Source organism: Aquarana catesbeiana, linkage group LG03, assembly GCF_042186555.1.
Source record: "Aquarana catesbeiana isolate 2022-GZ linkage group LG03, ASM4218655v1, whole genome shotgun sequence".
NCBI lineage: Eukaryota > Metazoa > Chordata > Amphibia > Anura > Ranidae > Aquarana > Aquarana catesbeiana.
Genome location: NC_133326.1, coordinates 488,895,126 through 488,967,214, shown reverse-complemented (window position 1 = coordinate 488,967,214; position 72,089 = coordinate 488,895,126).

Here is a 72,089-nt window from a genome sequence, read left to right as displayed (position 1 = left end):
AGAGTTCAGAGGAGAATGGGTAGACTGGTTTGAGATGATAGAAAGGCAACAGTAACTCAAATAACCCCTCGTTACAACCAAGGTATGTAGAATACCTGAATGCACAACACATCAAACCTTGAAGCAGAAATGCTACAGCAGCAGAAGACCTCACCGGTTGCCACACCTGTCAGTTAAGAAGAGAAAACTGAGGCTACAATTCACACAGGCTCACTAATATTGGACAATAGAAGATTGAAAACATGTTGCCTGGTCTGTAGAGTCTTGATTTCAGCTGCAACATTCAGATGGTAGGGTCAGAATTTGGTGTAAACAGCATTAAAGCATGGATCTATCCTGACTTGTATCAACGGTTTAGGCTGGTGGTGTAATAATGTGGGGGATATTTTCTTGGCACACGTTGGGTCCCTTAGTACCAATTAAACATGGTTTAAATGCTATGGCATACCTGAGTATTGTGGCTGACCATGTCCATCCCTTTATGACTACAGTGTACCTATCTTCTGTCACAAAGCTCAAATCATCTCAAACTGGTTTCTTGAACATGACTGTGACAGACCCTTCCAGCACCCAGCTTGGGTGCCTCCGTCAAGATAAATGGCTTCCTCCAGTCTGAACCTAGGAACCAGGTATTATAGCTGAGCACCCAAGATTAGACGACGCTAGCTTAGATGCAAACTGGGATTGGAACTCTTTATTGTAAATTCACACAGAATATAGCACACAGGGCCAGGTAGGGCCTGATCACATTATTCTAACAATATGTCAGGGAAGACTTATGAGAAGATTTGACAAATATGCTAACATCCAATACAGTCTCGCTGATCTGTGCACGCGCATTAGCAAATAGTACGCAATGGCGAATCTGTGTATGAGACGGTTTTACAGCGTACACAAAGCACGCTAATTGCCAGTATCCACTGGCCTATATAAGGACAGTAGCTCCTCTCACAAATTGCTGGATTGTAGTCAGCCTTCTTGTATTCCTAAGCCTTATGCATTTACCCTTGGATTTCCTGTTGTGATCCTGCTTGCCTCTGACCTGTCTGATCTCCTTTCCTGGCGTTGACCCCTGGCTTGTTCTACCGACTCTGCTGCTGTCTCCAGTATATGACCCTGGCTTGCATTACGGACTTTACTATTTACTCCTGGCTTGCCTTCCTGTGTATGAACTCGGATAGTTCCTGTTTGCTACCTGCATCTGCTCCTGACAGATCCACTGTGTTTGACTCTGGCCTGGCTTTCACTACCATCTCCTGTGTGCACTACTGCCAAGTACTACTGAGGTTCTCTAAGAGACTCCTGCCCAGCTGTGTATCCTGCTGCAACCAGAATACATCAGGTTACCATGGGTCCTACTCTTCAAAACCCATCTGGCTGTGCTTCTTTGGGCACTGCACCTTCTGTACCATCTTCAGGGGTGTACTGCACTTAGCCACAAGGGGAGCCCTCACTGCATTTTGGCCTCCGACCAGGTACGTGAAACAATGCAAGCTGTAAACAGAATGATAAGAAACATAGCTAAGGATCAGCCAACATTAACATAATGCAAATCCACATCTAGCAACTAATAGCTGACAGTGATCTAATTAACATGAACTAATTAACAACTAGTCACTTAAACAAGCCTAGGTGCCCAGACCGTTCTTTGATTAATCTGGGATCCCACCTCATCTCATACTGTCCGGCACCAGTCTACAGCAATCTATGAGACAAACTCATACAACGTTCCAAAAGTCTGAAAAGGTGGAATTCATTTATCTTCATAGATCTCTTGAGGGATATTGTTGATAAATATTTCGGTCCCAAGTAAAGAACCTTCTCCAACCCAGTCAGCAGGAGGGCCACCATATTCCTTGTGACCAATGACCTTTACAAGATTAATATTACACTTTTCCATCCACTCCAGAAGGGAAGCTTTATTGCTCTTATTCAGGGAAATTAATCCAAGCCTCGCTCTCAGTGTTCATCATTAGAGAATGATCTGCTCTCTCCATGGGCCATAATCAGTGGATAAGAGACTTGCCCCTAGTCCCCTCCAAAAGCCTCTGTCCTGGTTTGGTCTGTCACAATGCCAATTGTTCACTGTACTTCAATGACCTTCACAGTCACCAGATCTCAATCCAGTAGAGCACCTTTGTGATATGGTGGAATGGGAGATTTGCATCATGGATGTGCAAATCTGCAGCAACTGCAAGATGCTATCATGTCAATATGGACCAAAATCTCTGAGGAATGTTTCCAACACCTTGTTGAATCTATGCCACAATGAATTAAGGCAGTTCTGAAAGCAAAAGGGGGCCCAACCCAGTACTAGCAAGGTGTACATACTAAAGTGGCCAGTGAGTGTATATAGTATATACTCTATCCAGTATACTGTATATAGTATATACTTTCAATAGATTTTTATTTTCAAAGCAGATCAAAAGATAGTCTTAACAAAATATCGGTACAACATAAGGCAAGAAATGCAACATCATAAACAGATGTGAATAAAACAAGGTATCAGCAACAAGGCCCCTGCTGGTGTTTCATGGCTTCACAGTGGGTTGAATGAGAGAAGATTTAGTCTTTACCCCTGGCTAGTGGGCAAAAGGTGGTAGAAACGCTGGCTAAGGGAACCATTGGTCGAGGGGGTCATACCCTTCCCGAGCACCCATAATGGGATCATCCTGTGCCCCGGCCAGGTCCCCCCCCACAGCCATCCACCCTTAATAGGTCTAGTAAGGAGATAGGTTAAGCCAAAGGTGTAATATCGTAAAAAATACTGCGCTATCCCATAAGTGGAAATGATCCCCACATGTGTGTGATGAAAAGACAAATATCTCAAACCGAAAATTGAAATGTAAAATGCTGCTGCAACCTTAGATGTGAAACAACCTCCACCTTACTAGCTATACAATTTAAAGGCTGCGCTGCTAGTGCAAATACATGATCATATTAACTGAAAATACCATAATTATGAATGAACACAAGTGAATTGTTTCATAACAAAAAAAAAAAAAAAAAAAAAAAAAATGCACATAAATCGCATGCAAAAAAAAAAAAAAGAATCGCATGCAAAAAAAATTGAGTGGAACATTCAGTAAACAAAAACGATTAAGTAGAGTCCATTTAGTCATAGATTGAAATGAACTGTAGGTCTTGTGGGTGTAGAAAATGGTTGGATAGAGGGAGAAAGACACCCTTCCTTCAAGTGATATAAAGATTATCTCCGTAGGGAGCGTGATGTTAAAATAGAGAGAAGATCCTCCACCTCAAGTAAGGTAAGCCCCTTACCAGATCCAAAGATCTCCTGTCACAGAGATCATGCACACATGTGGCTGTGTCCCCCAGCCACTGGGTCTCTGTCAGTGCGCAGATCGGAAGCCACCTCTCCAGGAAATCAATCCAAACGTGATTTATCCGCTCACTTCATTAGGGCAGGTTCTTCGAACAGGGCAGTCTTTTTCAGAAAGTCCAGTCTACGCCCCTTACAGATAGAATGCAGTCCTTCATAATCCTTATATTTTGATAGATCTTCTTTATCTTTAACAGTTGTCTCCACTGGTTTTCCCTTACCTCTTGTTCTTATGAAGCCTGACTGGAATACTCCCAGGATGTTGCTAAGTGAGGCCTAGTAATCACTACTCATCTCCACCATCACAGGAGTGAGCTCTTTCTCTGATTCAAACCCCCACACCTTTTGTTTACTGAATGTTCCACTCATTTTTTTTGCATGCGATTTTTTTTTTACATGCGATTTATGTGCATTTTTTTTTTTTTTTTGTTATGAAACAATTCACTTGTGTTCATTCATAATTATGGTATTTTCAGTTAATATGATCATGTATTTGCACTAGCAGCGCAGCCTTTAAATTGTATAAGCCAAAGGTGGCTCCTGCGTGCCTCAGGCGTGGTATTACTTACGCTACCAGGCCTTCTGTGTTGCCGATTTGACTCTATAACAGATAAATGTCTGTACCCTTAAATTGAACCAAACTAACAAGGGGGAAAGATAAAGGGGGGGAAGAGAAAGTGAAAGGGGGGAGTAGAAGAGAGGGAGAGGACAGGGAGCATGTGCCTTACTTTAGCTGGAAGATTGAGGGTGTTTGGGGTGAACCCTAGCAATGAGGGAAATTCCACAGTAAGCTGCCCAGGGTTCCCACAGTATTTCAAATTTGTGGATTGTGTATGACAAGATACTGGCCAATTTTTCTTGAGCCATTATCCATGAGATCTTGCGTTGTATAGCTACAAATGGTATCTTTGGCTGTTTCAATGCTCTAGCAATGGTGAATTTTGCCCCTAGGAGTATAAAGTGAATCAACTTTTGATTAACCTTGGAGATATGCGGAATATGGGCGTTAAGGACGGCGACAGATGCAGACCTGGGGACCGAGCACTCAGTGACCTTGTAAATGAGGTTAAAGATTCTCTTCCAGCCTGGTCTAATTCTGGGGCATTCCTACCAGACGTGCACCATCGAGCCCAGGAGTTGGCAACCCCTGAAGCAACTGGGATCTGCTGATGGGTAGATGGCTGCAAGCCTGGTGGAAGTCATATACTACCGCATGAGTACTTTTAAATTTGCTTCCATCAGAGATGTGTTTAGGATACTCCAGAAAGCTTTAGAGCATGCCGCCTGCCAGGTCTCCAGGTCCCACTCGTGTTAGAGGTCGGCCTCCCAAGCTGTCATGTATGTAGATTTTCCTGTTGGGCGGGTGAGTGATGAGTAGATGATTGAGATGCCTCCCCTTTGCCCCATGGCTTTCCCACACCAGAACTCATAGTCTGTGAATTTGGGAGGTAGAGGTTGCTCAGCCCAGATTTTGCGTAGAAAGTGTGAAATCTGTCCGAATCTGAATTTTTCAAAGTCTGGGAGATCCAGGTTGTTAATACAGTGGCCCAGGGTGAATGGGCCCCTAGCTGTGAAGTAGTGTCCAATGCGATACAGGCCTTTGTCCAGCCACCATCTGAAGGCTTAAATGTCCATTCAGGGGGGAAGTTTGGGTTGTGAAATATGTGGGCTAGAGGTTGCCCTTTAGAGACCAGGGCTGGAAGATAACGGATGCTATCCCAAAGGGCATTAGAATGAGAGAGGGAAGGGGACAAAATTGGCGGTCTCTGTTTTTGGGGGCACCAGAGTAGGTAGTCCAGGGTGAATTGGGGGGTAGCCTGCCTTTCTATGTGAACCCAGTCTGGTTTTTCTAGTCTCCAGTATACTGTGGAGAGTTGGGCTAGTCTGGTGGCTAAGTAGTATTTATATAGATGCGGCAAACCCATCCCTCCCTTTTTCCTATGGAGATATAGGGTGTGTTGGGGAATTCTGTCTCCTGAGTTGCCCCAGATAAATTTACTTTGTAAAGACCGCAGCTAGTCCTTTCGGATTGAGATGGGGAGGGAATGAAATAGATATAGGATTCTAGGTAGAAAGGTAATTTTAACAGAGTTTATTCTGCCCAGCCAGGAAGGTTCATACTTTGACCAGTTATTCAGATCTGCTTCTAGTTTTTGATATGGGGGGGGGGGGGGGAGTTGTTGGCATAAAGGGATTCTGTTTGCGCTGTTAGGGTGACCCCCAGATATTTGATAGAGGATGAGCTCCATTTAAACTTGAAGGATTATTGGAGCAGGGATACTGTGGAAGGTGGGAGGGACACATTTAATGCTTGTGATTTGGTGTAATTTACCCTAAGCCCTGAGATTTTAGAGAATTCCATTAGGACTTTGTAAAGGCTGTGTAGGGAGGTAATGGGAGAGGTTAGGAACAGGAGTATGTCGTCTGCGAAGAGACCGCATTTGTGGGTCTGATCTTCACATGCTACCCCCTGTATGTCAGGATTCTGTTGAATAGCTATGGCCAGGGTCTCTACTGCCATGGCAAAAATGATTGGGGAAAGTGGGCATCCCTCTCTGGTACCTCTGGCTATTTCTATTGGGGAGGAGTAGTGTCCCTGTAGTTGGATTTGGGCCTTGGGTTGGGAGTAAAGGGCTTGTATCACCCCCATGAAGCGTGGGCCGAAGCCCCATCTCTCCAGCAGAGAGAAGAGATACGGCCAGGACACGGAGTCAAAGGCCTTCTGCAGATCAAGTGCAAGGAGAAAACCCTGTTGTTTTGGACCCCTGTCCCAATTAGATTGCAGGATGGAGACAATGTCCACTGCTCTTCTCACTTGATCTGGGCCTTGTCTGCCTGGGATGAACCCCACCTGGTCCTTGTGAACATATTTACTGATAAAAGAAGAGAGTCTGTCCGCTAGAATTTTAGTTAGTATTTTGAGGTCATTGTTTTTGAGGGAGGTTATCGAGTCCCTGGGTAGCTGTGGATGGGCGCTATAGGGGTCAGAATAAAATTTATGGAATGCCTCCAGGATCCTGGCTGGGTTAGCTGTGGGCTCCTGGCCCGCCACTCGTATCTTGGGAAAGGAACAGATGCGTGCTCTAGGGGACAATATGGCTGCCAGCATCGGGCCAATCTTTTCTTTATGAGTGTAAAATTTATTGCAACTCCAGCGGATAGATTTCTCCGCTTTCGTTGTTAGGGCAAGATCATGTTCTCATCTCAGTTTGTCCACTTGAGCTAGTAAGGCTGAGGATGGGTTCTTTTTGTGTTGTGCCCTTAGGGTCCTATATGACTTTTCCAATCATTCAATATCCGTTCTGTGTTCTCTTTTCATTTGCGTGGCTAGCTGTATAATCTTTCCTCTGATAAAGTCCTTGTGGGCTGCCCACAGGGTCTCTGCGGAGGTACCCTCCAAGTTATTGAGTGTGAAGTATTCTTGAAGCACCTTATTGATATCTGTTGTTTTGATTGGGTTGGAGAGAATGGACTCATTTAGTCTCCAATGTCCCCGTTTTGCCATACTAGCACTAGAGCGGATGGACCTGATCACCAAGGAATGGTCAGATAGGACCGTGTCTCTGATTTGGGACTTGAAAACAGCCGTGAGGATATTGGAAGGAACCAGAATATGATCAATCCTAGCATAGGTTTTATGCGGGTGAGAGTAATGGGTAAAGTTTGAAGGGTTAGATTCTCGCCAGACCTCTGTTAAACCCCTTTCGTGGAGGAGCTTGGCAATTTTAAGGCTCACCCTAGTGGGCCTGGTAAGCCTGGTAAGTTGGGCCGAAGGGGGTTTAGATTTGTCTAACCCCTGGTCAAAAGCCGCTTTGGAGTCCCCCCCCCCCCCCCATATGACTGTGCCTTCTAAAAGGGCAGTAAGGGTATCCAAGATGAGTTGGAAAAACTGTTCTTGCCTTTTATTGGGGGAATAATATGAGACCAGGGAGTACAGGTGTCCCCCTATTGTGCCCTTGACCAAGAGAAACCTGCCCTCCGGATCCTTAAAGTCAGATAGGTATTCAAAATCCCAGGATTTGGAGAAGAAGATTGAGGCCCCTCTGGTTTTATTTTCTGCATTGGCCAGGTAGAAACAGGGGTATTGAGAGTGGATGAACTTGGGACTGTACCGCCTAGGAAAGTGGGTTTCTTGGATCAGGAGGATGTCAAGTTTAAGGGATTTGTAATAATCAAAGATTTTTCTCCTTTTGATGGGGGAATTTAGGCCTTGTAAGTTGTGTGTGGCTATTTTGTGTGGGATCAGCCATGGGGTTCTGGTAAGGTTCTGTGTCTGTCTTCCTCGTCACTCACACATTGACGTTTTCTGTCATCCCGGTCCTGTGGGTCGTTTGAGCATACATCTGACAGTTGGGAGGTCACCCTTCGTGCAGAGGCAATGTGAGCTGTAAAACATAAACAGTTTAGGCACATGTGGAAGAGGTAGGGATCAGAGAAGAAAAGAACTGTAGGGAAAGGTAAAGAGGTGAGAAAGAGGTCTTCTAACTCAAAAGAACTGTTCTCGGGGGGAGACGCCTCCCAAGAACCTGTACACAGGTAGAACAGGGAAGGCCTGTTCCAAAAAGGGAACAGGCAACCTGTCCCCCAGAGACCGTCCGGAGTCTGAGGGAAAGGTGGAGGCACATCGGAAACGTGGGGAAAGGGGGAAAAACGGGGGGGGGGACACACAAGTATACCACTAGTACTGGTCAAATGCATTAAGCGACCAAAATCTAGATCCTTTACCCCGTTAGGGTTTTGTTGCTGTAACCTTTGGCATATAAATAAAAAAGGGAAGGGTAAAGGGGAATTTAGCCCAGTAAAGGCGGGCTAGGAAAGGGGTTACAATCAGCAACAAATGTCAATCATAAGGATTATGCAAAAAAACAGCTTTATTTCTATAACAGTTGTAAAGGTTAATTCAAGATTATTGTTTAAAGTGCAGTATATTAAAACAGATTGATTTCAATCAGACATGGAACACAATGGTCACAGACAATTAAAACATACAGGACAAACATAAAACGATACATGTACCACTGGCCAAGTTCAGACGTATTGTTTTAGTCCACTGCTACCATATTTCAAGTATCAATTAAATTGGATGGAATGGGATCAAATGTGTTCCCTGTTATATCAATTATTAAATGGACAGCAGTGGGCTAATTCAATGTAGGGAGTGGGGAGATGGACAGGAAAGTGATTGTGTGCTTATCAGAAAGGAAAAATAATAATAATGAAAATAAACAAAAGGAAATAATTGTATATTCATTATTAATAGTTGTGGCTAGTGACCGACAGTGGCAAGCTGTATCTTCATCCTTTGGTAGCGCTGAGGGTAAAGAATTAAAGCAGACAAAAAAACGCACCAGCAGAGTCCTATGAGGGTTCCTTCCAAGCTAGGGTTGTCCGTAAATGGCTGCTAGTTTAATCTAGTGTATAGCCAAAAGTTCAATTCTTTACTACATAGTACAAAAAGACTCCAAAGGGTTCCACTGATCACATTAGCAGTTTATGCACTGGTATTCAGCTTTAGTGATCAAAAGTATTAGGACGTAGTAGTCACTCAATGACATAGATCTAAGGCACACGACATTGTTCAATAACAATTGCAAGTAAGCTTAATATGAATAATATGACAGGTGTTTAGCCTGCGTAATGGTACATTACCACCCCGTTTGGAGACTGCACTGTTAGTTGCTTCCCGCGGCTCCTGTGTGTGGCTAATCCCCTAACACAGCGATAATGTACAGTAGTGTACTATGGGGAGGAGATAAATCTCAATCTCCACCTGTTGCCGCAGCGGCTAATAAGTGCCTGTGTCCAGTCGGGTGTTTGTGGACTTTGCTGCTGTCAGTCTCGTAAGCAATAGCGATCGTGATCTCTTCACTCTCCACTCTCCATTTGTATCACTCGATACCTAAGGCGTCCTCAGACCGGGCAGCATTGTGACTCCACCTCAGCCAGGGCGCCCCTGGCAAAGATAAAAATATTCTAAACAGCAACTGGGAATAACATACTAAGGTTGTAGGCTAGGCTAGCTAGACCCAGGTCCAGTCCAGGGAGCCCTCCATCCTCACCTCCGTAGGGAGCAGAGGAAGGGGTCCCCGGTTTAAAAGTGGGGAGAGCCCCCACTAGAAGGGGGATCCCTGAAACAACTAAACTAATTTTGTACGATCATCCGACTTAAAATTTGTTCAACTTATGAGGAATATTCAAGTCCCCTGGCCCAGATTTAATCAGGGCTCTCGAACTAGCAAGGTGTATGGGACAGTTCTTGTCGGCCGGAGTCCGGTCAAGGAGGACTGTTGTCTTTAACCTTCTTGGTCCTCGACCTGTTCCACAGCGGAGATTGAGGGCTGGTGGGGGTCGGTCTCTTGGACAATCCAGGGATGTTATGGGAAGTATCCATGGCCGCTTCTTGCGAGATGAACTTGAAGTGTAGTAGCAATCTTTCACCGTCAGGGAAAGTGGAAAACAAATAGTTCTTTCCGTTATCCGAGAATTTTACAGCGAATGGGAAGGCCCACTTGTACGTAATGTCCTTTTGTGCCAGGACTAGAAGTAGTGGCTTCAGAGACCGTCTGCGTTGCATTGTAGAGGGTGAAAGGTCTGCGTAGATTTGGACGGGGTGTCCTTGGCACATGACCTTGGGCGTGGACCGTGCTTGTCTCATGACCTCCTCCTTCACTGCATAGAAGTGGGGTTTATCAATGATGTTTCTCAACGAGCCGTCCTTTCTGGGGGGCCCCAGGGCTCTGTGGGCTCTATCCAGCTCTAGGCGGTGTTGTGGGATATTTGCGATCAGATTTTGGATCACATTTTGCACCGCTGCCGGGATGTTAGTGATGGATTCGGGTAGACTTCTGATCCTGACATTATATCTCCTCGATCTGTTTTCCAAATCATCGATCCTGGACAGGGCCACATCCAGTTGTTCCTGTACTGTTTGTATATGGCCTGAGTTTTGGTTCGCAGCTGCGACCATTTGCTCTAGCTTGTTTTCAATAGCATCAATTCTGGTTCCCAGATTCTGAAAGTCTGTTTTTAAGTCTCCTGTTATCTTAGCTGCAGTTTGGGATAAACCCCTTTCAAGGAGCTCTGACAGTTTCTGGTATAAGTCAGCAACTGAAAAGGCCGAGGGTGCAGCCTGGGAGTTAGCAGGGGAAGTGTCAGCATGGCTGGCTGTGTTAGGCCCTATGGGGGAGAGGGCATAGTCTTCAATGGAGCGGCCTATCAGGGACTCTGTGGAGGCCGGGGACGGGGACCAGTTCTGCTGGGTACTCACATGTACCAGGGGGGTATGATGCAGGGTAGCCGGGGCTATCATCAGCCTGCCGTCCGGGGTATCCTCGGCACTGGAAGCATGAGGCCTCATCGCGGCCGCCATCTTGGATTCACCGGCCAGATCTATTTTGTTAAATTGTAGCCTGAGGTCCCTACGTACTGTGGCACTGGAAATATGGGGGGATGCCCGGGTGTCTGGGGGTGCCGTGGGTGTCGATGGCTCCGCTCCTGGATCGCTGTGTGCGGCGTTTCAGGCGCCGCTGGGCTGGGGTGGTGAGGATCTCCTGGCTCAAGCAGCCATCTTCCGGGCTTTGCGTATGGGCACGAGTATATAGTATATACTATATACAATATACTGTAAATATACTTTTTATTTTGGTATAGCCAAATGTTCTTTTTTGTGCTAGATAGACTACCGTGTCAGTTTTTTTTTTGCTTTAACTCTGCCGGGGAGATTCACCCTCCTGTAAACATTTCTAACAATCTAAACATTTAACATTTTCACCGGGAAGTAAATCTTAGAATAGGGACTTCTCACTTTGTGGAGATTTCTTCTCGCTTCTCATTTCAAATAGACACATTTTCTTTTCTTTTAATATATTATAAAATATCAGATAGAGAAATTTCTTTCTGGCCTTGAATTTTAAATTTTGAACATGGAATAAATAATTTTACTTGACTAATAAAATGCCAGAATGTGCACAAAGGCAAGAGATAACAGGTGGGAGAGTGTTCCAGGAGGGTGATTGCTAGTACTACAGAAAATAGAATTCCCTTTCCTCAAAAAAAAAAAAAAAAAAAAAGTAAGTTACACTCATGTTTAGGTTGAATCTTAAAGCGGTAGACAATGGCATAATGTGCTAGTATGCATTGCTTATTACTTTTTGACACTTTTTTGGTGAATTGGTAGGGGTACTATGTACCCGATACTCATTCACATAGAAGGAGCCCGGATCTGGGGGCTCCATGCCCACAGACCCCCACAACCACTGGCCATGGTTGTGAGGATGAGGCCCCTTGTTCCCATCAACTTGGGGACAAGGTGCTTTTAGGCGGGGGGCAGAGCCCCCCACCCCAAAGGCCCCTCCCTCTATGTTGAGGGCATGCGGCCTGGTATGGTTGGGGGGGGTGCTTGCTCATCCAACCCCTTTCCTGACCTGCCAGGCTGCATGCCCGGATAAGGGTCTGGTATGGATTTGGGGGGGGGGGGGGGGGGAGGACCCCACGCCATTATTTTTTACATTTTTTTTTCAATAGCCAGATGCAACCACGAGTCATTTTACATGGGATTTGACTTATTTTTTTTTCTTTAGAAATTTCATTTTTGCTGCAGCATGTTCTTTATATGCTACAGATGTGCCACTTTACAGGCAGGCTAAGGGGACCCCCTCAGCACTATATTTAAAGGAATGTTTAAATGGTGCACTTTATACATCATTAAAATCACTGTTCATGAAAAAAAAACTACTGTTTTTAATAAAAATGTTTGCATTGATACATGTCCCCCAGGGCAGTACCCAGATCTCCATAACCCTTTCATAGCCAATTACTTGCAGATAAGCCTTCCAAATGGGCACTTTTAATTTTTCCTGTTCGGCTTCTATAGACTTCAATGGGGTTCCCGGTTCGAGTTAGAACTTTTCTGCTGCTCGGGAGTTCTACTGCGAACCAAACAGGGGGGTTTCAGCCCATCTCTACTTGTGACCATGCAGAAAATGAATGGACATCACCACAACATGACAAAGACAGCAATTTAAACCTTATATAAATAAACAGTGCACTGTATGTACCACAGCCTGTATTACCTTTACCAGGGACTCATCAGTGCAAAATTGGTCATAGCAGTAGCAATACAAACTCCATGTGTAGCCTTGGTCCACAGCGCTGACAGAAGATGAGCAGATTCATGGACCTGGCAATAAGTTTACACTGTCTCTGCTGCCATTCTTGCTTGAGTTGACAGAGGGACAGACACAGCTGTGATGAGGGGACTGTTATTACATAAGTGTGTGTAGCCTGTTTAAGCCTGCTAACCACACAGTGGAATAGGATGTTGATCGCTGTGAATGCTGGGAGGAACTGAGGGCTGTAGGAGAGGTAGTTCCAAACAGACTAAGCCTATTTTGTAAACTGGGAAGAGGAACTACATTTCCCAAGTTCACTGGAGCTCTGTGGGGAGAAAAATGGAAAGGCTTGTTCCCGGGGTCAGAGATCTGAGGAGGATATTGAGAGAAACATATAGTGTGTGCATCTGGTTGCTGGCAAAGTTCTCACCACCACTTCTGGGATGGAGAGAGGCACAGCAGAGGACATTTCCTGATATCTGAGATCGTCACTGTCACTGACTGAACTTCCTAATTGTTGGAAAGAACGCTGTAGTTGCGGATTTTGTTGAGCCGCTGACGGGGAATAGGGAGAGATCAGCGGTCACCCCAGGGGGCTAATGGCCATCCCCACTACATCCTCTTTAAGAGGAACAGTGCCAATGAAGGGCATAGTGCAGGCGCCTTTACCTTGATTCAGTTTGTTCAAAGAGTTCCAGAGCCAGATCTGGGCTCCAGTGTGCTGGCCAGCAAGGAAAAAAGTGATTTAATATAGACTGCCAGACTATTATTTTAAACAGCGATTCTTTCAGAGGGGATTGGTCACCTCGTACCTCCTACAATTCCTGAACTTTCCAAGAAGGATATTAAGTGAAGAATGATCAGAATTCTTTACTAGTCATCATCTTTACTAGTTCAATGTATCATCACACCTAATTGGAAAGGTATATTTCTATCAGGAATTATTCATAACATTAAAGAAAAAATAAATAAAATATATATATATACATATATATATATATATATATATATATATATATATATATATATATTTATATATATATATATATATATATATATATATTTATATATATATATATATATATATATATATATATATATATATATATATATAAATAATAACTTTATATAGCACCCTCTACCTTAGGTAGGTAGGTGCTAGACTAGAGTAGTGTTTTTGTTTGTACTGTCAGTGCAGGTAAATTTAGACAGGCCTAACTGTGAGCTAGACCTGCTTGTTTTTGATCAGAGACTGGGGATTGGTTTAGTGTAGCAGCAGGTGACTGACATGTACTTAATTTCTCTGGCGCCTCCTTTGTTTCCAGAGGGTTCTGGAAAATAGGCAGGGCAGAGAGCTGGAGTGACATGGGCTGTATTTGGGAGCCCTGACCAATCCCCAACTAGGATTGGCAGGGGGCAGGCCTCCTATATATACCTATGGTCTGCCTGTTGTTGGAAAAGTTGTCGGGTAGAAGAACTGAATGATGGAGTGTTATACTGTCGTGGCCTTTGAGGGAACCCCCTCTCTACATGGTCATTGAGAGGTGTCCTGGAACAGAAGCAGGAGGAGGACAGTGGGGAGCACTGCCAGGCAAGTCATTCAGAAGGGATCCATTGGTGAGTGAGAAACACAGTGAGAAGCTCTGGGAGAGACATGCCAGGATTGGATGTGAAGCCAGAGGGAGAGACTGTGGTGTCGGAGTCAAGTTGCTGCAGCCAGGAGGGTTGGCAGGATTTGAATGGGACTTTCTGGAATCAGCAGTCCACCAAGTATCAGTTAGCACAACTATTCTTTTCATCTAAAATGGTTGCTACAACTAAGGGGACTGCAGACCCCTGCCTCCCTGACCAAGCAGGGTGATGTGTGAAGCTAGAACACGCATCGACCCCACGGGCAGCGCTACATTTATTTATTTATTTATTTATATATATATATATACAGTATATATATATATATATATATATATATATATATATATATTTTTTTTTTTTTTTTTTTACAAGGCTTTTTTCAGCAGGAACGTGGGGGAACGTAGTTCTGGCACCTCCAGCACTGAATATATGTAATAGCATGGGGTGTGGGGTGTGCTGGAGGGTCTATTGATGTTGGCTGCTGGTGATCTATTGTCACTGGTGGGGATCTGATTTTGTGTGAGGGTCTATTGTTGCTGATGGGGAATCTATTGTTGCTGGGGGGGTATTATGTTGCTGGAAGGGATCTACTGTTGAGGGAGAGGTCTATTTTTACTGGCTGCTGGAGGATCTATTGATGCTGGCTGCTGGGAGATCTGTTGTTGCTGCTGGTTGCTAATGTTGCTTGGGTGGATATTTGTTACTGGGTGTGATATTTTGTTGTGGGTGGTTCATTGTTGCTGCAGGGAATCTATTGTTGTGTGGGGATCTATTGCTGGAATTCTATTGTTCCTGGCTGCAGGGGATCTATTTTACTGCTTTTCTTTTTATCATTAACATGTGACATACAAATGATTTAGCACCAAAAATGATACTTGGTTCTGTATTCTTTAAAAGGGGCAGTACTGGTAGGTGGGTAGGAGGTGGAATCAAGTGATGGTGGGCACAGGTGGGTAGGGGCAGAGACAAGGGGTGACTCAGACGGGAGGGAGTTCCTGCACCTATTCTCAGAGAAAAAAAAAAGCCATATATATATATATATATATATATATATATATATACATACATATTTTTTTTTTTTTCAATGAGCTCATAACTGCTGTTTATTCAGGACAGAATGCGGGTGGCCAGAGTAACACTTTTCAATGCCATTCTTTTCTCTGTTACAGCAGGGTCTGCTTTCTCGTAGGTGTTCTCAAGGTCTCCATTGTGCATATCCACAAGGTCATTATTATGTTTTCAACTAAATATACTTAGCTGTTAATAGCTCTGAATCCTTGTTCAAAAAGAAAGTTTATAGTTAAATACATTTGTTCTGCCTTAATCATTTTTATTACCTTTTTCTTCTTTACATTGTCTATTTTTTTTTCTTGGGCAGTTACTGAAGCTAATTAAATTGCATCTTTTAACCACTTCAGCTCCGGAAGGTTTTACCCCCTTAATGACCAGGCCATTTTTTGAGATACGGCACTGCGTCGCTTTAACTGACAATTGCGCGGTCGTGTGACGTTCTTCTAAATGTTGTGCATAAAATGCCAGGACAGTTCAAACCCCCCCAAATGACCATTTTGGAAAGTAGACACCCCAAGCTATTTGCTGAGAGGCATGTCGAGTCCATGGAATATTTTATATTGTGACACAAGTTGCGGGAAAGAGACAAATTTTTTTTTTTTTTTTTTGCACAAAGTTGTCACTAAATGATATATTGCTCAAACATGCCATGGGAATATGTGAAATTACACCCCAAAATACATTCTGTTGCTTCTCCTGAGTATGGGGATACCACATGTGTGAGACTTTTTGGGAGCCTAGCCGCGTACGGGACCCCGAAAACCAAGCACTGCCTTCAGGCTTTCTAAGGGTGTAAATTTTTGATTTCACTCTTCACTGTCTATCACAGTTTTGGAGGCTATGGAATGCCCAGGTGGCACAAAACCCCCCAAATGACCCCTATTTGGAAAGTAGACACCCCAAGCTATTTGCTGAGAGGTATAGTGAGTATTTTGCAGACCTCACTTTTTGTCACAAAGTTTTGAAAATTGAAAAAAGAAAAAAAAAATTTTTTTCTTGTCTTTCTTCATTTTCAAAAACAAATGAGAGCTGCAAAATACTCACCATGCCTCTCAGCAAATAGCTTGGGGTGTCTACTTTCCAAAATGGGGTCATTTGGGGGGGTTTTGTGCCACCTGGGCATTCCATGGCCTCTGAAACTGTGATAAGCAGTGAAGAGTGAAATCAAAAATTTACACCCTTAGAAATCCTGAAGGCGGTGATTGGTTTTCGGGGCCCCGTACGCGGCTAGGCTCCCAAAAAGTCCCACACATGTAGTATCCCCATACTTAGGAGAAGCAGCTAAATGTATTTTGGGGTGCAATTCCACATATGCCCATGGCCTGTGTGAGCAATATATCATTTAGTGACAACTTTGTGCAAAAAAAAAAAAATTGTCACTTTCCCGCAACTTGTGTCAAAATATAAAATATTCCATGGACTCAACATGCCTCTCAGCAAATAGCTTGGGGTGTCTACTTTCCAAAATGGGGTCATTTGGGGGGGGGGGTTGTGCCATCTGGGCATTTTATGGCCTTCAAAACTGTGATAGGTAGTGAGGAGTAAAATCAAAAATTTACGCCCTTAGAAATCCTGAAGGCGATGATTGGTTTTCAGGGCCCCGTACGCGGCTAGGCTCCCAAAAAGTCCCACACATGTGGTATCCCCGTACTCAGGAGAAGCAGCTGAATGTATTTTGGGGTGCAATTCCACATATGCCCATGGCCTGTGTGAGCAATATATCATTTAGTGACAACTTTTTGTAATTTTTTTTTTTTTTGTCATTATTCAATCACTTGGGACAAAAAAAAATAATATTCAATGGGCTCAACATGCCTCTCAGCAATTTCCTTGGGGTGTCTACTTTCCAAAATGGGGTCATTTGGGGGGTTTTGTACTGCCCTGCCATTTTAGCACCTCAAGAAATGACATAGGCAGTCATAAACTAAAAGCTGTGTAAATTCCAGAAAATGTACCCTAGTTTGTAGACGCTATAACTTTTGCACAAACCAATAAATATACGCTTATTGACATTTTTTTTACCAAAGACATGTGGCCGAATACATTTTGGCCTAAATGTATGACTAAAATTGAGTTTGTTGGATTTTTTTTATAACAAAAAGTAGAAAATATCATTTTTTTTCAACATTTTCAGTCTTTTTCCGCTGATAGCGCAAAAAATAAAAACCACAGAGGTGATCAAATACCATCAAAAGAAAGCTCTATTTGTGGGAAGAAAAGGACACAAATTTCGTTTGGGTACAGCATTGCATGACCGCGCAATTAGCAGTTAAAGCGACGCAGTGCCAAATTGTAAAAAGTGCTCTGGTCAGGAAGGGGGTAAATCCTTCCGGGGCTGAAGTGGTTAAATGACTTTTTTTCCTTTAGAAATGTCATTTTGTGCAGGGACTGTTCTAAACGAAACATGCGCCACTTTACAGGCATACTATAGACACCCCCCAGGTACTAAATTTAAAGGAATATTTCACTTTTATTGTTTCACTTTAAGCATTATTAAAATCACTGCTCCTGAAAAAAACGGCCATTTTTAAAACTTTTTTTTGCATTGACACATGTCCCCTGGGTCAGGACCCAGGTCCCCAAACACTTTTTATGACAATACCAAGCATATAAGCCTTTAAAATTAGCACTTTTGATTTCTCCCATAGGCTTTTAGCGGGTGTTCCGCAGCTTTCAAATTTGCCGCGAACACCCCAAATTGTTCGCTATTCGGCGAACAGGCGAACACCCGATGTTTGAGTCGAACTTACGCTTGACTCGAACAACAGGCTCATCCCTAGAAATTAGTAATGAGATGAGTAATTTATGCATAACTTATGCTCCTTAAAAGCCCACAGGTGCTCCTTAGATTTTGGGCGCCATATGCATCTAAGCTGTCATATTCACATACTTGGGAGGCATAGCAGAAGGTATTTTGGGATGTAATTCTAAGTATGCCTATGCTACTGTGTAGGGTTGTCCCGATACCGATATTAGTATCGGCACCGATACCAAGCATTTACCCGAGTACTTGTACTCAGGCAAATGCTCCTGATGCTTCACCCGATACCTGGACAGTCAGCGGTGATCGGTGAGTGGGGGAGTTACAAGCTTCACCCCCCCCCCACTTTCAGCTGCTTTAGTGAAATCTATACAGCGGTGATCAGTGCTTGTAACTCTCCCACACATGATCACCGCTGACTGTCCCCCTCCGTTGTGCTGCTGTCAAACTCCAGTATTCCTCCTTGTCCCCCTCCTTTCTTCCTCCGTGTCCCCCTCCTTTCTTCCTCCATGTCCCCCGCCATTCTGCTGCTGTCCCCCGCTGTTCTGCTGCTGCCCCCCTCCGTTCTGCTGTCCCTCTCCATGTCATCCTCCTTCCTTTTCTGTATGAACAGAGTCAGTGATCACTGACTCTGTTCATTCACATAACTGAAACATTGTAACCTCCTGTGATTACGATGTCTCAGTTTATGAATGGAGAGGAGGCGCTATCTTCTCTCTATGGTCTTCTACTTGCCCCAGTAGAAGACCACTGGGTCGAAACGCGGCGGGCTGTTACACCTTCTTCATGCTGCCCTTGTTTTTAATGTGATCATGCTTTTACATGTTTGGTTTTTTAGAAATAAAAATACCTTTTTTACCTGCACTATGTGGAAGCTTCATTTTTTTCTCCACATATTGCCTTGATGGGAGCGATTACCCAGCTTTAGCCATGTGTGGTACAGCTTGCTTCCAAGAACCCAATTTGGAGTTCCAACTGTGATGACCTACCCTGAAAAGTGCCACTATAACAGCGGTAAAGCACTGCTAAAACTAGGGATGCTTTACCGCTAACGCGGGCACCGCCCCAGTGTGAAAGTACCCTTACTCTTTTTTTTTCTTCTGGGATTTCCCAGTCATAATTTCAGACTTTTCTTCTGTCCACCACAATGTTTTGGATTTTCCTTACCTTCTTTGTGTGGTCCACATACTTTTGCTATTTAAAATAACTAGAAAATCCACAAGGAAAGTGGGTTCATATTGGCCACAGGAGGTGTGCACACCCAGGTCCTCAAGTCCATAGATCTCTTTAACAGAGTCTCTGGGAGACTAGTATTTTCAACATTTACTGGATATGGAAATATGAGATTAAGGTGAATTGTCCCTTTACACATAGGCGTGCGCAAGGGGTGTGCCAGGTGTGCCTGGGCACACCCTAATCCTGCGGTTGGCGACCCGTCAATGGCGAGCAGGTGACAGGTAAAATGCAATCCTTCCTTGCTGACCCTCAAACTGGACAGGAAAAGTGGTGGGGGTGAAATTTAGTGGAACCGATCTGTATTTTCCTCCTGCAGCAGCTGAAAGTAGGCTTCTCCTCCTCTCCCTCCCATCGACATTCAGCTGCCACAGGAGGAAGAAAATACAGGGGATCGGTACCAATATATGCCACCCCCACCACCCCTCCTGTCCCTGTTACTCTTCTTTTTGTTGTCCGGGCCCCCCTGTGTGCTCCCTGGCTCCCCCTTCCTCCCATTGTTTCAGGATGGAGAGTGGGGAAGAGGCCGGTAAATATGTCAAACGCATATGTGTTGGAGCTTTGGGGTGCACACCCTAATGAAATGGGCTGCGCACACCTATGCCTTTACATTACAAACAATATCAAAATAATGCTACCACAACAGCTATTTAACCAATATGGCATGAAGAGTAGACAAATATCTTATTTTTTTATGAGGAATTTTACAATAGGTCAAAAAAACCATTGACAGCACCGAAACAGCTAAATATTTTGAACCATCTAACATAAAAAATATTTATTAGTATTTATGTTTGTGTAAACAGTGAAAAAGTGTTTTTCTTGGTGACATAAACAACATCAATGTACTTCTTAATCTGTGTGCTGACAGCAAATCATAACAAGGTTATTAATTAAAGGAAACAACTGCCCTCCCGTGGGACTACACAACATGTAACATGACAGGTTGGCAGATGACAAAACATCAAGAGGGACCCATATAAATGATGACAGGGTCACATATGTTTTATCCTACCTTTCAAATACCATGCTAACAGCATCCATTATTGTTCCTAAGATTCTAACTCTAAGATTTAATCTTATATTTGTCCCTGGTCTATTTTATTTTATACGGCCTACTATAAACATCATCGAAGAACTATTGTCAGAAAAAAATCACTTGATCTCTAAACCACACTTGTTGCAGCGATCATCATGCATCCTCCATCATGTCCTCCCCATATAAACTCTACTTAGGTTCGGTTGCATTTTTTGTTCACATTTATAGAGCAGAACAAACTGGCGGCAAACTTGCTTTTGTTCCTAAAGTTGATTACAAGTATGGATTTTTTGCATTGTAACTTCTTTGATTGAATGTGGTGGAGCTTTTGACCCCCCCACTGTCATACCTTTATCTAGAGAATGCCTTGCATCCATGTAGAAAGAATATGTTAAACCTTGAAGTTGGGCTTTAGAGTAAACCTTTCCTAAGAGATAAATGGTACTGTGATTGAAGACCTACTTTTGAAAATGGTTGCTCTACTGGTGACTTTGTTTCAATGCTTTCTGCATTGCTGGCCTAACTGGAAGTAAAACAAGGAAAGTCAGAAGTCCTTAGCGGCATACTTGTTCTGGGTTAGGGACTGTAACTAGTAACAGGGTCAGCGTGATAGCCAGGTAACTAGCATTTGCAGAATAATTGATCCCACATATTATTAACTTTAAAGTCCCCTGCAAAAGAAGCCTGCTGGAGAATACCTCTCCAGCAGGTGGGAAATCATAGCTCAGCCCTCCTTACGGGCTTTAATTGAAGAATTTTGAGCATCCAAAACATTTTCAGATTATCTAAAGAGACACAGCACAGCAGATGCTACTTGCTTTGGGACATGATCTGACTGAAAGTTCGGAAAAGGGTTTTCATGAAGGATCAGTCATTGTAATGAGTCATCTAAGGCCTGGTTCACATTAGTGTGATTTCTCATGCGACTTGAGTCTCTAATCAACGTGACTCAGAACAGTGCAGTTCTGGAAAAGGTTCCTGCACTACTTTGGTGTGATTTACAGTGCGACTTGGCCCCATAAGATATGCAAATACGCATCAAAGTTGCAGAACATAATCACACTGTAAATCGCAACAAAGTCCCATCGCGGTAGTGTAAACCAAGCCTAATTCTTTCAGCTTGAGCTACGGAATTTGTTTTAAAAAAATAATTATTATTTTCATCAAAGTTGCTACCAGAGCCTGTAAACATGAAAATAATCCAAAAGAACAACCCAATGGTTAAAAAAAACATGAAAATACTAATATCACATTTGTATTACCTTACCGTTTTATTATTATTATTTAGTCCTGTCCATTATAACTAAAGAAAGAGCATATCTACAAAAGCACTTTGTATTCTCTACCTAATATTTACTGCAAACATACACTTTAACATAACTATAGACATTAGATGATCATCACCAGGAATGAAGCTGGCAAACATCAGAGTAGACAGCAGAGTTTGAAACATTTAATTGCCACCACAGCCCTGTTCTTTTCTTATCAGCTCTGACAGGTCGTAATAGGTTGTCTGTATTCCCCTAGGGATTAGGAACCTGTGTAAAAGGCCATTATAACTAGCAAATAAATGTGGGACAAGGGAAAAGGCTAGACAAGATCAAACTGTATTATACTTTAACACCAATGTCTGACTTTCCATTTAACTCATCTAAACTTTGTTTTCGGTTGGCGTACGATACAGAAAATTACCTAACTAGAGTTTTGAACTGTTCTTAAGTTTTGAGTGGTCGATAGTTTTTGTTTACCCAGTTTTGTACTCCATTCTATTAAGAAGAACATGATGAAAACTATTGGATTGGTGTCTGAGATATCTCAGCTATGGGCTTGACAGCTTTCATGCGCGTAAAGATATTGTTTGTTTAATACAAACCACTTGTCGGTACAGAAAGAGCCCTGTACAGTTATATGTGGACAGTTATGGACATTATGGGGTTGATTTACTAAAACTGGAGAGTGCAAAATCTGCTGCAGCTCTTTTATAAAAACCAATCAGCTTCCAAGTTTTATTGTCACAGCCTAATTGAACAAGCTGAAGTTAGAAGTTGACTGGCTATGATCCACAACTGCACCAGATTCTCCAGTTTTAGTGAACCAACCCCTATGACAGCCAATTAAAATTCATCTTTTTCAGAGATGACTATTATAAGCAGAAATCCAATACGATTATTGCTCTTTGCACAATATTGCTGCACTTTGTTAAAATAGGGGGAGGGGTGGAGGGGCAGGGCCGGTGCTTAACTATTTCATGCCCTAGGCAAGACTAACACTCCACACCCCCACCACCCACCCGCAGTGGGCGGGGTGTCGTTAGTCTTGCCTAGGGTCTTGCAGGTGACAGGATCACAGAGGGCAGACTCTCCGGACTGCAGCTACGTCTCCACCTCCTCTGCTTCCTCTGCCTCCCCAGTTCTGCCCACCGCCGCCTCCTCCGCCGATCTCATGCCTGGCACCTTCTCCGCCTCCCCAGCTCTGCCCGCCTCCTCCGCGTCCACAGCTATGCCCGCCTCCTCCACCAACCTCATGTCTGGGGCCTCCTACACCTCTCCAGCTGTGCCTGCCTCCTCTGATGACCTTATGCTTGCCTCCTGCGCCTCTCCCTTCTCCGCCTCGTCTTCCCCAGCCAGGTTAACGGGGAAGTCAGAGGGCTGTGGCTGCGCCCTCTAGACAGCAGTGTGCCCGAGGTGGCTGCCTAGTTCACCTAGTGGGAGCGCCAGCCCTGGGTGTATCACATCATTGAGATGATTTCATCATTCCCTTCCTTTCTTTTTTCTCCTTCCTCTTCCTTCCCTTCTTTTTCTCTCTCCTTTTTCTTTCTCCCTTTCCCACTATCTCTTTTACATATTATTGGGAATCCTCCACCACTCCCTCTCTTCCTTCTTCCACTGCATTTTCATTACCTACATATCTTATATAAATTGAAGACAGTTTAAACTCCACTGACCTTATCATGGCATCATTATGCTGCAATCGTCAGGGCTCGAGTGAACCTTGCTACTAGAAAACCAACAGGAATTGTCCATGTAACCCAAGTGAAGTAAAGGGGGCTTTTAGATTAGGGTTTATTAAAAAAATAAAACAAAGATGGTGACTTGTTTTTTTATTTAAAATACTAATGTGATTTTAGTGATGTTCACATGTACCTTTTTGATTCACATGTGATTTTAATATTAGGTCCACGTTAATGCTTATTGTTCAAGCTTCACTAAAATCTACCACACACCAAAATCAGATTCTTTTCAGCCTGTCTCCTTTTCCCTCAGCTTCCTGAAGTATTGCAGTTCCTTGCACTGCTAACCTCTGGTTAATTTACAATTGTAGCTTGGTTAGGTTCCTTTCTTTGGTGTATTTCCTCCATCCGTACAATTTCTCCCACTGTTGACTTTCAGTAAAACTCAATTATTTTATTGTCTTTGGTCAATACGTGGGTTAATATTAGGAAGGCATACCAGTATATATCCATTTTCCAGGTCGAGAAAGTTTTCCTTTTGCTGAAAAAATAAATCTTCTATGGGCTGAGGATTTATAACTGATGCCAAACTGGCAAGCTGTGCAAAGCTGTTTCACAGGGAGTTTGTCACGAATTAAAACACCTATGTGAGAAGACCTTGATGGAAGCCATAATTTTCTGACTAGCTCCCAAGTCTTTCCTTTGTAACCAAATCCTCCTGTCCTTCTTTCTTCTTTGATTGTCTCTCTTTCTGTTCTGATGTGTTTCTAAAAATGAACATGCTTTTTAAAGTATACCTCTAGTCCCTTTTCTTTTAAAATTTGATAATGTAGGAAAGGGTTACAAACCCTGTCAGTACCTCTTCTGCACACAAATGGAGGATTTCCACTTATCTTGGAGAAATTTTCATCATATCCTGTTATATCTCCAGAATAGGAGAAAATGGCAATTCTCCCCATCAGGACAAAGATATAAAAGAAAACCCTGAAAGAGGTAAGGGGGTGCTAAAATTGCCATAAATGTAAGGGGTAATTTCTCCACTGATCACCAATGTAGGGGGGTATCCAAGGGTGTTCTTATCCTTGTTTGCTGCCTGAAACAAAGTATAAAAACCAGCCCCTTGAGTCATCCAGCCCCTGAGTCACTAATCCCTGACTCAAAATCACAACCCAGGCCTGGCTCTCAGCCAAGCCAAGAACTAATCTATTATATCTAGCACACTAGAGGGTGCTACATAAGGAAGGCCCTAGACCAAGAGTGATAAACAAATCAGCCAAAGTTTGCTGTCAGAAAGATGGGGGGGGGGCAACAACTGGGGGTGCCACTGGCTTTTTGTGATGCCACCATGTTTGGCATGTTTGGTGGGAGACACTGTTAGTATTGTCACCTCTACCCCTCTCATCATTGTCCGAGTTCTGAGAGCCCTTCTGTAGGAACAAATCCCACATTTCAATTTAATACATTTCTGCTCCAATTTACAAGGAAAAGCAACAATACACTTGTTCTTGTTGTTGGTACTGCTGCTTAAAGAGGAACTGCAGTCTGCTTACATAATTTGTAATAAAAACATCTTTGACATTCTGAAACTTCCTGTAATGAGCCCCTGCTCGCTCGGTTCCACTCTCATGACACTCCTCTGTGGCTATTGAATCAGATTGCAGATCGCAACGTCTGACTGTTCGGTCATCTGATGCTCCGGGAATCAAACTACAGCTATGTGCCGTTCGAATCCAATTGTGATAGCTCAGAACAAACACCAGGCAGGCTGTATGTAAGTTCAAACAGGAATCTCACTTTTATTGGATGCACACAACACAATTTTATACACAGCAGTTTGAACGCCCTCAATTAGGTCCTCTTGGCCATGCAAATGAGGACTTGAAACAGGGTCAGCAGGGATTGGTCCGATGGCTTGAATAGGAGGACTGATATGTGTAATGACACAGAGAATTCCCAGGGGGTAATTAAAGTACATAAACAAACAGTCAAACACAGAACAATGCCTTCCTTCCAGACCATGGAGCCATCTGGACTCTGGAGGGGGGCAGCCTTAAAACAGGGCAGCAGACCCCCCCCACTGTGTAATATAATCAAAGGGAAATACTTCAGTATTGCAAGCTTCATGACAATACTCCCCCCTGGAAAACAGTCCAACAGCCACAGTGGGACCCTGAACGGGTCAACTCAAGGATGTTGGAAAAGTAGTATTAAGGTTCCAACAGTATGAATCGGTCACACTGTAATATGGCAAATACAATTTCCCAGAGTCTGTGCCTCTTGGGGAAATATATACCTGAATCCAAAGTAACACCACCTCAAGGGTCCTCAGGCATACAGCTCACAAAGAGCACTGTTCCCCCAAATGCCAGGGCCCACGATCGGTCGGCAAGAGGCTAGCATTTATTTCCCTCCAAAAGCCTCTGCCCTGGCTCAGTCTGTCACATTTCTCCCTTGTTGGCAGATGACTAACACAAGAGGAGACCCCAGACGGATTTACTCCGAAGTTAGTCCATAGTTCCAGTCCCCTAATGCCTGTACCCACACAGTACCCCAAACAAATTGTTCCAAACAGAGCATTACTCACCCAGCCAACCTCTGCCTCTCTCAGATAACATACCCGCCACTGGGGAAAGGCCTGGACTGGCCCTTCTCCCTGGAATCCTTTCAGCCACTGGAGAGAAGACAGGGTGACTGGGCTCACTCCGTCATGCTGGTGGGGATCTGGGCCAACTGCTCAGCATCCCTGGGGTATACAAGTGGGGACTGAAGTCCCATCCACTTTTAGTAGGTGAAAATCCCACAGTGCTTGCAAAGCATGGCTGACATCCTCCTGTCTCAGTGTCGCACCATTTTCTGGGGTTGTGTCAGTGGAGACCAAAGTCCCATCCACTACCACAGGAACTCCCTCTTCTGTTAGTTGAGGGCAGAGGCCAGCAGCACTCTGCCCTGTTGCCAGCACTTCTGCTGGGGACTCCATATCCTCCGCTCTGGCTAAACGTTGGGGCAGGAGGCTGGCTTCCTCCATTCCCAAACTGTGTAACTGCCATTGGGGAGGTGAGCCAGCTGCTTCCTTTTCCATTCTCTCATCTGGCTGTTGGGACGATATACAAGAACATATTTGGGGGGCACACCATACAATGCGTTTAAATTCAAGATGGTGCTGCTATAAGACCTACAAACAGTACAAAATATTTTACAGCGCACACATACAAGAATTACATTTCCTGCAGGACTAGTTAAAAACACCTGAACATATTCAAAAAATACAGGGGTTTGGTCACACTATATGGTCATATAGTGCTAAGCCCACTTACTGCGACAAAGTACCCTGAATTAGTGGGTCCTACACTAGTAATAGAATGGAAGATCCTTTGTCTCAAGCATTGGAGCTGAACTCCTCTATGTGGGAGAACAGAGACCCCATTCACACAGGGACGACTTGTCAGGCGACCTAGTCGCCTGACAAGTCGCCTCCCGTTCTGTACTATGGAGCCGTTCTAAGGGGAGCGACGCAAGTTGCTCCGACTTAGAAAAAGGTTCCTGTACGACTTCGGGGGCGACTTGGGGCGACTTGCATAGACTTCTATGCAGAAGTCGTTTTGCAAGTCGCCCGGCCATTCGTTTGCAGGTCGCCTCGCTGAGGCGACCGGCAAGTCGTGTTGCCCCTGTGTGAATGGGGTCTGAAGGGATACATCCTAAACACTGGTGGCCACTAAATAGGAGGTAATGAGGAGGGGGAGGGGTGCTCCAGCCCAAAAGACCTGGTCAGGGCCTATTACAATATACAAGAACATATTTGAGGGGCACACCATACAATGTGTTTAAATTCAAGATGGTGCTGCTATAAGACCTACAAACAGTACAAAATATTTTACAGCGCACACATACAAGAATGACATTTCCTGCAGGGCAAGTTAAAAACACCTGAACATATTCAAAAAATACGGGGGTTTGGTCACACTATATGGTCATATAGTGCTAAGCCCACTTACTGCGACAAAGTAACCCGAATTAATGGGTCCTACACTAGTAATAGAATGGAAGATCCTTTGTCTCAACCATGGGAGCTGAACTCCTCTATGTGGGAGAACTGAAGGGGATACATCCTAAACACTGGTGGCCACTAAATAGGAGGTAATGAGGAGGGGGAGGGGTGCTCCAGCCCAAAAGACCTGGTCAGGGCCTATTACAATATACAAGAACATATTTGGGGGGCACACCATACAATGCGTTTAAATTCAAGATGGTGCTGCTATAAGACCTACAAACAGTACAAAATATTTTACAGCACACACATACAAGAATGACATTTCCTGCAGGGCTAGTTAAAAACACCTGAACATATTCAAAAAATACGGGGTTTGGTCACACTATATGGTCATATAGTGCTAAGCCCACTTACTGCGATAAAGTACCCCGAATTAGTGGGTCCTACACTAGTAATAGAATGGAAGATCCTGTAGGATCCACTAATTCGGGGTACTTTGTCACAGTAAGTGGGCTTAGCAATATATGACCATATAGTGTGACCAAACCCCCTTATTTTTTGAATATGTTCAGGTGTTTTTAACTAGCCCTGCAGGAAATGTCATTCTTGTATGTGTGCGCTGTAAAATATTTTGTACTGTTTGTAGGTCTTATAGCAGCACCATCTTGAATTTAAACGCATTGTATGGTGTGCCCCCCAAATATGTTCTTGTATATTGTAATAGGCCCTGACCAGGTCTTTTGGGCTGGAGCACCCCTCTCCCTCCTCATTACCTCCTATTTAGTGGCCACCAGTGTTTAGGATATATCCCCTTCAGTTCTCCCACATAGAGGAGTTCAGCTCCCATGGTTGAGACAAAGGATCTTCCATTCTATTACTAGTGTAGGACCCACTAATTCGGGGTACTTTGTCGCAGTAAGTGGGCTTAGCACTATATGACCATATAGTGTGACCAAACCCCCGTATTTTTTGAATATGTTCAGATGTTTTTAACTAGCCCTGCAGGAAATGTCATTCTTGTATGTGTGCGCTGTAAAATATTTTATACTGTTTGTAGGTCTTATAGCAGCCCCATCTTGAATTTAAACGCATTGTATGGTGTGCCCCCCAAATATGTTCTTGTATATTGTAATAGGCCCTGACCAGGTCTTTTGGGCTGGAGCACCCATCCCCCTCCTCATTACCTCCTATTTAGTGGCCACCAGTGTTTAGGATGTATCCCCTTCAGTTCTCCCACATAGAGGAGTTCAGCTCCCATGGTTGAGACAAAGGATCTTCCATTCTATTACTAGTGTAGGACCCACTAATTTGGGGTACTTTGTCACAGTAAGTGGGCTTAGCACTATATGACCATATAATGTGACCAAACCCCCGTATTTTTTGAATATGTTCAGGTGTTTTTAACTAGCCCTGCAGGAAATGTCATTCTTGTATGTGTGCGCTGTAAAATATTTTGTATTGTTGGGACGATATGTCTGTGGTACTGTTTTCCAGGTGCACGGATCTTTGCTGGGGAGGAAGGACCGCTTCCTCCACCCTGGCCAACTGTTGGGGAGGGACGACGAACACCTCCTCTTTCTTCTCCCCCTGTATCTTCATCTGCTGCTGGAAAGTGACCACCTCCTTTTCACCCTGAGCCTCTGGAACCGCCACAGATGTGGGGCAGAGGTCTTGGACCCTCTGTCCGGTGGCCAGCACTTCAGCTGGGGAAGTTCCTTCTGACTCCACAGATACTGCTGTTGGTACTGGGCAGAGCACAGTGAAGTTTGGCCCTAATAACAGCTCTTCTTCTGCTGGAGGCTCACCAGGTTGTTCTTCCTCAGCAGAAAAGTCTATCAAATCCCCTGTCTCTGCAACTGGTGTCTGGGGATAAAGGTTCACCCTCTCCTGTCCGTGGAACCCAGAAGATGCTATCAGTGATGGGCAGAGGTTAACAGAGCTCTGCCCTGTTGTCAACACTTCAGCTTTGGGGATAGTGATCTCCAGATTTTCCACTGCTGATTCTCTGGCATTCTGCTGGACAGGCACATTCCTCCATCCAAGATCATCCAATGCAGAAACAGGTTCATCAAGGTCAGTCAGCACTTGCTCCATCCGCCATAAGACCTCCGCGTCCATAGCTGCAGGGACAGGTTGGCAGAGCACACTGTTACTCTGCCACATTGTCGACTCTTCAGCCAGGATTTCAGAGTTGTCAACTGGTATTTCCTGATAGTCCCAGGCAAAGGGAGCCCCACCCTGCTGCTGAGCAGTGTCTAGCAGCTGTCTGTAGGCGATCTCCAGCTCCCATTCCTGAACGGCCAGAAACTCCAAATCTTCCTGTGCCCAGTGCACTTCCGAGACATTCAGTTTTCACTCTCTGTGCTCCATTATTTCCTCCAAATGCCACTCTCGATCACTCCCAAAGTCAGGGTCCCTGGACAGCCTCCAATACAACAATCCCAGGCCATCGTAGTCAAAGCCTTCTGTGGGGCTGTCATCCGCTGTCCACAGGCACACTTGGGCTACATACCACTGGAGGGCTCTGTAGCTCTCGTCCAACCGCATTTCTGCCCAGATCAGCCTGCTTAACTCAGCTGTCCACTCCTGGTTCGGTTGTTCCCCCAATAACAGCATTCGTACTTCATACTGCGACCAGTACCTTACATGGATGGAGGGGAGAACTTTTCTCTGGTGTCGCTGCTCACGGGCTAGCGCTTCCTTCCAGAGTTCGCAGCGGATAGAATCAAACCATTCCAGCAGGACCTGCTCTGATACTGGTCCTCTGTGCTGTAGCTTCATCTCTCGCAACCTCCTTCTGAATTCCTCTTCCATGACGACGTATCTGTACCTCTCCTCTCCTGCTATCCGGACCTTGGATCTAGGTGATGGTTTGGATGTGTTCACAGCAAGGAAGCACGATCCCCCCGGTCCCTCCACGGCTCTCAAGTAAGTCTTTCAGCGTGGCTCTCCTGCAGGCTGCATAGCTTGTCATTTACTGTGGTGGTTTGGAGTGTCCCAGTAACTGGAGAGCAAATCTCACCGCTGCCAACCAATGTAACGAGCCCCTGCTCGCTCGGTTCCACTCTCACGACACTCCTCTGTGGCTATTGAATCAGATTGCAGATCGCAACGTCTGATTGTTTGGTCATCTGATGCTCCGGGAATCGAACTACAGCTATGTGCCGTTCGAATCCAGTTGTGATAGCTCAGAACAAACACCAGGCAGGCTGTATGTAAGTTCAGTGGTAAAGAAAATGCTGCGCTGACCCCAAAAAAAAAAAAAAAAAAAAAAAAAATTGTGAAAGTATCAACACAAATTATGTGAACAGCAGCTAGCACACAAACAAACCAAGTCACACCAAAGTATATATAAAAAAGTGCAGCACTAGGGTCCCAAACATAAACTGGAAATAAGAATGGAACAGATATAAATATGTGAAATATTTAAATTAGTCCTGAAAATAATAGTGAGTCCACACAATATCATAACCTGTGAAAATAAAAAGTGTCTATATTGCAATATGGTATGCTCTGGGGCCCAAGTCCATAAGGATAGAATCAATGAAGATCTTCTCAAACGGGGGAGGAACTCGGACACTGAATGGTGACTGGAAACTTAAACATATGGCAACTCCGGGGAACACGCCACAGACATCAAAAGATTAGATACTCTTACCAGATCATATAGGACATATCTGCCTTATAGCAGTACGTCTGTTAGAGCTTGTGGAGGTAACCTCCCATGATATCCGCCCGGGTGTAATCCCTTGGGTCACGATCACCGATGAGGAAGGGTTGTCCTGAATGGAAGTTGGCCGCTATCACGCACACTCTCCAGTGCAGGAACCGAAGGGTCAAGAGGAACCAGTTGAAGATGGAGTCATGGAGGAAAAAAGGAAAAGACTCCACATGTTGTAGGTAAAAAAAAATTGGGGTTTTAATGAATAAAAACCTTTACAGGATAAAAAGTGATCACAAGTAAATAAAACAATGGCAACATGGGAAGCTGAAACGCCATCCCTACGCGTTTCGACTGCAAAGTCTTCAACAGGGGCATAAAACAGCCTCCCCACATTGCCCATATATATATAGACTGTATACAAAATTTCTAATTAACTAGGTCCGCCCCCAATATGGCGGAACCGGAAGTATAAAATCAAGGATCATAAACATTTAAGAACAGCCATATATAATAACTATTCCATACACGCTAGTAAGGTACATTTAGCCTCGGACTGTAAGAGTGGGTCGCAAATCCCATAGGGATGGAATTGGTATTGACAGCCACGAACGCCATGCTGTCAACACGGCTTGCATTCCAAGCCTCACGGCCACAGTAACCCGGGGGACGTAGTCCAATCACTAGGGCTTGCGTCCCAAGCCTCGCCGATCATATGACTAAGGCGGAGACAAAGGCCAGCGACCAATGCGCCGCCGGTGTCTCCTCAACCTCTCCACGTGGAGCGTGCGCTCCAAGCCTCATATGTGAAGGGGACGATCGGCCAGCTCCAAGGCTGACATCATCCCCATCGAGGTGGTTCGACCAATGGCTAACCAGTTGGAATGGTAGCCACTCCCCCTCAAGGCGTGTGAGCTCCACAGTAAGAGTATACGGAGACAGCGCCCAGGCAACAGCTGACGCCATGAAGGGTCCGGCCTACATTCATTGGTCACACATCCAGAGATGGCCAGTCACACCCCCATATGTCGAGTCGCGCTGTAAACCCGACTCAAAGTGGCAGCAATCCTTATACCCGGGGTGTCACACATAAGTCATCCTAATGAAAAAGCGGACACACTGCATTAAATCAGGGATATTACACAGTGTCTAGCTGAACAACCTGGGTCACCTAACCCCTGTAACCGGGACAAGGTAATACATGTTCCGGCCCCCTCAGGGAGTGCCAGGCAACACCACGTTGTCAACCCGACAGGGGAAGGAGTCCAGAGGTCCCGGAGGCAGGAGAAATAATATTAATAACATTATGATGAAAATAAAAAGGTCGTAACCCTATTAAACAATTAAAATAACTGACTAATAAATAAACCCCATAGAGCATTAACACCCCCCCACCCTGTTCCACAAATGCTACAAAGCAGGTCGACCACCTAGACGAACAGGCATAAGCATGGCCAAAATTATAAACAAACCCCCCTGATGGTGTAGTAGTACAGGTGTCACCAAATAGATAAACAACATGAATATAATAGATGGCAACAAGCCGACCATCCAGTGGACATGAATGTCCTGGTTTGGTCTAAATAGGTCACCCCAAAACGATCCTCTATTCTAACTTGGCCTAAATAGAACCCAGGGTTAAACAGTAATCCCCTAGGACATCCAAGTGGAATAGAGTGACCAAGGACTCACAGGTACAAAAATACACCAGGGGGAGGAGGGGAGGGGAAAGAAAGACACAAATCTTAACCCAGTGGTGTAAAATGAATTAAACATTGGGAAACCCATTAGCCCTCATACAGCAAATCCATGTGTGACCAGACAAGGGACAAGTAAAGGAAAGAATGGTAGGTGTGTCGCGGCTTGAGAGCGAGGGCGCTTCTCACGCACGGTTGATGAAACTATTAATATCCCACTCGACATTCATACCGTGTGGCGAAAAGCACCTAAGCTCATAAATCCAATATGTTTCAAGCTGCGACACACCCCTAAGACAAGACTCGCCCCTCCAATGGGGGACGAATTTGTCTATAATCAAAAATGAAGTACCCGTAGGGTCCTTATTGTGACATTCAAGGTAATGCCGGGGAACACTGTGCTTAATACAGCCCTTCTTAATTTTCGCAATGTGTTCGTTGACCCTGATGGAAAAGGCCCTAGTTGTGCGCCCGACGTATTGTCTCTTACATGGACATGTGATAAGATACACAACATGTCGGGTAGCACATGTAGTAAAGTGTTTCATACTATAATCTTTAGACGTAACTGTAGAGTGAAAAGTCGCTGTTTTACATCTCCCACTAATATTATGCAGACACACATTGCACTTTCTGCAAGGGAAATATCCCTTGCAGTCCTGGAAAAAAGAAACGGACCGGGGAGGGTCAATGGTATTAGGGGCGATTTCCCCCTGATGTCAGGTACACACAGGAAGTTCCGGGTGAGAGGTGAGTCAGGAGGAAGTAGAGAGAAGACATTGCTGGAAGTGGCAGTAGAGGAGGATTACGCTATGGAGCTCTTTCTTTTATATCTATCCTTGGGATCTGAGTGCCAGTATGTCATCTAGTGGACCCCTTGAAAGGTGACCCTTGGAGCCATACTTCTAACAGAGACCCAGTGGCTGGGGGATATAGCCACCTGCACTTACGATCTCCTTAACAAGAGATCAAAAAATCTGGTAAGGGGCAGATCGTTTTTTTGGTGGAGGAATTTCCCTATCATCACAATCTGCAGGGTGACAACATTGCATGCTTCACATCATCAGAAGAGTGGTGTTTCATTTTATAATCTTTCTTTTTTACTGGCGAAAGACATTTACAGCAAAGGAACGTTTATGTATGGACGTTGCATAACATACTGGATATCTGACTGTTCATTGATATAGATTAATCATATTTGTTCCAAATTGGTGGTAATTAAGTTTAATGTTTGTCCCAGCAATATTATTCCCTTTTTAATATCGTGAATTGTTTTTTATCACACATAGGTGCACATGTTATGGTCATATAAATGGTCCGTGATCACACTCACTTAATCAACAGCAGCGCAGCCTTTCTTTGTACAATATCCCGGTTGATAGCTGTCACCATCAGCAGTGGCTAAGATCGGTCCCCAAGGGACAGTTTCTCCAGTTACGACGTAACTGTAGTAATATCGAAGACTTCCAGCTACAATCCCAGGCCCTCAGAGCAAGATTTATAGAAAAAGGATATAGACCCTCTGACCTTGATGTCACCATAGGGGAGGTCAGGAGAGTAGATAGGAATTCACTCTTAGTCGATCGCCCGAAAGTACAGGGTGATAACCCTTTCAAATGGTCTTTTTTTACTGCATTTTCTATCCAACACAAGGAAGTCAAGAAGATTATGAATAGGCACTGGAAAGTTTTGAAAAATTATCATGTGCTGGGTCCTGTCTTACCGGACCGGGCTGGTATCATTTTTCGGGGTGCACGTTCGGTTCAGGGGGAAATCTCCCCTAATACCATTGACCCTCCCCGGTCCGTTTCTTTTTTCCAGGACTGAAAGGGATATTTCCCTTGCAGAAAGTGCAATGTGTGTCTGCATAATATTAGTGGGAGACGTAAAACAGCGACTTTTCACTCTACAGTTACATCTAAAGATTATAGTATGAAACACTTTACTACATGTGCTACCCGACATGTTGTGTATCTTATCACATGTCCATGTAAGAGACAATACGTCGGGCGCACAACTAGGGCCTTTTCCATCAGGGTCAACGAACACATTGCGAAAATTAAGAAGGGCTGTATTAAGCACAGTGTTCCCCGGCATTACATTGAATGTCACAATAAGGACCCTATGGGTACTTCATTTTTGATTATAGACAAATTCGTCCCCCATTGGAGGGGCGAGTCTTGTCTTAGGGGTGTGTCGCGGCTTGAAACATATTGGATTTATGAGCTTAGGTGCTTTTCGCCACACGGTATGAATGTCGAGTGGGATATTAATAGTTTCATCAACCGTGCGTGAGAAGCGCCTTCGCTCTCAAGCCGCGACACACCTACCGCTCTTTTCTTGTCCCTTGTCTGGCCACACATGGATTTGCTGTATGAGGGCTAATGGGTTTCCCAATGTTTAATTCATTTTACACCACTGGGTTAAGATTTGTGTCTTTCATTCCCCTCCCCTCCTCCCCCTGGTGTATTTTTGTACCTGTGAGTCCTTGGTCACTCTATTCCACTTGGATGTCCTAGGGGATTACTGTTTAACCCTGGGTTCTATTCAGGCCAAGTTAGAATAGAGGATCGTTTTGGGGTGAAATAGTTAGACCAAACCAGGACATTCATGTCCACTGGATGGTCGGCTTGTTGCCATCTATTATATTCATGTTGTTTATCTATTTGGTGACACCTGTACTATTACACCATCAGGGGGGTTTGTTTATAATTTTGGCCATGCTTATGACTGTTCGTCTAGGTGGTCGACCTGCTTTGTAGCATTTGCGGAACAGGGTGGGGGGGTGTTAATGCTCTATGGGGTTTATTTATTAGTCAGTTATTTTAATTGTTTAATAGGGTTACGAACTTTTTATTTTCATCACAATGTTATTAATATTATTTCTCCTGCCTCCGGGACCTCTGGACTCCTTCCCCTGTCGGGTTGACAAAGTGGCGTTGCCTGGCACTTCCTGAGGGGACCGGAGCATGTATTACCTTGTCCCGGTTACAGGGGTTAGGTGACCCAGGTTATTCAGCTAGACACTGTGTAATATCCCTGATTTAATGCGGTGTGTTGTGTCTGCTTTTTCATTAGGATGACTTATGTGTGACACCCTGGGTATAAGGATTGCTGCCACTTTGAGTCGGGTTTACACCGCGACTCGACATATGGGGGTGTGACTGGCCATCTCTGGATGTGTGACCAATGAATGGTCCGCTTTAAGCTCATGTATGAAGTAATGGAGCCAAGCACCAATATAATGTCCTCCAGACATACCACTCCTTCCCCTCTTTACCCTAGCCAAATTAAATTAAAACAAACAAAAAACTAAATTAAAAAGGACTGAAGCTCTAATCTTTTAAAGCTCCCTGTATCTAATGTCAGTGTTATTAGTCTACTTTAGGCTTTTTAGACAGAGCTGTAACAGAGTTACTTAGCAGTAACATATCAGAGATGACCCCCTACTTCTAAAAGAAGTTGCTGCGGCTTGGAGTGTGGTGATTTCCATTGCTGTAGTGCAAGGATCAGTGCAGACTGTGATGAGCTGCTCACCTAGAGTGGTATACATATCTCTTCATTTTGCTTTTAGGCCTGTTGGCGCTGCCCTAAAACTGTGGTGCAACTGGCCAATTGTTACCCACCCATACTCAAGGACTGTAGCACTACATTTTTTTTTTTTGATCTGGTAAGAGCATCTAATCTTTTGATGTCTGTGGCGTGTTCCCCGGAGTTTCCAGTCACCATTCAGTGTCCGAGTTCCTCCTCCGTTTGAGAAGATCTTCATTGATTCTATCCTTATGGACTTGGGCCCTAGAGCATACCATATTGCACTATAGACACTTTTTATTTTCACAGGTTATGATATTGTGTGGACTCACCATTATTTTCAGGACTAATTTAAATATTTCACATATTTATATTTGTTCCATTCTTATTTCCAGTTTATGTTTGGGACCCTAGCGCTGCACTTTTTTACATGTATGTAAGTTCAAACAGGAATCTCACTTTTATTGGATGCACACAACACAATTTTATACACAGCAATTTGAACGCCCCGCCCCCAACAACCACTTTCCTATTGGTCAATTGTAAAGTACACTTTAGTCCTCAATTAGGTCTTCTTGGCCATACAAATGAGGACTTGAAACAGGGTCAGCAGGGATTGGTCCGATGGCTTGAATAGGAGGACTGATATGTGTAATGACACAGAGAAGCCCCAAGGGGTAATTAAAGTACATAAACAAACAGTCAAACACAGAACAATGCCTTCCTTCCAGACCATGGAGCCGTCTGGAGGGGGTTAGCCTTAAAACAGGGCAGCAGATCCCCCCCACTGTGTAATAGAATCAAAGGGAAATACTTCAGTATTCCAAGCTTCATGACACTTCCATCCAACCTTTTTGCATAATATTTTATAATTACCGTGATTCTGTATTTGCCAAATATGCTGCAGAAATTTCCATCCACTGAGTCTGGCTGCATCCATTTTAACTGTGGGCAGCTGAAGCTGCTGCCTTTTCACTTCCTGGATTAACACAGACACACAGAGGAACACCTCCAGCTCTCTAGCCCTACAGCTCTCATTGGCCCTCTTATGACTCATCCCCCCTTCCTTCCTGGCAAAGTCTCACGAGAGGCTATGCATGATGTTATAAGCCTAGGCTTATTACCAGACAAGAAACAGAAAGTGGGCTGTATAAGGTATTTACTGGCAGAAAAAAAATGTTTTACTATCCAAAGTTAAAACGACAAGGGCAGAAGATGTAATAGATGAGACGATGAAAAAATAACTGAAGGTCCGCTTTAAGCTCATGTATGAAGTAATGGAGCCAAGCACCAATATAATGTCCTCCAGACATACCACTCCTTCCCCTCCTTACCTTAGCCAAATTAAATTAAAACAAACAAAAAACTAAATAAAAAAGGACTGCAGCTCTAATCTTTTAAAGCTCCCTGTATCTAATGTCAGTGTTATTAGTCTACTTTAGGCTTTTTAGACAGAGCTGTAACAGAGTTACTTAGCAGTAACATATCAGAGATGACCCCCTAGTTCTAAAAGAAGTTGCTGCAGCTTGGAGTGTGGTGATTTCCATTGCTGTAGTGCAAGGATCAGTGCAGACTGTGATGAGCTGCTCACCTAGAGTAGGGTGACCAGACATCCCCGGTTTCTGAGGACAGTCCCCGGATTGAGGACACTGTCCCCGGACCAAGTCTGTCCCCAGTTTTGTCCCCGGATTGGATTTGAACAGGGCCTGGGGCAATTTCAAAGACAGCCCCTGCAGAATAAAAATAAAAAAATCTGAATTGCACCCCCCTCTCCTCTGCTGCTCCTACTAGCTTATGGGAGTTTATTTTTTTCCATTATCTGTGCCCCTTTCTGATGATCATGTGCTGGTCGGAGCAGAGGGACTATTTCTTCAGTTTCAGGCACATGCCCATTCAGCTCCACTCGCATGTTCTTCTGCCTTGGCTTAAGTCCCGGCCAGCCGCCTGCCTGCTTATCTCCTTGCCTTCCCTGGTGGAGTGATCATCCTCTGCTCCCCACCCAGTAGTAGCCGGGGCCCGAAGAGTAAAGGCCCATACACACTATCAGATTTTCTCCTGATTTTTGTCTTCAGATTTACCAAAACCATGTAGTGCAAGGGCCTGCCTGATTGCATACAAATTGAAACCCCTAAAGTTTAACCTCATATTATATGGTTTTGGTAAATCAGAAGGAAAAAATCAGCAGAAAATCTGATAGTGTGTATGTGACTTTAGACTTGACAGGCTGTGAGGCGGGCGGCGGCGGCGGAGACGGGCAAAGAGTCGTCGATTGCTGCCATTACAAGTAAAAAAAAAAAATATGTCCCCGGATTTCATTTTAAAAATCTGGTCACCTTAACCTAGAGTGGTATACATATCTCTTCATTTTGCTTTTAGGCCTGTTGGCGCTGCCCTAAAACTGTGGTGCAACTGGCCAATTGTTACCCACCCATACTCAAGGACTGTAGCACTACATTTTTTTTTTTAAGAAGGCAGATTCTTGTGCCTTGTTTCTCTATATTTAGGCCTATTTTTGCTGCTGACAAACCGTGGTGTAACTGGACAATTTCTACCCAATCAAACTTATGAGCTTTATTACTATTTTGTACAGTGACAAGTGATCGCTTTATTGTAATCATTATCATAATTTTAAACTAAAAGAAAGACCCTATTACAGTAAAATAAGATCGAAGGTCTCCAAACATTACATTCTTACGGTGATTGTAGCCATTTTGGTGCGCTTGCAAAAGCAAAATACTCCTATGCTTCGATTAGTGAGAACTAGGTTATACTGCTCTCACATTTTATTGGCAGCTGTGGGGCCCTAACTAGGATCAACTGCTGTGCATGGTATTATAGGTCATTGCCCAAATTTGCCATGAACCGTCTTGGAATTCCCAAGTTCAAATCTAATTCAAGTATTGGAAATTTGCTGTAAATGTAAAGGCTAATGTAACACCCTCTAGTCTAGTGTATAGTTAGAGTGAGGAAAATGTATTTTGACATGATCTGCATGTTTATGGGAATCTGATCAATCCCCAGTCAGGTGGCTTGGCATGGTGACTGGGTCAGCTCATAAATATTGTGTCGCCTTGCCAGAAGGGGTTGAAGTCAGATGGAAGATGTAATGCTAAGGCTGTGTCATATAGCCTGCAAAGGGCCCCCGGGTCTGAGGGGGCTCTGCCTCCAGGCTGGGAGCTGAGGAAGGAAGGAAGACACGCTGGCTAGCATGAGAGGACCTGGACAGCAGGAGGCCTGAACAGCAGTGTTCTCAAAGGCAAGGCAGCAGGATTCCAGGGACAGTGTGAATACCTCTATACCCCCAGGGATTAAAAGGGAGAGAGTTACCCAATGCAATATCCAGCAAGCTTTTCTGGGACAGTTACAACAATTTTAGTTCAATCCCTTGTCCTGGGACACTTTACAAGGCAGCCAGGTGGGTTGGTATTTTCAATGTAACCACTTCAGCCCCGGAAGATTTGGCTGCTCAATGACCAGAGCACTTTTTACAATTCGGCACTGTGCTGATTTAACTGGTAATTGTGCGGTCATGCAATGCTGTATCCAAATGAAATTTGCGTCCTTTCTTTCCCACAAATATAGCTTTTTTTGGTGGTATTTTATTGCCTCTGCGGTTTATATGGTTTGCGATATAAATGGAAAAAGACAGAAAATTTTGAAAAAAAAAGATATTTTCTACTTTTTGTTATAATAAAAATCCAATAAACTAAATTTTAGTCATACATTTAGGCCAAAATGCATTCAGCCACATGTCTTTGATAAAAAAAATGTCAATAAGCGTATATTTACCGATTTGCGCAAAAGGTATAGCGTCTACAAACTAGGGTACATTTTCTGGAATTTACCTAGCTTTTAGTTTATGACTGCCTATCTCATTTCTTGAGGTGCTAAAATGGCAGGGCAGTACAACCCCCCCCCCACCAATGACCCCATTTTGAAAAGTAGACACCCTAAGGAAATTGCTGAGAGGCATGTTGAGCCTATTGAATATTTTATTTTTTTTGTCACAAGTGATTGAAAAATGACAAAAAAAATAAAAATAAAAAAATTGCACAAAGTTGTCACTAAATGATATATTGCTCACACATGCCATGGTTATATATGGAATTACACCCAAAAATACATTCTGCTACTTCTCCTGCATATGGGGGTACCACATGTGTGTTGGGAGCCTAGCCGCGTACAGGCCCCCGAAACCTATCATCGCCTTCAAGATTTCACCCCTCACTACCTATCACAGTTTCGAAGGCCATAAAATGCCAAGATAGCACAACCCCCCCCCCCCCTCAATGACCCCATTTTTGAAAGGAGCCTAGTTTTGTACAGGACCCTGAAAACCAATCACCGCCTTCAGGCTTTCTAAGGGAGTAAAATGGTGATTTCATTTCCTCACTACCTATCACAGTTTTGAGACCATGAAGATAGCACAACCCCCCCCCCCCACCAACATATACCCCATATTGGAAAGAAGACACTTCAAGCTATTTGCTGAGAGGTATGTTGAGTCCATGGAAAATTTTATATTTTACCACAAGTTTCGGGAAAATTGCAATTTTTTTTTTACGCACAGTTGTCACTAAATGATATATTGTTCAAACATGGCATGGTTATATGTGGAATTACACCCCAAAATTCATTCTGCTGCTTCTCCTGAGTATGGGGATACCACATGGGTGGGACTTTTTAGCAGTCTAACCGCGTACAGGATTCCGAAAACCAATCACCGTCTTCAGGCTTTCTAAGGGCGTCAATTTTTGATCATTTTTTCATGGCCTCCGAAACTGTGATAGGTAGTGGGGAAGTGAAATCACCATTTTACGTCCTTAGAAAGCCTGAAGGTGGTGATTGGTTTTCGGGGTCCTGTACGTGGCTAGGCTCCCAAAAAAGTCTCACATATGTGGTATCCCCATCTTGAGAGAAGCAGCAGAATGTATTTTGGGGTGTAATTCCACATATGCCCGTGGCATGTTTGAGCAATATATTATTTAGTAACAACTTTGTGAAGAAAAAAAAGTTTGTCATTTTCCCGAAACTTGTGGAAAAATATAAAATATTCCATGAACTCAACATGCCTCTCAGTAAATAGCTTGGGGTGTCTACTTTCCAAAATGGTCATTTGGGGGGATTTTGGACTGTCTTGGCATTTTATGCACAACATTAGAAGCTTATGTCACACATCACCCACTCTTCTAACCACTTGAAGACAAAGCCCTTCCAGACTTTTTTTGCTAGAAAATTACTTTGAACCCCCAAACATTATATATTTTTTAAAAGCAAAGGCTCTACAGATGAAAATGGTGGGGTTTTTTTTCACACAGTATTTGCGCAGCGATTTTTCAAATGCTATTCTTTTGGAAAAAAAAAAACACTTTTTTTAATTTTAATGCACTAAAACACACTATATTGCCCAAATGTTTGATGAAATAAAAAAGATGATCTTATACCGAGTACATGGATACCAAACATGACATGCTTTAATATTGCACACAAATGTGCAGTGGTGACAAACTACATTCATTTTTAAAAGCCTTTACAGGCTACCATTTTAGATTTACAGAGGAGGTCTACTGCTAAAATTATTGCCCCCGATCTGACCTTCACGGTGATATCTCACATGCGTGGTGCAATTACTGTTTACACATAACACCAGACTGACGCTTGCGTTCGCCTTTGCGTGGGAGCACGGGGGGACTGAGGTGCTTTTTTTTTTTTTTTTTTTTTTTATTATGTATTTTGCTTTTTATTTTATTTTTAACCTTTTCTTTTCATTTTTTTAATTATTTTTATTGTTATCTCATGGAATGTAAATTTCCCCTATGATAGCAATAGGTAGTGTCAGGAACTCTTTTTTTGAAAAAATTGGGGTCTATTAGACCCTAGATCTCTCCTCTGCCCTCAAAGCATCTGACCACACAAAGATTGGTGTGATAAAATGCTTTCCCAATTTCCCAATGGCGCTGTTTATATCCAGCGAAACCAAAGTCATGAAATGCTCGTAGCTTCCGGTTTCTTAGGCCATAGAGATGATTGGAGCTATTATGGTCTCCAATCAGCTCTATGGTCAGCTGGTGGAACCACCGGCTGCATTCTCGGGTTCCCTGTTGGGACAGGAGAGCCAGAGAAAACCATGGAAGATGATCGGGGGAGGGGACGTTCTCTCCCACTGCTTGTAAAAGCAGTCTAGAGGCTAATTAGCCACTAGGATTGCATTTACATGAAAGCCAACCGCTAGCTGAAAAATATGATACCAAGATGATACCTAAACCTGCAGGCATCATTCTGGTATAACCACTCAAAGTCCAGCAACATACCAGTACGTTGCTGGTCCTTGTTGGGCATATATTGTAATTTTCTTTTTACCATGCAGTCTGTGGGCTGAATGAAAAAAAGAGATTGATCGGTGGGTATGCCCACCATTAGAATACCGCCCTTCATCCACCCACTTCTAATGATGGGCATACATGCACCATTTTTTTTTTAACTGGTGGTGAAATCACCTCCTACAGCACTAGAGTCACTGATTTTCGTATCGTGAGAGCAAACGCTGTTGCTGTCAAGATAAATAAATCAGTGCTGCAGCTGAATGGCGTACCTGCAAAGCAAACAATGGTAACAATAAAACATTAACTCAATAAAACAACTTTTTATTTTTTTAACGCAATCTATGCCTAAAAAATATATGCCGACGCATGGGGGCAATCCGCCCCTAATGTTAAGAGCAAATCGCTCCTCCACCCTCCATGCTTTGGCATATATGCTCTTTTTTTTAACTGTGGTGGTGAAATCACCTCCTACAGCGCTGGAGTTGCGGATTTACAAATCGTGGGAGAAAACGCTGGTGCTGTCAGAATAAATAAACCCGTGCTGCAGCTGAATGGCGTACCTGCTAAGCAAATGATGGTTAACAATAAAACAGTAACATTACAGTATAACAGTAAGACATAGAGGAAAAAATCTTGTGAGCCACAATAATCCAGTGCCTTAGTGGAGAAACAACTGAATAAATACCCGGCTGCAAACGCAGATCACGTATTCATAACCGTGCGGTGAAACATCAACAAAAAATTGCATTGCGCTTGGGAATATATCTAAGTGTCTATACACCCTGGTAAAATCATATGAAAAAATCTAAAGTGCAATGTGCAGATACTATGGATCTAAAACCCACTCTGCATACTTAAATAAATAAATAAATATATCAACACTTGCAACAAGGTGCCGTGTGCAATAAATCCCAAAATGTGTAAACAATGCGTATCTAGATCATGTAATATACAAATATAACAACCTGAATCTAAGTACACATTAGAATAAATAAATATATGAAACAGCAAAGCATAAATATCTAAATAAAGTGCATATTATATAATGTACCATACTTATATCACATAAAAATCCACTGTAATAATAAAAGTGATGGGTGAAAAATATAATAAACCACTTGTTGTGATAGGTAGACTATAATCGTCCTTATATAAAATATTGAAGACTATAATCGTCCTTATTCGTGAAAAATCTTCCAACACGGCAATGTGAAGTGATAAATTCACAACAAAACTCCATATAATAGTAAAAGTGCTTCAGAGAAAAACAGTTCCAGTGCTAAATCAAACGTGCTCAGATCATGCCGTGAAGTGCCTTGGTGCCCCCAATGTGGTTGCGCTCACCTTAGAGCGTGTGACACAGTGTTCAGCTGTGTCAATACACGCTATGGAGCCACCCCTGGGCTCAATGATTAGTAACAGATGATTCTCCAAGCAGATTTTCTATATGGCTCCACAAACATCATATCAAAAAAAGAGAAAGGCTATATAGTGTGATACCGCTACACATTTTATTAAAATGACATCCAATCCCCACAGTGGGGTACTCACATTTATAAGGTGCTAGTGTGCACCATACATTACAAGCCAAAACCGCTATATGGTGTGCTGCGGGGTATGAAATATAGCGGTTTTCACTCTAAGGTGAGCGCAACCACATTGGGGGCACCAAGGCACTTCACGGCATGATCTGAGCACGTTTGATTTAGCACTGGAACTGGTTTTCTCTGAAGCACTTTTACTATTATATGGAGTTTTGTTGTGAATTTATCACTTCACATTGCCGTGTTGGAAGATTTTTCACGAATAAGGACGATTATAGTCTTCAATATTTTATATAAGGACGATTATAGTCTACCTATCACAACAAGTGGTTTATTATATTTTTCACCCATCACTTTTATTATTACAGTGGATTTTTATGTGATATAAGTATGGTACATTATATATTATGCACTTTATTTAGATATTTATGCTTTGCTGTTTCATATATTTATTTATTCTAATGTGTACTTAGATTCAGGTTGTTATATTTGTATATTACATGATCTAGATACGCATTGTTTACACATTTTGGGATTTATTGCACACGGCACCTTGTTGCACGTGTTGATATATTTATTTATTTATTTAAGTATGCAGAGTGGGTTTTAGATCCATAGTATCTGCACATTGCACTTTAGATTTTTTCATATGATATCACCAGGGTGTATAGACACTTATGCCGCGTACACACGGTCGGACTTTTCGTCTACAAAAGTCCAACGGACACCGACGGACTAAAGCTGGCTGGTAATCCGATCGTGTGTGGGCTTCTCCAGACTTTCAGCAGACTTTTTCAGCCTCAAATCCGACGGACTTTAGATTTGAAACATGCTTCAAATCTTTACGTCGTAACTACGACGGACCCCGAAATCCACTCGTCTGTGTGCTAGTCCGACGGACAAAAACCCATGCTAGGGCAGCTATTGGCTACTGGCTATGAACTTCCTTATTTTAGTCCGGTGTACGTCATCACGTACGAATCCGTCGGACTTTTGTGTGGTCGTGTGTAGGCAAGTCCGTTCGTTAGAAAGTCTGCTGCAAGTCCGCCGAAAGTCCGCAGGAAGTCTGTCGGACAGGCTGTCGGACTTTTGTAGACGAAAAGTCCGACCGTGTGTACGCGGCATTAGATATATTCCCAAGCGCAACGCAATTTTTTGTTGATGTAACAGTAAGACATACCATACCTGCAAAGCAAATACAATAAAACATAGTAAAAATAAAACATTACAGTTCTAAAATACAGTAGAGAGAGGACACTAGATATAGAACAATAGAGAGTGAACAATAGAGCAGACAATAGAGAGCGAACATAAGAGAGAGAAGTAAAATAAAACCACAACTATTTCTGGCTTTTTTATTTTTTGTGTATTTTTTTTTTGCACTTTTATATAAACTGTAAACTGTAAACGTTCCAGATTAGGGTCTCTCAAAATGTGATGGCCATCTCATCTTTCAAGACCCTGTGTAAGTGTGCCCTAGGACTGTGCAATGCTGTACGCTACGCTAATACTCCACTAGTGTATGGTATCGGTCAAAACATTCACCAATGGACCAGGTTGGTCACGACAGGAGGGACAATAAAAGCGGGTGTCATGCCTGAATCTGCGTTTTCTGCAGACATGACATCTTTGGGGATTTCTTTGGGTAGGGGTACCAGGGAGGACATACGGAAAATGCCTCCCATGCAGTCGGCTCACTGCATCTATAGATATCTTTTGTAAAAAACAGAGAATAAAAATCAAGTGACGTAAAATCAACTATTTCACCTGAATTCAGAGTTGGCCAGTGAATGGGGGAAGAATGGGTGCTGCAGAAGTGGTGGGCTCCCAATTCGGATTGGCAAATACAGCAGGAAGGGCACTATGGGCTCGATAGCTTGTCTTTGTCTTCTTGGTGGCTGCAGGACACTAGTTGTGCTAGCCACCTCACCAGCTTGAACTGCACTTATGGGACTCACCATGTCACCAAGTGTTACTGCAGTACTGGATGTACGACCAGGATATACTAGGCCGCAGGTGCTTACCAGTTCACCAAAAGGATGAGCAGCACTAGTACTGGCTCTCTGCTCCATACAAGAGCCCTGTGGTTCTTTCACCTCAACAACAGCAAAAGAACAGGGTGGGGTACACCTGACCTTGGCAGGGACCACTACTCTGTCGTCAGAGCTATCTGTCAGAGTGCCGCTGCTGTCTACTGGTTCATATTCTGAGCCTGAATCTGACAGATGGGTGAGTTCCTCTTCACTCTCATCTGTCATGCTCAGAAACGTGTAGGCCTCTTCACTAATGTACCTTCGATTGGATATTTTGGCCTCTAAATTTACTGGTACAGCTAGTGAGACTCACAGGAAAAAAGAGAAACTGACTGTCAGCAACTGCTTCAAACGCTACCAAAAAACTGTTATGCCCTGTACACACGGTTGGATTTTCTGACGGAACAAGTGCGATCGGATTGTGTTGTCGGAAATTCCGATCATGTGTGGGCTCCATTGGACTTTTTCCGTCGTAATTTACGACACACAAAGTTTGAAAGCAGGATATAAAATTTTCCGACAACAAAATCCGATCGTTTAAATTCCGATCTTGTGTACACAAATCCGATGCACAAAGTGCCACGCATGCTCGGAATAAATTAAGAGGCGAAAGCTTTTGGCAACTGCCCCGTTTATAGTCCTGACGCATGTGTTTTACGTCACCGCGTTCAGAACGATCAGATTTTCCGACAACTTTGTGCGACCGTGTGTATGCAAGACAAGTTTGAGCCAACATCCGTCGGAAAAAATCCAGTGGATTTTGTTGTCGGAATGTCCGATCAATGTCCGATCGTGTGTACAGGGCATAAGCATTCGCAGGGATCAGGCCTGACTCTGCAGTTATGTGTTTGTTTTGTAAGTGACAGTGATCGATTGATACTGCACTTGGGTGGGCTGGGCTGGGCAGAGGGGCTAAACGCAGGTGCTAGCATGTATCTGGGTTGATCCCATTAACACTGCGTTTTTAGGAACCCTAAACTATTGGGGAAGCTAATATAGTTCTGACCAGATCAAAGATATCGATCCGTTCAGACACTATACTACTAATGGAGGTGTATGGTGCGTGCGTGGGTGTTAGCGCTTCTGGCACTAATCTGACACTGCCTGGGGCAACGCAGACCCTAACTGACGCTAAAACCTAACTGAAATCACCCGCTGGGTGATCAGGGGGTAAACCTTTTATTAGGTAATGTACGGCGGGTGCCCTGATGCTATAAAAAAAACTAACTAACCAGCGTCACCCGTGACACTACTACGGTGATCACTGGTGACAGGGGGTGATCAAGGGATTAAACCTTTATTAGGGGGGTTTAGGGGGGGTCCCTAGACCTATCTGGGCCTACTACTAAGTACCCTAATGCTGATTAGTGTCACAAATGACACCTGTACAGTGATCAAAGAACAATATGAACACTACACTGGGTGACACAGTGACAGGGAGTGAAGGGGTTAACTGGGGGGGGGTGATCGGGGGGGTGAAATGTGTGCCTACGTGTACTGTGTCACTGTAGTGTTGGTGCAACTCACATTTGGATGTCCTCTCTCCTCTTTCTGGAACGAAAAAGAATTCCAGAGAGTGGGATGACATCACTTCCCCTGCCTGTGTTTACACTTACAGGCAGGGGAAGCATTTCATTCGTCAGAACCGATCAGCAGGTCCAGGCCAGAAATCATTGGCCTGGGCTTGGAGACTGATTGTTCTGAAAGGAATCCCATCGCAACATAAGGTAATGTCGTTTAATCCACCCGTGCCCTTCTGCCGCAGTAAAACTGCGGCCGCTGGTCGGGAACCGGTTAAGGGGACATAGAGCTCCTGCAAGGGGAATTCATGTTTGCAATTCCAGAAAGACTGCTGTTGTTACAGAAGAAATCCAGTCCAGGATTTGCCATTTTTCAGTGTTCAGAGTGAAAGAAGTTGTCATTATCTTGTTCTTTCAAGTCAAGTTGGGCATCCCATAAACCCTTTTCTCCTTCCAAGTTGTTTCCTCCAATAAAAATACAAAAAACAAGCCCATAGATTGATTTTTGTCTTTTTGTGAGAGTTGGAAAATGCATGTTGCTTGGCTGTGCAGGAATAGGGGGACCCAAAATCCAGCGTCCCTCTGGGTAGCGCTACACTAAGTTTCCTTTTTAAAAAATGACTGTGCAGTAGGGAGGGGCGAACGGTTCGGCCCAAGCATAAGTTCGGGCCGAACTTTGGTTGTTCGGACGTTTGGCGAACAACGAATACTATGCGGTGTTTGCGGCAAATTCGAAAACCTGCGGAACCCTTTGGGACACTAACATGAAAAACCAAAAGTGCTAATTTTAAAGACGCCCATTTTTCGGGAGCAGTGATTTTAATAATGCTTAAAGTGAAACAATAAAAATTAAATATTCCTTTAAATATCGTGCCTGGGGGGTGTCTATAGTAGGCATGTAAAGTGGCGCAGTTTTACAGTGTTTAGAACAGTACCACAGCAAAATGACATTTCTAAAGGAAAAAAGTCAATTAAAACTGATCGGGTCTCGGCAATATGGATAAAACTCATTGAAAAAAAACGGCATGGGTAACCCCCCCCCCCCCCCCCCCCCCCCCAGTCCATTACCAGGCCCTTTGGGTCTGTTATAAATATTAAGGGGAACCCCGAACCAAAAATGTAAAAAAACAATTTTCTGAGGGTCCCCTCAAAATCCATAACAGACCCTTAAGGTCTGGTATGGATTTTAAGGGGAACCCTGCGCCAATATTTAAAAAAAAAACGGCATAGGGGGCCCCCCAAAATCCATACCAGACCCCTATCCAAGCACGCAACCTGGCAGGCCACAGGAAAATGGAGGGGTGAAAGAGCGCCCCCCCCTCCTGAACCGTACCAGACCACATGCCCTCAACATGGGGAGGGTGCTTTGGAGTAGCCCCCCAAAGCACCTTGTCCTCATGTTGATGAACTTAGGCCAGTTCTTCCCAGCTCTGTTTAAGTGCCCCAAATAAGTGGATTCTCAGGGGCAGTGCTAAGTGCAGAGCAGCTTCCTATTTGCTCTGTCATGTTAAAACACATGCAAGCACATACGATGCATAGGCAAGCATCTATGCAATGCTCAGCAGATGTGGATCTGCATATATTTACTTGGTTTGGTGTTAGTTAAGTCTACATTACACTTCAGGAAGGGGGCTGTGAGCAGCACTAAAAAGCAGGGAGCCTAAAATAAGGGAGAGCACCATATGGGAGGTTGTAGTAAAGGGGTCAAAGAAGAGGTAGCAAGGGCGAACATCTATTGGAAGGATAAACGAAAGGACCCCAGTCCATGGTTATACTGAAACCTCTATGCTGCTGATCCAAATTCCTTTCAACACAGTTTGTAGCCTTGGCCTTGCATCCCTGGTAATTTTCAGTCTTGCGTGACAGGTACATTTGAAAACGCACCAGGAATTGCATTATGATTCATAGAACACTACATTAGCTTTAACCCTGTTTCACTTTGTTGTCAGGTTCCGTGTACACTCCAGCTCTCCAACTACAAACACTAGACTTCATTCTTTTTATCATCCATTGATTTACCCAATAATCCATCTTCAGTGTGCCGTACTTACCTCCATCTCCACGTTTGCTTTTTTTCCGAACTCTCTAACTTATTTTATGCTTTCCTGAGGAATGTTTTCTTTCAAGTCCCTTTCAGCTCAGAGTGTTCTGTGAAAACATTTGTCTCCATTCTGTCTCCTTCCGTGCCCATATATTTCTTTCTCTCTATTTGTCTCTCTCTCTTTTATGCTATACATCTCTTTAATCATTCTTTCCCATTTTTCTTTTTCTTTCTTGCTCCTTCTCCAGCTCTCTGCCATGATTCTTTGCACATGAGGTTTATTTTTTGTGCCTGTTGCTCTCATGTGGCTCACTTTTCCCATGACAGTTGCCATTTCAGCTGAAAGATCTGCATGGCATATTGTTTATTCATCTAGAATTTACAATTTTGTGTATTTAGCTAAAATGACATTTTCACTCTACTGTGAAAATGTTAGCAAACACATCAACATGTCAAGCTGGTTATCTACTAAATGATGTTTGGAAATAATGAAACAGATAAATACATCGATTTCAGTACTTTTGTAGTATAGGTCTTCAATTTAGAGTGGTAATGAGCACTTACAATCATCAACATGCTATTTTGAATTGGAGAGATTTTCCAGCTTGTTGGCTTATCTCTACGTTAGATGAGCAGTTGTTCTTTTTTTTTCTCATAAAAAATTCAGTATTGCTTTAATTGCATTTTCATTTAGCATTTGGTGTAGAAAATCCAGCACAGAGGTTTTGATACAGAAAAAATTGAAAAATCAGTCACTCTCCCAAATATCTTGACTTCTAACCTTAACTACTTAACCGCTTTCCGACCGCGTCACGCAGATATACTGCGGCAGAAGGGCACATACAGGCAGATTAACATACCTGTACGTTGACCTTTAAAAGGTGGCTTGCGCGCGTGCGACGGGAGCTCCATGAGCGTGATCGTGGGTCCCACGGACTTGTTGTCCACGGGGATACTCGCCATCGTCTCACGCAGAGGAAGAATGGGGAAATGCTCATGTAAACAAGCATCTCCCCGTTCTGCCTAATGACACTGACACTAAACACAGCTCCCTGTAATCGGGAGCGGTGATCAGTGTCGTGTCACACATAGCCCATACCCCCCACAGTTAGAATCACTCTCTAGGACACACTTAACCCCTGCGGCACCACCTAGTGGTTAACCCCTTCACTGCCATTCACATTTACACAGTTATCAATGCATTTTAATCGCACTGAGCGCTGTATAAATGTGAATGGTCCCAAAATAGCGCCAAAATTTGTCCACCATAATGTGGCAGTCACGATAAAAATTGCTGATTTCCGCCATTACTAGTAAAAAAAAAATATTAATAAAAATGCCATAAAACTATCCCCTGTTTTGTAAATGCTATACATTTTGCACAAACTAATCAATATACGCTTATTGCGATTTTTTTACCAAAAATATGTAGAAGAATACATATTGGCCTAAACTGAGGAAAAAAATGTTTTTTTTTTATATATTTTTGGGGGATATTTATTATAGCAAAAAGTAAAAAATAATGTGTTTTTTTCAAAATTGTCGCTCTTTTTTTGTTTATAGCGCAAAAAATAAAAGCTGCAGAGGTGATCAAATACCACCAAAAGAAAGCTCTATTTGTGGGGAAAAAAAAGACGTCAATTTTGTTTGTGAGCACGACCTCACAATTGTCAGTTAAAGCAACACAGTGTCGAATCGCAAAAAGTGCTCTGGTCTTTGGCCAGCCAAATGGTCCGGGGCTCAAATGGTTAACCACTTGCTTACTGGGGACTTAAACCCCTCTCCTATCCAGACCCTGCTCCTGTTTCAGCGCTTTCGCACTTTGAATGACAATTGCGCGGTCATACAGCGCTATACCCAAATTAAATTTTTATCATTTTTTTACCACAAATAGAGCTTTCTTTTGGTGGTATTTGATCACCTCTGCGGTTTTAATGTTTTGTTAAATTAATGTAAAAAGACAGAATTAAAAAAAAAAAAAAATGTTTAGATTTTGTTATAAAATTTAAAAACAGGTAATTTTTCTCCTTCATTGATGTACGCTGATGAGGCGGCACTGATGGGCACTGATAGGTGGCAGTGATGGGCACTGATGGGTGGCAGTGATGGGCACTGATGGGTGGCAATAATGGGCACTGATCGGTTACACTGATAGGCAGCACTGCTAGGTGGCACTGATTGGCACCACTGGTGGGCATTGATAGGTGGCACTTGTGGGCATTGATATGTGGCACTCATGGGCATTGATAGGTGGCACTGGTGGGCACTGTGGGCACTGGCAGGTGGCAAAGGCAGGTGGCACTGGCAGGGGGTACTAGTGTGCACAGATGAGGCATAATTGCGTCTTCCTCTTCGGGACCAATGTTCCTTGCAGATGAGCCGGTGATCAGCTTTTTTTTTTTCTCCTCACGCTGAAAAAAAAAAAAAAAAGATTACCGAGCTTTTGTTTACATCATGTGATCAGCTGTCATTGGCTGACAGCTGATCACATGGTAAGGGGCCGGGACTGGCCCCTTACTCGAATCGGTGATCACCTGAGTCTCAGTGACTCGGTGATCACAGCGCGCAGGGATCGTGCACAGGAGAGGCCGTCATATGATGACCTCCGGGAAATTCAGGTCCGTGCTGTGGCCGTCATTCAGCTATAGCGCGGACGTCAAGTGGTTAGGGACTGGGCCTATTTTTCAGACTTGGTGTTTGCAAGTTAAAATCATTTTTTTTTTTTTTTTACTAGAAAAATTATTAGAACCCCCAAACATTATATATATATATATATATATATATATATATATATATATATATATATATATATATATATATATATATAATGTTTGGGGGTTCTAATAATTTTTCTAGTAAAAAAAAAAAAAAAATGATTTTAACTTGCAAACACCAAGTCTGAAAAATAGGCCCAGTCCCTAACCACTTGACGTCCGCGCTATAGCTGAATATATATATATATATTTCCAAACACCCTAAAGAATAAAATTAATTAAAAAATAAGACAACAGTAAAATTAGCCCAATTGTTTTCATATTGTGAAAGATAATATTACGCTGAGTAAATTGATACCCAACGTGTCATGCTTCAAAACTGCGCCCGCTCGTGGAATAGCGACAAACTTTGACCCTTAAAAATCTCCATAGGCAACCTTTAAAAATTTCTACAGGTTACTAGTTTTGAGTTACAGAGGAGGTCTAGTACTAGAATTATTGCTCTCACTCTAATGCCCCGTACACACGGTCGGATTTTCCGACGGAAAATGTGTGATAGGACCTTGTTGTCGGAAATTCCGACCGTGTGTGGGCTCCATCACACATTTTCCATCGGAATTTCCGACACACAAAGTTTGAGAGCAGGCTATAAAATTTTCCGACAACAAAATCCGTTGTCGGAAATTCCGATCGTGTGTACACAAATCCGACGGACAAAGTGCCACGCATGCTCAAAATAAATAAAGAGATGAAAGCTATAGGCCACTGCCCCGTTTATAGTCCCGACGTACGTGTTTTACGTCATCGCGTTTAGAACGATCGGATTTTCCGACAACTTTGTGTGACCGTGTGTATGCAAGACAAGTTTGAGCCAACATCCGTCGGAAAAAATCCTAGGATTTTGTTGTCGGAATGTCCGAACAAAGTTCGACCGTGTGTGCGGGGCATAACAATTGCGGCAATGCCTCACATGGGTGGTTTGAACACCGTTTTCATATGCGGGTGCAACTTACGTATGTGTTCGCTTCTGCGCGCAAGTGGGATGGGGCGCTTTAAATTTTTTTTTGTTTTTTTAATTTAAAGTTTTTTATTGTGTTGTAAGAAGGAAAAGGAATACAGGACATCGCCAATTGGGCATACCCTGGCGTTATTATGCACATATAAACATCAAGATTGATAAGAGAGTACTTATATGTAGCCTCTATCAAGCTACATCAAGATTAAAGGTTTAGCCTTAGATAAACATTTGTATAACAAAGACATAGAAAAGCTTATCATAACATTGTAACGGTCTGTTAGCCTAGTAGGGAGGTGAACTCCCAGGGGTAATAATGGTACTGGGATAAACAAAGGGAACTGCATTGATTATCACAACGAGATGTTGTAGGATTGTGTGATGGGAAAGGTGCAAGAAGTGGGAACCAATTCAGGAAAAGTTAACAATTGCTAGCACAGTGGTGAACTTCTTGGGTCAGAGATCCAGGATTTCCAGGTGATATTAAATCTATTAACGGTCAAATTGGCCTTGGCAAAGGAAAACTTTATCTGGAAGTGCAGGTTGAGTAATCAAATGGTGTCTTTTAGTAAGGGGGGGTCTGTTTATTTCCATTTCTTCGCAATTGTTAGTCTTGCTGCTATTAGGATGTGTGTGACCAGCGTTTAAGTGTTTCGGTCAAGCGGGGATTGAGAGTCCCAGGAGCAGGTCGAGTGGAGACATAGATGGGGATAAACAACACAGAGATCCAATCAGTTTCTGCACCTTCCCCAAAAAATTCTTGATGAGGTGGCACTCCCACCATATGTGTGCAAGAGATCCAGTTTTATCACAGCCTCTCCAGCATTTGGGCGAGGTATTCGGGTATATCCTCGCTAGCCTTTCTGGGGTAAAGTACCATTTGTGAAAAAGCTTCTGTAGTGATTCCCAATGGTTAATACAGTGAGATAGTCTCAGAGGCAATGTGAGGGCTTTTTGCCATTGTAGAGCTGGAGGTGGATGATCCAACAAAGAGGACCAATACTGTGTGAAGGAAGATAGCAGGTCGGTAGCTGGCTTGGTGAGAAGTTTATACACTAGAGAGATTCCTTTGGTCTTGGATGTATCCAGGTTGTAGAACTTGATCAGGGGGAGCAAGACACAGTCCGAGGGTGACCAGCACAGTCTTGACAGGCTGGATCTAATCCTCAAGTAGAGAAAGAACGTGTGCTTGGATAGGCCAAACTGCTGTGATAGATGTTCAAAGGTATGTAAACCTGAAGGCGGGAAAAGCATATCAAAGCTGGTGATGTCCACTCCGAAAGGAGTAAATCTGGGGAGATAAGGTGCAACGCTTCAATGGGTAGTGTTGATAGAGTGTCTACTGAGATCCCTCTATTGAATTGCAGTAGTGCGGACTAGACTCTTATGGAGGACGTGATGGTATCGAGAGGGTATCGCTTAGGATGAAGGTAAAGCCATAACGCGGCGAGGAAGAGTTTAGTGTCCGTAAGCAGTATGGTGGCTTCAATTTGTTTCCAGTTTGTGTGGTGGTTATCTGACCACCAAGATTTCAATTGGTCTAAAATAGTTGCTTGGTGATATGCTTGGATGTCTGGTGCACCCAAGCCTCTGTGTTGAAATGGGGTTACAAGTATAGCTTTTTTTACTCTAGGGCGCTTTTGTTGCCAAATGAAGCTATTAATGATCCCTTGGAGTTTCTTGATCTGGTGTTGTGCTAGAGGTAGGGGTATAGTACGAAAAAAATATAAACCATGGGGAAGTAAATACATTTTTGCCTGAGCTACTCTACCAGCCCAAGAGGCTGGAACCTTACTCAGTTCCTTTACTAGCCATGTGAGCTTGCCCATGAGGTCTTCTAGGTTGGTTCTCAATAGGGATGAGCTTCGTGTTCGAGTCGAACCCATGTTCGACTCGAACATCGGCTGTTCGATCGTTCGCCGAATTGCGAACGTTATGGGCCGTTCGCGCTAAATTCGTGTGGCGCGTCACGGCCCATAATTCACTGCGGCATCGCAGTGCATTGCTGGCTGATGATTGGCCAAGCATGCACTATGACCCGCATGCTTGGCCAATCACAGCGCTGTCAGTAGAGAGAGCTGTAATTGGCCAAAGCCAGGGTGGCTTTGGCCAATTATGGCTCAGGGGATTTAGTACACACCCCACACTATATAAGGCCGCCTGCACGGCGGCCCTGTGTAGTGTGTGTTCCGGTGTGCTGAGAGATAGAGAGAGAGAGAGACAGTGTCATTTGATTTGAGTTAGATAGATTAGGCAGAACAGTCAGTCAGTTAGCTGCACTTACAGTGTATTGTGTATATATATGCATCCCAGGTGTTGCATATATATATATACACTGTATTCAGTTTAGCTAGATCCGTTCCTGTTATCTTCTATCTAGACTATTTACATTTAATGCAGTGCGTCCTGCTCACAGTGTTCAGCTAGATCCGTTCCTGCTATTTACATTTAGTGCAGTGCGTCCTGCTCACAGTGTTCAGCTAGATCCGTTCCTGTTATCTTCTAGACTATTTACATTTAGTGCAGTGCGTCCTGCTCACAGTGTTCAGCTAGATCCGTTCCTGCAATTTACATTTAGTGCAGTGCGTCCTGCTCACAGTGTTCAGCTAGATCCGTTCCTGCTATTTACATTTAGTGCAGTGCGTCCTGCTCACAGTGTTCAGCTAGATCCGTTCCTGCTATTTACATTTAGTGCAGTGCGTCCTGCTCACAGTGTTCAGCTAGATCCGTTCCTGCTATTTACATTTAGTGCAGTGCGTCCTGCTCACAGTGTTCAGCTAGATCCGTTCCTGTTATCTTCTAGACTATTTACATTTAGTGCAGTGCGTCCTGCTCACAGTGTTCAGCTAGATCCGTTCCTGCAATTTACATTTAGTGCAGTGCGTCCTGCTCACAGTGTTCAGCTAGATCCGTTCCTGCTATTTACATTTAGTGCAGTGCGTCCTGCTCACAGTGTTCAGCTAGATCCGTTCCTGTTATCTTCTAGACTATTTACATTTAGTGCAGTGCGTCCTGCTCACAGTGTTCAGCTAGATCCGTTCCTGCAATTTACATTTAGTGCAGTGCGTCCTGCTCACAGTGTTCAGCTAGATCCGTTCCTGCTATTTACATTTAGTGCAGTGCGTCCTGCTCACAGTGTTCAGCTAGATCCGTTCCTGCTATTTACATTTAGTGCAGTGCGTCCTGCTCACAGTGTTCAGCTAGATCCGTTCCTGCTATTTACATTTAGTGCAGTGCGTCCTGCTCACAGTGTTCAGCTAGATCCGTTCCTGTTATCTTCTAGACTATTTACATTTAGTGCAGTGCGTCCTGCTCACAGTGTTCAGCTAGATCCGTTCCTGCAATTTACATTTAGTGCAGTGCGTCCTGCTCACAGTGTTCAGCTAGATCCGTTCCTGCTATTTACATTTAGTGCAGTGCGTCCTGCTCACAGTGTTCAGCTAGATCCGTTCCTGCTATTTACATTTAGTGCAGTGCGTCCTGCTCACAGTGTTCAGCTAGATCCGTTCCTGCTATTTACATTTAGTGCAGTGCGTCCTGCTCACAGTGTTCAGCTAGATCCGTTCCTGCTATTTACATTTAGTGCAGTGCGTCCTGCGCACAGTGTTCAGCTAGAGCCGTTCCTGCTATTTACATTTAGTGCAGTGCGTCCTGCTCACAGTGTTCAGCTAGATCCGTTCCTGTTATCTTCTAGACTATTTACATTTAGTGCAGTGCGTCCTGCTCACAGTGTTCAGCTAGATCCGTTCCTGCTATTTACATTTAGTGCAGTGCGTCCTGCTCACAGTGTTCAGCTAGATCCGTTCCTGTTAAATTCCTACTGACCGGCAGGCTTGTCTGGTTACAGTATATAAAGCTACCTGAAGAAAATTACAGGTGTTCTATTTGATCCTATTAGTACCACGGTCAGGCAGCTAGACTATTTACATTTAGTACAGTGCGTCCTGCTCACAGTGTTCAGCTAGATCCGTTCCTGTTATCTTCCTACTGACAGGCAGGCTTGTCTGGTTACAGTATATAAAGCTACCTGAAGAAAATTACAGGTGTTCTATTTGATCCTATTAGTACCACGGTCAGGCAGCTAGACTATTTACATTTAGTACAGTGCGTCCTGCTCACAGTGTACAGCTAGATCCGTTCCTGTTATCTTCCTACTGACAGGCAGGCTTGTCTGGTTACAGTATATAAAGCTACCTGAAGAAAATTACAGGTGTTCTATTTGATCCTATTAGTACCACGGTCAGGCAGCTAGACTATTTACATTTAGTACAGTGCGTCCTGCTCACAGTGTACAGCTAGATCCGTTCCTGTTATCTTCCTACTGACAGGCAGGCTTGTCTGGTTACAGTATATAAAGCTACCTGAAGAAAATTACAGGTGTTCTATTTGATCCTATTAGTACCACGGTCAGGCAGCTAGACTATTTACATTTAGTACAGTGCGTCCTGCTCACAGTGTACAGCTAGATCCGTTCCTGTTATCTTCCTACTGACAGGCAGGCTTGTCTGGTTACAGTATATAAAGCTACCTGAAGAAAATTACAGGTGTTCTATTTGATCCTATTAGTACCACGGTCAGGCAGCTAGACTATTTACATTTAGTACAGTGCGTCCTGCTCACAGTGTTCAGCTAGATCCGTTCCTGTTATCTTCCTACTGACAGGCAGGCTTGTCTGGTTACAGTATATAAAGCTACTTGAAGAAAATTACAGGTGTTCTATCCCAGCTTAGTGCAGCTACAGGCCATTAGTATGTCTGGAAGGCCAAGAAGGAGAGGCAGACAGTCACAAGCCAATAAGAGAGGGCAAGCAGGCTCTGTGTCTAGTGCTGGTCGTGGAGACGGTGCATCCTCATCAGCACGTGGCCATGGGACACGCTTGGCCTTTTTTTCGGCAGCTGGCCATGTTGAGCCGCAACATGCGAAAGACTTGGTCGAGTGGATGACCAAGCCGTCCTCATCCTCCTCATCCTCTCTCACCCATGCCCAGGGTGCTTTGTCTGGCAAAGCAGCGGCCTCTTCCCTCAGCTCAATGTCATCAGTGACTCCTTCCCTAGCTCCACCATGTCCTCATGAGGATTCCCTCGAACTGTTTGACCACAGTGTTGGGTACATGCTCCAGGAGGATGCCCAGCGTTTGGAAGGCTCTGATGACGATACTGAGCTCGATGAAGGCAGTAACATGAGCGCGGACAGAGGGGGTGCCCAAGAAGGACAGCAATCTGGCAGTCATGCTCCCCCTGCTGCAGCATACTGCCAGGTTTGCTCCAGTGATGAGGAGGGAGGGGATGATGAGGTCACTGACTCAACGTGGGTGCCTGATAGGAGAGAGGAGGAGGAGGAGGAGGAGGAGGAGGAGGAGGAGGAGGCGGCAGCACATCACCAACGAGGCAGGATGCCCTCCAGGGGCCAGCCTAAGGGCAGCACATTGACTGCATCACACCCCAAAGCTCCACATGTGCAGGGCGCTGCAGTCTCTGCGCGTTATTCAAAAAGTTCTTTGGTGTGGGCCTTTTTTGAGACGAGTGCATCAGATCGCACCGCTGCTATTTGCAACATATGTCTCAAGCGTATCTCGCGTGGCCAAGATATCTCCCGCTTGGGTACCACATGCTTGACCAGACATATGTTGACCTGCCATGCAGTTCGTTGGCAAGCGTATCTAAAAGACCCACACCAAAGAACAAAGAGGATCTCTCCTTGCTCCTCATCAGCTGAGATTTCCAACCCCACTAGACCTTCAGTCCTCTCTGAGACCTGCAGTGAGAGGAATGAAGGTGTAGAATTAGGTGTGTCACAGCCAAGTACTTGTGGGCAATCTGCTTTTGGTACACCGACGTCAGATTGTACCAGGCAAATTTCCCTGCCCCAGCTGCTGCACCGCCGAAAGAAGTTTGCTCCCAGCCATCCACATGCCCAGCGGTTGAATGCTAGCTTGGCAAAATTGCTAGCACTTCAACTGCTGCCTTTTCAGTTGGTAGACTCTGCCCCCTTCCGTGAGTTTGTGGAATGTGCGGTTCCTCAGTGGCAGGTACCCAAACGCCACTTTTTCTCACGGAAGGCGATTCCGGCTCTCTACCGGCATGTGGAAGGCAATGTCCATGCCTCGCTGGACAGGGCGGTCAGCGGTAAGGTGCATATTACCGCTGACTCATGGTCCAGCAGGCATGGACAGGGACGTTACCTAAGTTTCACGGCGCATTGGGTGACTCTGCTGGCAGCTGGGAAGGATGCAGGACAAGGTGCAGTAGTGTTGGAGGTTGTTCCGCCACCACGCCTCCAAAATGCTGATTGTGACACACCTCTCTCCTCCACCCCCTCCTCTTCTTCTTCCTCCATGGCCTCTTCCTCGGAACCAGCGGTGCTCCGTAGGCGTTCAAGGGGCTACGCAAGTACGCAGGCCAAAAGATGCCATGCGGTGCTTGAGCTGGTGTGCTTGGGGGACAGGAGCCACACTGGGGCAGAGGTTCTGTCAGCTCTGCAGGGGCAGGTTCAGAGGTGGTTGACGCCACGCCAACTTAAGGCAGGAATGGTGGTTTGCGACAATGGCACCAACCTCCTCTCTGCCCTCCGACAGGGACAAATGACCCATGTGCCCTGTTTGGCTCACGTCCTTAACTTGGTGGTGCAGCGGTTCTTGGGCAGGTACCCGGGCTTACAGGATGTCCTGAGGCAGGCCAGGAAAGTCTGTGTGCATTTCCGCCGGTCATATAATGCCAGTGCTCGGCTGACGGACCTCCAAAAGGAGTTTAACCTGCCCAAGAACCGCCTAATCTGTGACATGCCCACCAGGTGGAACTCAACGTTGGCCATGCTGCAGCGGCTGCACACGCAGCAGAGGGCCATAAATGAGTACCTGTGCGACTATGGCACCAGGACAGGGTCAGGGGAGCTTGGTTTTTTTTCCCCACGCCAGTGGGCCATGATCAGGGATGCATGCACTGTCCTGTCACCATTCGAGGAGGCCACGAGGATGGTGAGCAGTGACAGTGCATGCATCAGTGACACTGTCCCCCTTGTCCACCTGTTGGAGCACACGCTGCGTGGAATAATGGACAGGGCACTTGAGGCAGAACAGAGGCAGGAAGAGGAGGACTTCCTTAGCTCTCAAGGCCCCCTTTATCCAGACAGTGTTCCTGCGTGCCCGCCGATCACACAGGAAGAGGACGAGGAGGAAGAGGAGGAGGAGGAAGATTGTGTCAGTATGGAGGTGGAGCCTGGCACTCAGCATCAGCAGCAGTCTTTAAGGGATCAGTCCCAAGAAACACATGGACTTGTACGTGGCTGGGAGGAGGTGGCTGCGGACCATGTCGTTCTTAGTGACCCAGAGGACTCCGGACCGAATGCCTCAGCAAACCTACGCTGCATGGCCTCCCTGATCCTGCAAAGCCTGCGTAAGGATCCTCGTATTCGTGGTATCAAGGAGAAGGACCAATACTGGCTGGCAACCCTCCTTGATCCACGTTACAAGGGTAAGGTTGCGGACCTTATCTTGCCATCGCAGAGGGAGCAGAGGATGAAACATCTTCGGGAGGCCTTGCAGAAAGGTCTGTGCAACGCGTTCCCAGAGACTGGGAGGTTACAAACTCCTGTTTCTGGACAACGTGTTGCTGAGGCTTCGGTCAGTCAAAGAAGGAGCGGTGGAGAAGGTGGCCGTCTGACCGATGCGTTCAGACAATTTTTTGGTCCGCAGCCCCAAGGTATGATCGGTTCCAGCAACCATCGCCAGCGTCTGTTTTACATGGTGCAGGAATACCTAGGGGCAAGATCAGACTTGGACACCTTTCCCACCGAAAATCCTCTGGGTTACTGGGTCTTGAGGATGGATCACTGGCCAGAGCTTGCACAGTATGCAATTGAGCTACTGGCCTGTCCTGCATCCAGCGTTCTTTCGGAACGCACATTCAGTGCTGCTGGAGGCGTGGTAACCGATCACAGGGTGCGTCTGTCCACCGACTCGGTCGATCGGCTGACCTTCATAAAAATGAATGAGTCTTGGATCACCACCAGCTACCAAGCACCTGATGCTGATGTAACCGAATAATTTTTTTTGAAATCTCAGATCCCTTCAAAGACTGCCTATGCTGATGCTGAGTGACTATCCCTGAGTAATTATCCTCTTCCTCCTCAATCATCACGCTGATAGCTTGTAAGAACATTTTTGGTTCTGGGCGCCACCACCAGTGCCTAAGGCACAATTTTTCAGCCCCTGTTTAACAGGGGCGTGTAATTACAATTTTTGATGTAATATTTTGCAGCAGGGCTCGTTCCTGCGTTCCAACTAGAGTGTCTGTGAGGGGTTGCAGTGTTGTGGCACCAGCACCAGTGCCTAAGGCCCAATTTTTCTGCCCCTGTCTAACAGGGGCGTGTAATTACAATTTTTGATGCAATACTTTGCAGCAGGGCTCGTTCCTGCGTTCCAACTAGAGTGTCTGTGAGGGGTTGCAGTGTTGTGGCACCAGCACCAGTGCCTAAGGCCCAATTTTTCTGCCCCTGTCTAACAGGGGCGTGTAATTACAATTTTTGAAGCAATAATTTGCAGCAGGGCTCGTTCCTGCGTTCCAACTAGAGTGTCTGTGAGGGGTTGCAGTGTTGTGGCACCAGCACCAGTGCCTAAGGCCTAATTTTTCAGCTCCTGTTCAACAGGGGCATGTAATTACAATTCTTGATCTAATATTTCACAGCAGGGCCCTGTGAGGGCTTACAGTGTTGTGGCCACAGCAACACCTAAGGCCCAAATTTCTGCTGAGTATATAGGGCAGGACCCTACTTTCAAACATCTAACTTACAAACGACTCCTACTTGCAAACGGAAGGAGACAACAGGAAGTGAGATGAAATCTACCCCTAGGAAGGGAAATTCTCTCCTGTAAGAGTTAATATGGGAAAACAAGTTCTCCTTTCCACTGATGCTTTCCAATCCTTGTTCCACAAAAAAACCCAAATTTTCAAAAAACATTTTTCATTGGGACAAAAAAGTGAGGTGAAATCTTCTGAAGAGGAGGAAAGACAGCAAAACAAATGTCACAGGGGTGATAACCCTTCCCTATGTTTTCCAAAAAGCTTAGAAAAGATTTTTTGGCTGGAGCTAAACACGTTAAAAATGTTCAAAATTACAAACAGATTCTACTTAACAACAAACCTACAGTCCCTGTCTTGTTTGCACCGCCTGTATACTGCTGTTCAGAGTATATAGGGCCTGGTGGCCCCACACCTTTCCTTATTTTAATTTGGGTGCGGGGTTCCCCTTAATATCCATACAAGACCCAAAGGGACTGGTAATGGACTGGGGGGTACCCATGCCGTTTGTCTCACTGATTTTCATCCATATTGCCATGACCCGACATGACATTAAACCCGCAAGCAGTTTTAAATGAGATTTTTTCCTTTAAAAATGACATTTGGTGCAGGGACTGTTCTAAACATGGGAAACACGCGTCACTTTACAGGCATACTATAGACACCCCCCAGGTACGATATTTAAAGGAATATTTCACTTTTTTTTTTTTACTTTAAGCATCATTAAAATCACTGCTCCCGAAAAAACGGCCGTTTTTAAAAGTTTTTTTTGCATTGATACATGTCCCCTGGGGTAGGACCCGGGTCCCCAAACCCTTTTTAGGACAATACCATGCAAATTAGCCTTTAAAATGAGCACTTTTGATTTCGAACGTTCGAGTCCCATAGACGTCAATGGGGTTCTAACGTTCGTGCGAACTTTCGGTCCGTTCGCGGGTTCTGGTGCGAACCGAACCGGGTGGTGTTCGGCTCATCCCTAGTTCTCAATATTAATCGGCTGGGGAATGTTAGATGGATTCCCAAATATGGGAGAAAGGAGTTGGGGGCCCAAACAAATAGTGAGGTAGAGTTAATGGATTTTACAGTCTGAGGGTCTAGGCCAAGGTTAAGCATTAGGGATTTACTGTGATTCAGCTTATACATAGATACGGCACTGAACAGTTCTAGGACTCTTTGGACTGCAGGAAGGGACACCAAAGGATTGGTTAGGGCTATAATCACGTCGTCTGCATATAGGCCAATTTTGTGATCAACTTCTCCAATTTTTATCCCAGAGATCGATGGGTCAGCTCTAATGAGTTGCGCCAAGGGTTCCATTATCATGGCAAATATTAGTGGGGGCAACGGGCACCCCTGTCTGGTGCCATTAGTAATCTGAAAGGGGTTGGAGACGACACCCGAAGTCCAAATGCGTGCAGAGGGGTGAGTGTACAAACCTAATATGGCAGTAAGAAAGGTGCCAAATTTGTGGAGCACTGCCTCCATGTACGGCCAATAAACCGAACACCTTCTCTGCATCCAAAGATAGGAAGAGAGAAGGGGCTCGAATATGCTCCGTCCATTGGATAAGGTCAATAAAATGTCTGGTTCCGTCTGAGGCCTGTCTGCCGGGCACAAATCCCACTTGATCAGGGTGAATAATTTGTAGGATGATGGTGGAGAGGCGTTGTGCAAGGAGTTTGGCATAAAGCTTAGTATCTGTGTTGAGGAGTGAGATCAGACGATAGTTGGCAAGGTTGTCTGGAGTCTTTCCCGGTTTGGGAATGGTGACCACTAAGGCATCGAGGGATTCCTTAGGGATTAAACCTGTGGTAGTAAATTGGTTGTACATGTTACATAAATGAGGGACTAAGGGTTGGGTGAAGCGTTTATAGTACTCATTGGGTAGTCCATCAGGCCCTGGTGCTTTATGTAGTGGTACGTTTTTTATCAACTTTTGCATTTCATTTTGTGAGAAGGGAGCTGCTAAGAGGTCAAGTTGTTCTGAAGAAATAGAGGGGAGGGAAATAGAGGATAGAAATTTCGTTATGTCGTTTTGGGAGGGAGCAGATTGGGGGTCTGTTTCCGTGAGATTGTAAAGTTTTGTGTAGAAATTGCCAAATTCATTGGCAATATCTAGCGGATTAGTCAGGCGCTGTCCTTGAAAACCAGTCAGAAAGGCGATTCTCTTTTTAGAGATTTGTTTTTTAAATTGCCTGGCCATAAATTTTCCTGGTTTATTGGCTGATGAGTAGGTATATAATCGTAGTCTCTTTATGTAATAGTCAAAATTTTTGCGAAAGTGATCGCTGAGCTGGAGTCTGAGATTTTTAAGTTCTATGGAGATATTACTAGAGGGGGATCTCTTGTTTGTGAGTTCAAGGGATCGGATATGTTTTAGGAGGGACTCAGTAGTATGGGAGTGTTGTTTTTTTGCTTGGGCCCCAAGTTTTATGAAAAGACCCCTTAGGCAAGCCTTGTAAGCATTCCAAAGAATAGCGTGATCTGTTACAGAGTTTACATTTTGCTGGAAGTAATTGTCAATCTCGGACTGAATCTGAGACTCAAAAGTGGGATTGTTAAGGAGGGAGGTATTTAGTTTCCAAACCGTATGTCTGGTAGTTTGTGAAGGGGATGCTAGCTTTATCGTGATTGGAGCATGGTCAGACCCTATGGTTCCTATATGGGAAGCGGTGATAGACTGTAGTAGATGCTTATCTGTTATAAACATGTCGATTCGAGAATAAGATTGATGTGGTGGTGAGAAGTAGGTGTAGTCTCTCTCTATATCGTGCATGCACCTCCAGGAGTCGTATAAGTCTTCTCGTTTAAGAATAGTGGATAACGCTAAGGGCCTACATCATGAAGGATTGGAAGTGTCTAGTGAAGGGTCAAGGTGATTCATTAAAGTCTCCACAAATAATTAAGGGTGAAGATCTAAACGGAGTCAGTTTGGCAAAGAGGTTGGCATAGAATTTTTTTTGGCCTGTGTTGGGGGCATAAATGTTGACTAAAGTGAGAGTGCGATTGTCGAACGTGGCTGATAGGATTAAGAATCTGCCATCCTCATCACTTTCACAATGATGGAGTTTGAAATCTATTGCCGCATTAATGGCAATCATCACTCCTCTCTTTTTTTTAGAAGCGTTCGCAAAGAAGCAGTGGGGATATTTTTTGTGAATACATTGGTGTTGTTTAAGTTTAGAAAAGTGTGTCTCTTGAACACAGATTACATCTGCATGCTGTTGTAACTCTTCTTTCCATAGAAGGTTGCGTTTAAATGGCGAGTTTAGGCCTTTCACATTTAGGGAAGTGATTGAGAGTGACATGATAGCAGAGCAATTATGAGGGCCTGGGCAGAGGTAGAGAGACTTCACCTACCACTGATAGTTGGGAATTACACAGAGAGACAAATCAATGCTGTATGTGCTACAGGTAGATGAACAACAAAAAAAAAAACTAATCAGCTACTAAAATACAAATACAAACAATTTGTAATCCTGAAAAAGAAATAAAACAGTTGTTGAATAATCTGTAATGATATCAAAAGTCAAAGAACCGTGTGCTTAGCACAACTTTAAACCTGAGGGGTGGTGAGAAAAAAAAGGGTGTTTCGCCCAGGCTGGAGATAGGAAAGGCTTGGGACCAGGGCATAGTCTTAGGTCATATTTTGTTGGACACTTTGGCTGCTGCGTTCTTAGAATCAGATGGCTTGTATGTGGGGATAGCTTGTTTCAGTTCTCTAGGAGCAATGGGAAGGAGACCCCAGTTGGTAAGTTTCTGGTAGCCATCTTTCGGAGTGAGAATAGGGACGATCTTTTGTTGGTGAGTAACCAGCAATTTCATTGGGAAGCCCCATCTATACACTATTTTTTTTCTGCAGGAGAATAGATGTAACAGGGACAAAAGCTCTGCGCATTTCCATTGTGGCAGGAGACAGATCAGTGAATAGTTTGACTTTAGTGTAGGGGGCCACAGGGGTTTCGAGGATCTGGCAGCGGAGAGAACTTGCTCCTTAACATGGAAGAAATGTATGCGTGCCAGGACATCTCTGGGGATGTCATCTGAGAGGTGTGGCGGTTTAGCGATTCTGTGGGCCCGGTCAATTAAAGTATCGCGGGCATTGAGACGTGGGAGTAAGGCGGAGATGAGTTGCTGCAAGTATGCTGTTATTTCGTTTGGTTTGACCGACTCTGGGATGCCTCTGAATTTGATATTGTATACCACCTAGAGCGGTCTTCTAAATCCGCTAATTTCATTTTAATGTGGTGGATTTCTTACGTGTGGTGCTCATGTGCATCTAATAATTTGTTGTGTGCTTTAGAGTAATCCTGCAAATTTTCTTTCAGAGCATCTGTACGCTCTTCTATGCAGTCTATCCTGTCATGCATCTGGGATATTGATAATTGGAGCTCCCTATGCAAATCTTGCTGCAGTGTTAGAAGCATAGATTTCAGTGTTGCTTCAGAGACAGTGTTATCCGTGGCAGGAATAGCAGCCAGGGAGGAAGCATTTTGGGATCCATGTGCCCCTGCAACAACCTGGGACCATAGTTGCTTTTTAGCATGTGGCTCCTTGTTTGGGGAGTGTGCAGGGGAGGTAGCCAGCCTCTTACCTCTATCATAGTGAAGTCCTCCCAGGGGCTCCTCTGGAGGAGGGTGGGTGTCCATATCTTCTTTTGCAGACACTGTGGCTGGGTCTCCTTGAAGAGGCAGCGCTGTAGGAGCAGCAGGCAGGCGATCGGGGCCGTTATGGGAGCCGTTGCTATTACTGGCGTCGGCGCCATCTTGGTTTCCTTGCATGGCGGCGGCCGCCGGATAGTAATCGGTCAGGCGGCGGGGATTCGGCGGCTTGTAACACTGCAGCGACATGCCCTGGAGTGTCCCCGGTCCTCTTACGCTCTGGTGGAGTGAGCTGTGAAGAGGAAGGTAACTGAGGGTTGCCGTTCTCCAAGCCATGGAACGGAGCTCGGAACTCAGGCAGCCATCCTGGTCCGCAGCAGGCCACGCCCCCTAATTTTTTTTCTTATTTATTTTACTTTTTATTTTAAATTTTTACACTGTCCTTTAAAAAAAAAAAATTGGGTCACTTCTATTCCTATTACAAGGAATATAAACATACCTTGTAATAGAAAAAAAGCATGACAGGACCTCTTAAATGTGAGATCTGGGGTCAAAAATACCTCAGATCTCACATTTACACAAAAATGCAATAAAAAAAACATTTCCCCTTTAAGAACATGGGGTGGAAGTGACGTTTGATGTCGCTTCCGCCATCGAGTGGGGGGCATCTTTCCCTCACTCGGCTCCAGGCCTGTCAGGGGGAAGGAGGCATTCGTCTCCCCTGCTACCAATGGCTCCGGTAAGCAGTATTGACCGGAGCGCGAAGGGAGGGGGGTCTCCTCTCCTGTCCCCAATAAAAGTGATCTCACGGCGAATCCATCGCAGTGACCACTTTTTCTGAAAGTGGACCGCCCGCTGTTGAAGAGGATACCAGGGTTATGGCCACTATCTGCTGCCGTAACAACGGTATTCCATTTCAAGCAGCTGACGTACAATGACGGCGGGTAGGCCGGAAGTAGTTAACCTAATCTTTTACCTTGACTCTAGCAAAGTGTATGTTTAAACAAAAGCTTTTTATGTGTTGGAAAAAAGTTACAACCCCTGTCAGCTTATTTTTTCCTGTCTGTTTCCTATTGGGGATATTTCTCTTCACTTACTGTCCAAGAGGTGCAACCTAAATTTAGAGGAAATCTTTATTAAGTCAAAGTAATTTCACACTTGGGCATCTGTCACTGGAACAGGTTGAAGATTTCCTTGCCTTTTGTTCTCGGGAAAACTCTAAAATGTTGGATTTTCTTATCATTCAGTCTCAGTGACATTGGTAACCAGGACAAATAGAGAAGTTGATTATACCTAGCCAAACAATATCAGAAAAATAAAACCTGACAAAAGGGTTCTAATCCTTTCTTGTAGATAAAGGAAAGCCGGCAGCTTGATTTTCCACAATGAATACATTTATTTATGACTATGACTAAGGCTACACGCTGGAAGGCGTAAGCCCTGTATTATTTTATACCACACCTGCATTAATAAATGTATTAATTGTGGAATATCGAGCTGCTGGCTTTCCTTTATCTACATGTTTCCTCGAGAGCTAGGAGGACACTACAAGCCAGTACACCGACCGCTCACTGCCTCAGGGTGTTTTCTACTATAGCTAATCCTTTCCTGTATTATCCAAAACCAAAAAAGTATGGGCTTTACATGCACTTTACCATCCTTTTATTTGATCCCTAAAAGTTGAATCAACTCCTAAAATAAACTCTTATCTCTCAAAGCTACCCTTCCTGTAATCTTATCCCCCCACATTTTTTCCAACAAAGGAGCCCTGCAAAAAAAAGCTGTTAATTCTTACTCTTTGGCAGATGTTGACTTAGGTAGTCACTCTATAGCCACCAAAGTTTCGTCAGCATCTGATACTTCCTTATTATTTGCATTTTTAAATCAGGTTAGGGAGTCTCTAAACAAGACATTTAAATGAGATAGTAGATCCAAATCTTTGTAAAAGAAAATGAGGTGCTTTATTTATACACTGCAGTGGAGAGACACAACACACAGATATCCAGCTCTACCGGACCGAATGAAGAAGGTGTCTCTAACTTACAAACATCAACTGACCGTATAGTTTAGTCCAATCAGCATTCATATCTTCTTAATAGCAAGGGAACAGTTAAGTAGGTGGTTAAGTCATGTGACTGATAGAAAGTGAAAGAAAACATGGGCACCGCCATGACAGTACTGGATCAGACTAGCTAGATAAGACAGTCCATTTCTTGGAGCAAAAAGGGAGTAAACTGTTGCTTCTTATCTGGCGAAAGTCATCATAAACTGAAAACTCTGTGTAAGAGAAGTCTGGCTAACAGATGCGCACCTGCACACAAGCACAGGCACACCAGTGTGTGTAAAAAGGACTTGTAATGGTGCACACAGGCGCGCACCAATGCTCGCACACAGACGCGCACCAATGCGCGCGCACACGTGCACGTCTGGGCGCCAAATAGTTTATTTAAGCTGAACACTGACACATGAGCCTTGCTGAGTGGTCTTTCAGCTAGTACCTGTTACCTGAATCTGAGCTATTCCTGTGTTCCTGTGTTTGACCCGGCTTGTACCTGAGACGCCTCTTGGACTTCTGCCTGCCTTCCTGTGATTCCGGCTTGTGTTTTGACCTTGTCCCTGCTTCATGCTCCTGTACCACGCTGCCCCACTGTGTACCGAACCTGGCCTGTATCCCGTCTGTGATCCTGTCTCATGTTCCAGTACCTGCTCTGCTCGGCTGTTGATGACCTCCTGGCTTTTGTACCGACCACGACTCAGCCTGCTGTTCCAGCAACACGGAGTTCCAGTCTTCGGTGCCTGTCCGGTAATCTGCAGCTATCGGGCTCCCGCCAAGACCAGTCCTGAGCCACCTGCTACATCGGCCCTCGTGCTACTCTGTGTCTTTCACTCCCTGTCATCTCTATCAGGGGTGCTAGACAGGAGGTGCAAGAGAAGCCCTCTCTACAGCTCAGTCTCCATCAGGTACGTGACAGTACCACTCAGCCAGATGTCGGAGACTGAGAGAGAGGCTTCACCTTTGGAACTGCTATGCCAGCAACTTGTCCCGCTCATAAAGGCAGTCAGCACTCTGCAAAGGAGCCATGCACAGCTGGAAAGTCGCATCCAAGCTTTTGCCTCAGCAATTCCTGCACCTGTTATCGCACCAGACTGTCCCACATCTGAGCAGACTGCTTCCGCATCCTCACATGTCATATCACCACCTGAACCCCGAGTTCCTGCACCAGAGCGATTCTCAGGCAATTGGTGCAAGTTCCTTGCATTCAAGAACTCTTGTGAACTTTACCCTGCAGCCAAGAACTTTCTCACGTGAAGTCACTAAGGTGGGATTTGTTATTTCCCTACTTCTCGGAGAGTCACAATCTTGGGCCCACCAACTCCTTGAACAAAAGAGCTCAGTCCTGGACTCTCTTTCTTCATTTTTTGATGCAATGGCCCAATTATATGATGACCCCCAGCGCACTGCTACCACTGAATCCAATCTCCATACTTTGCGACAGGGTCATCGACCTGCTGAGAACTATGTTGCACAATTCCGCTTATGGGCCTCAGATTCCGGATGGAACGATGCGGCCTTACAACATCAATTTTGCCTTGGCTTGTCCGAAGGAGTCAAAGATGAGCTTGCTCGAGTAGAGGCTCCCTTGAAGGCCTCATTAATCTTGCTATCCAGCTTGATTGCCGATTCAGGGAAAGGAGAGCAGAGAGGATTGGCACCATAACCAGACCTATGCAATTGGGACTTTTTCGTTCTCCTCTCTCCAGTACTAAGAAGCTGCGAAGACACAGAATGGGCCTGTGTATATACTGTTGGCATAGCAGGTCATTTTCTCCAAAACTGCCCTGTGAGACCCACAAGGACTGGGATCACCCCCTCTGCCTACCTTGCCAATTGTTCTGGATCAAAGGGATCTGCTCATGTCACCCTATCCTTGTCACTTCAGCTCCCTGGGAGAAACATTCAGGTACCAGCTATAGTTGACTCCGGGGCCTGCAGCTGTTTTATGGATAAGGACTTTGCTTATCACCACCAAATTCCTGTGCAAACAAAGACTTACCCGCTGTCCATCCACCTGGCTGATGTATCCCGTCTCAGGTCCGGGCCGAAAACACATGTGACCTGCCCGCTACTTGCTACGTCTGATACGGGTCATCAGGAACACCTACGCCTGGATATTATCCCATCACCCTTGTTCCCCGTTATCTTGGGCATTCCCTGGTTGCAGGCCCACAACCCGCTGATAGACTGGGTTACTAGGAAAATTACCTTTTCTTCTTCCTATTGCCAGCAGTCCTGCCTTCATCCCATGTCCATGACATCTGCACCTCTCCTGGCAGTATATAATGACTCTCCTGTGTCACAACTCATACCTGCAGTTTACCACGAGTTTTTGGATGTTTTTGATAAACAAGGAGCAGACACTCTGCCCCCTCATCGCCCATACAACTGCCCTATTGAACTGTTGCCGGTATCCGAAATTCCGTTTGGGCGCATTTTTCCCCTCTCTGAACTGGAACTTGAGGTACTATGCCAATACATTGATGAGAATCTAGAAAAAGGCTTCCACATCCCCCGCAGGAGCAGGAATCTTCTTCGTAGAGAAAAAGGATTACACTCTGCATCCTTGCGTTGATTACAGAGAATTGAATAAAATTACTGTCAAGAACAGATATCCTTTGCCTCTAGTTCCGGAGCTTTTTCAACGCTTCAAGACTTCAGTTGTTTTCACAAAACTTGACTTATGAGGGGCGTACAACCTCATACGAATCCGCAAGGGGGATGAGTGGAAAACTGCCTTCCGCACTAGCTCTGGAAATTATGAGTACCTTGTTATGCCCTTTGGGCTATGTAATGCTCCAGCAACATTCCAGCATTTTGTCAATGACATTTTTAGAGACTTCCTTGATCTGTTCCTTATCGTGTATCTAGATGATATTCTCATCTTTTCCAATTCCCTCTCGGCACACTGTGAACATGTAAAAAAGGTTCTCAGTCGGTTAAGATATCATGGACTATATGCAAAGGCTGAGAAGTGCGAATTTGAGAAAGACACCATCCAATTCTTGGGACTGATCATCTCCACCTCAGGCATCTCCATGGATCCCCAAAAGGTCAAATCCATCCTAGAATGGCCCACTCCAACAGACAGAAAGAGTACGCAGAGGTTCATTGGGTTTGCCAACTTCTACCACAAGTTCATTAAGGATTTTTCCGCCATTATCACGCCCATTACCCAACTGACAAGACAGAATACTCGCTTCCAGTGGACACCTGCTGCACAAGCCGCTTTTGACCAACTGAAAGACCTGTTTACCTCAGCTCCCATCTTGCGACATCCAGACCCTGCATCACCATATGTTCTTGAGGTAGACGCATCGGAGAATGCTGTGGGTGCCATCCTGTCCCAGGGGGTAAAGTCTCTACTGGGGGTAAAGTCTCTACTGCACCCCATTGCTTTCTTCTCCAGGAAACTTAGCCCCGCAGAGAGGAAC